This window comes from Balaenoptera physalus (assembly GCF_965194825.1).
Source record: "Balaenoptera physalus genome assembly, contig: HAP1_SCAFFOLD_1458, whole genome shotgun sequence".
Taxonomy (NCBI): Eukaryota; Metazoa; Chordata; class Mammalia; order Artiodactyla; family Balaenopteridae; genus Balaenoptera; species Balaenoptera physalus.
In genome coordinates this window covers 42,198-114,286 of record NW_028125338.1, presented here as the reverse complement: position 1 = coordinate 114,286, position 72,089 = coordinate 42,198, and the positions used below count along the sequence as shown (strand labels likewise).

At 44.8% G+C, this 72,089-nt stretch overlaps 1 protein-coding gene, 2 long non-coding RNA genes and 1 pseudogene across 9 annotated transcripts in view; 2 read left to right on the top strand and 2 right to left on the bottom strand.

Annotated features, from left to right (window-relative positions):
* The window catches only part of LOC309653921, a 15,139-nt gene extending 15,021 nt beyond the window's left edge, over nt 1–118 (bottom strand). The window contains exon 1 of the long non-coding RNA XR_014259637.1: nt 35–118. This is a non-coding gene — a long non-coding RNA (uncharacterized lncRNA). The remainder of the gene's footprint in view (nt 1–34) is intronic.
* An 8-nt stretch (nt 119–126) lies between these two features.
* Nucleotides 127–18,697, bottom strand: LOC309653918. Of its 6 annotated transcripts, none has more exons than XR_014259629.1 (4): nt 18,609–18,697; nt 7,150–7,210; nt 1,006–1,179; nt 127–848 (listed from the first exon to the last, which is right to left on the bottom strand). It is a non-coding gene; the product is annotated as an uncharacterized lncRNA (long non-coding RNA). The 6 variants fall into 6 exon arrangements; XR_014259630.1 differs by lacking the exon at nt 18,609–18,697 and adding an exon at nt 18,480–18,585; XR_014259631.1 differs by lacking the exon at nt 18,609–18,697 and adding an exon at nt 16,847–16,864.
* On the top strand, nt 1,478–6,021 carry LOC309653917 (RING finger protein 11 pseudogene; annotated as a pseudogene). Its single transcript has 2 exons — nt 1,478–5,714; nt 5,850–6,021. The product of its transcript is annotated as an RING finger protein 11 pseudogene (transcript).
* A 7,649-nt stretch (nt 18,698–26,346) lies between the features above and the next one.
* On the top strand, nt 26,347–58,650 carry LOC309653916 (uncharacterized protein; the record flags this gene model as incomplete). Its single annotated transcript, XM_082478663.1, has 9 exons — nt 26,347–26,434; nt 29,322–30,013; nt 31,352–33,247; nt 38,979–39,126; nt 42,014–42,705; nt 44,044–45,944; nt 51,713–51,828; nt 54,716–55,407; nt 56,746–58,650. Coding segments are annotated over 9 exons (8,130 nt in total), but the record flags the coding sequence as incomplete, so codon positions are not given.
* Between the last annotated feature and the right edge of the window lie 13,439 nt (nt 58,651–72,089).

The following is a 72,089-nucleotide window of genomic DNA, read 5'->3' as shown; positions in this document are numbered from 1 at the left end:
TACTCTAGAAATTTCGGTCAACTCGATATTTTACCACTGTTCACCATCTCTTATGAAACCAGAAGACGAGCAGCTTTCTTATGGAATGATGGAGAACTTGTAAAGATAAAACACCAGTATGCAGGAGAAAGGGAAGAAGAGAATGATGGAAATCGTTTCTGGAAAACTAGTTTTACATTACGTTTTGTTTGTTCCTGGTAAAGAAACTGAAATCTTCTAAACATTAAAAAAAAAACTAAACCACTAAATTCAATAATACAGGAATATAACTTTTAAAAAAAATTTCTTTGGCTGCGTAGCACGTGGGATCTTAGCTCCCCAACTAGGGACTGAACCCAGGCCTGCTGCATTGGAAGCGCAGAGTCTTCACCACTGGACGACCAGGGAAGTCCCAGGAATATAACTTTTAAAGGAGAAGTTATAAACCCCTTGGTTACATGAACTGGAGATTTTTAGTGAGAAGTCATGTATTTTAAATGACTTGGAGCTTTAAAGGAAGGAAGGAAGGAAGAAAAAGGGACTTCCTTGGTGGGGCAGTGGATATAATATCAAAAGTAAATTAATTAATTAAATAAATTTAAAAAAGAAAAAAAATGCTGAAATCCACTGACTAATTATTCAGGCTATTATATCTTGCTATTTCCAGATACATCCCTTTATAAACTTTTGGTAAAAGGTTATCGTATATCAGAACAAATGAATTACAGACTTTTCTATTTTTCCAAAATTTGAGAAATTCCCTTACATTTCTCCCTTCAAATTTTATAACAAGGGAAAAGTAGTGACAACCCTTATACTTACATTCAATTGCATCATCTGGCCACATGCCTTCTACATCAATCAAATATCTACAAAACAACAAAATTCGAGTCATTTGTAAATAAAAAGGAAAGAAAATCAAGTTTTTACAAAAAAGGGTCCAATTGTGCTTTACAAATATAGATAGAAAAATCCTAAGAAAATATCAGCATATCTAATCAATAATTATTAAAGAATGATATATACCATGACTACAAAAAGGCTTTATTCCGGAGTTTCCCTGGTGGCGCAGTGTTGAGAATCTGCCTGCCAATGCACGGGACACGGATTCGAGCTCTGGTCTGGGAAGATCGCACATGCCCCGGAGCGACTGGGTCCGTGAGCCACAACTACTGAGCCTGCGCGTCTGGAGCCTGTGCTCTGCAACAAGAGAGGCCGCGATAGTGAGAGGCCCGCCCACCGCGATGAACAGTGGCCCCCGCTTGCCGCAACTAGGGAAAGCGCTCGCATAGAAACAAAGACCCAACACAGCCAAAAAAAAAAAAAAAAAAAAAAAAAAAAAAGGCTTTATTCCAAGGACCAAGGATGCAAGGATAACGCAACTTTAGAAAATCTATTAATATAGTTATTTACATTAATACAACAATTTAATTAATAAATGAAAGAGAATAAAATACAGGACCAAACTGGCAGATGTTAAAAAGTTATCTGATAACATACAACGGGTCAGTTTCGGTCAAAATGCTTTGTACACTAAAAACAGGAGACTTAATATGACAGAGTATTCATCAAGAACCAACAAATAACAAAAGACAAATTAGGACAAATATTAACATCATATCTAAAAAAACCCCATCTAACCAACCATAGGAGCCAGAAACTTAGGCATCACCATCACTGACAGCTATTTCTCCCTCACCCTCATCCTCAACCCACCACCAGTGCTGACAATGATACTGCCTACATACCTCTAGAATCTGTCCACATCTTTCCACCAAAATGACCACCATACCCTGGTCCAAGCCACCATTATGCCCAATTTCTACACAAGTCTCCTAACTTGTTTCCTCGCTTCCACTCTTTCTCCCTGCAGTGTATTCTCCACTCGGTAGCAAAACGATAGGTTGAAAATGCAACTGGGTATGTTCCACACACTCACCTTCAACAAAAAAAAGTTCAATGGTTTTCTATTACTCTTCAAGTCTGAAACCTTAAACATAAGCCTGCACGATCGAGCTCCTACCCACACTTGCAGCTCCATTATAATGACATGCTCCCCCAACGGCCCCACCTTCCTGGCCAGTTCCTCCAACACAGCATATGCTTTCCTCTTATAGGGTCTTTTGCTATTCCTTATGCTCAGAAATCTCTCCCCAACGTCCCTATCGGGTTAATACCTACTCATCCTTCAGATATCAGCTGAAACATCCCTAAACCTTCTCTAATCTCCATGATGAGATCAAATCCTCCCTAAAATATGCTCTCATGGTACCATGTCCCTCTCCTTGGCACTTGTCAGAGTTGTAATTCTACATGCAGAGTGTGATACTTGAATATCTATTCCCTCTCTGGACTGCTAGAATTCACAAAGGGCAGGTCAAGTCTCCTCACTCACAAAATTTCTCAAGTCTTTTTGCTAGCACCCAGCACAGTGCTTAAACATAACAGATGCTCAATAAGTATTTCCTGCACGAACAACCATACATTGGTACAGTGTAGCAACACCCACAAAAAGCATAAGGGCATAAACTCCTTGATGCAGAAGTCCCATTCTGAGTGAAGTTAACTGAGACAAAGCATATATATTCAAAGATGTTCACACAGGAATGTTCATTACTTTGACGTTTTATAATATCAAAAACTTCTGACTTGTACATGTTCATCAGTAAGCAAAGGAACAATGCAGCCTTAAAAAAATAATAAATAAACCAATCAACAGACAAAGGATTAATCTCCAAAATATATAAATAGGTCATGCAGCTCACTATTAAAAACACAAACAACCCAATCAAAAAATGGGCAGAAGACCTAAATAGACATTTCTCCAAAGAAGACATACAGATGGCCAAGAGGCACACGAAAAGCTGCTCAACATCACTAATTATTAAAGAAATGCAAATCAAAACTACAATGAGGTATCACCTCACACCGCTTAGAATGGGCATCATCAGAGAATCTACAAACAGCAAATGCTGGAGAGGATGTGAGGAAAGGGAACCCTCTTGCACTGCTGGTGGGAATGTAAACTGATACAGCCACTATGGAGAACAGTATGCAGGTTCCTTAAAAACTAAAAATAGAATTACCATATGACCCAGCAATCCCACTACTGGGCATATACCCAGAGAAAACCATAATTCAAAAAGACATATGCACCCCAATGTTCACTGCAGCACTATTCGCAATAGCTAGGTCACGGAAGCAACCTAAACGCCCATCGACAGATGCACGGACAAAGAAGATGTGGTACGCATATACAATGGAATATTACTCAGCGATAAAAAAGAACGAACTTGGGTCATTTGTAGAGACGTGGATGGACCTAGAGACTGTCATACAGAGTGAAGTAAGTCAGAAAGAGAAAAACAAATATTATATATTAATGCATATATGTGGAATCTAGAAAAGTGGTACAGAAGAACCGGTTTGCAAGGCAGAAATAGAGACACAGATGTAGAGAACAAACGTATGGACATCAAGGGGGGAAAGCGGGGCAGGGCGGGGGCCGGTGGTGGTGAGATGAATTGGGAGATTGGGATTGACATATATACACTAATATGTATAAAACAGATAACTAATAAGAACCTGCTGTATAAAAAATAAATAAATTTTAAAAATTCAAAAATAAATAAATAAATAAACTAATTAATTAAAAAAAAAAAAAAAAAAAAAAGAATGAGGTTGGGAGACTGTCAAAACAGCACACAGATCACACACTCAAGTCCCGGAAGATGGGGAACTGCCTTAAGTCCCCCACTTCGGATGACATCTCCCTGCCTCACAAGTCTCAGTCCGACTGGGCTAGCTTTGGCAAGGGGACGGAGCTGGATCAGGAGCTGCTGCTGCCATATCTGGATCAAGTTCCAGTTTTGGTCTCTCATCCAACACCTAGTCAGACTCGCCTAGCACCTCAGCTGAGAGGAGCAAATTAGGATAGCTCAAAGAATAGGCCTCATACAGCATCAGCCTGAAGGAGTTTATGACCCTGGAAGAAACGGATCAGAAAAAAGGATCCGGGGGACTTCCCTGGTGGTGCAGCGGCTAAAGACTCCACACTCCCAATGCAGGGGGCCCGGGTTCGTTCCCTGGTCAGGGAACTAGATCCCACATCCATGCCGCAACTAAGAGTTTGCATGCCACAACTAAGGAGCCCACCGACTGCAATTAAGACCCGGCGCAACCAAATAAATGAATAAATAAAATAAAACAAATATTTAAAAAACAGATCGGGGAGTGTGTGATCTGTATGATGCACTTTGTTTATGAGAACCCAATTTGATTTCTGCTGTGTATGCAGATCACCTGGGCTGTACAGATGACTGGCTGATGAGATCCTTCACGTGCCCCTCCTGCATGGAGACAGTTGATGCAGCACTGCTTTTGTCCTACGAGACTAACTGAGCCAGTGTCTCTCACCTGACTTCAAGTGAACCATCATTTTTGGTGGTTTTGATCTTTTGTCGTTGAGCCCAAAGAGCCAGGGATTAGGAATTAAGATCATGCATGAAAGTTTCCTAAAAATTCCTGAACGGCTGCAGATGTTGGGGAAAAGCACGTGATATTTTAGAAATTTAGGGGGAAAAAGTAGGATGGTATTTTTATGTAAAGCCTTCACCCCGTGTTGAAAAATATAATTGTTATTTAGATCTTGTTATTCCTCCAGTACATAGGAATTGTGTAAAGTGTTACAGCAGCTATATATGTTTCAATTGTGTGTCAAAGATTAGGATAAAGATAGTGGTTGTTTTTCCTAAGTGAGATAACTTTCTTCTTCCCCCTACCCAAATTCTTTTCTGAAGTTGCTGGCATTTGGGTCAAGGTTTTATTAAAAGCCACATTTTAGAACACTGGCACAAAAAAAGGAGTTTTAAGCTGGTTTGCATAGTTCTTTTTTTGTTTTAGAATAAACATAGAGCACTTATTTTTTACTTTATAGGAACTCTACAAGTTAAGGTCCCATTGTTCTTTTGCTGTGATTGTTGTTACTACTGATGTTGCTGTTTTCTGTCTTTGCTGGTTCTTTCTAATCTACCATTTGTCATTATTGGCATATGATCATCTCAGGGTCACAAGATGGCTGCTGTAAAACCAAATATCATATTCTCACAAAACAAGGAGGAAGCAGAAAAAGAGCCCAAATGGTCATTTTCCTAATGCCTATTTATCTTTTGTCAGAGAAAAATATCATTCTCATAAGCACAATAACAGCCTTCCCTTAATTACTCATTTGCCAAAACAGACTGATATGACCATTCATAAGACAATTCATGGCAAAGAGGGATATGATAATGATTGTCTTAGCCTAACAAGGATTTATCCACTCAAGCTGAATGCTTCACTCCTCAAAAAAGTCATAAAGTTCTATGAGCAAGGAAGAACTACTAAGTGACTGTTAAGTGAACCATCAGAATTGTTTGTCCAAGACCATACGATTCTTTCTTTCCACTGGAAATGGAATTCATTGCCTTAGGTCTTTTTAAATAGTGTACTATTACTGTTGGGGCTGGCTCTGTGCTTGAAAACCAGCTGAAAACCAGTTATAACCTGTTACAAGTGCTGTATCTGTTTGCAGTTAAGAAATGCAGAATTCAAAGTGATCTCCTAGCTTGTAGGCAAACTGAGATTCACTGTCCCTCTTCTATAAAAAAAATGAGCTAATGTGTCCAGAAACTAACTCTAGTAAAGTGGGGTTTAACATTACCCTTTCTTATGAGTTTCGTCAAATTATTTTGGTGGTTAACATGGTGATAATTAAAAGTCAAGGTAAATTTTAAATATTAAGAATTCTGATGTATGGAGCTTGACTTATGCCACCATGCTTATGTAAAAATGAAAGTGGCACCATGGTTAAACTGAGAAAAGTTTCTCAGTTGTAACAATTTTGATTTATTCTTTCCTGTGACCTCCTTCCCTGTTGTCTTGAAGCACAGCAAAAGGATACTGCATGTCTTCTTACGGTAGTGCTGAGGTTATTGAAGTTATATAAAACACATCTCAGTCTCTGTTTCTTGGAAGGAAAGTCCTGCTAGTTGACTGACAATTCTAAGCAGGGAGAATTTAGAGAAATGTGTTTCATGTTTCGCACACAAATGAAGAATCTGTATAATCACGACTTCACAGCTGTGATCTCAAAAAAGAAGGAATTTCTCTCTTTCTATTTTTCTTGCACATAACGTAAGAACACTCTGAATCTCTAAGCTTCTGAAGCGTTAGTAGAGATGGTCTAGTAAAGATGTAGTTGTAATGTTTTACCCATTTAGCATGTGTTTATTTTTCCTTATGTACTCCAAGGTGACATATTTGTTCAGCTCAGTGATATTACAGCTAAAAAAATCATTCATTAGTAAAAGGAGAAGCAATCTCAACCTAACAAATCAGAAGTGTTTCTTATTATTTTATATTGAGTTGAATATTTGACTCTTAACACTTTTTGCTACATACAAAACACAAGTCCCTTGAAGGGTTCTTCATAAGTGCATTATACAAGGATTTAGTATGTCATAAGCACTTAAAGATTTGACATTCAACTGTAGTAGTATCCATGTTGGTTACTTTTCTTACGAGCCCCATGGTGAGTTGGAGAAACACTGAAAGAATTAGAGTATCAGGTTCTATTAAATTGTTACATGTATCTTGCTTAAGTTTGTGCTCATTTATTTATATCCAACTACATAAAGCAAATTTGGAGGAAAAAAAAGAATAATAAATAAATAAGAATGAGGTCTCCAAATATTGTCAGAGGAAGATGTCCTCCATATATTAAATTATAAACCAGAATGTCTAAAACACTATACCATTAAATCACATGTACAGTCAGTTCTGTATATCCAACGGTTCCATAACCTGCAGATATGGAAGCCCGACTGTACTACACCATTTTACATACGGGACTTGAGCATCCGAGGATTTTCGGATCCATGGGGAGTCCTAAAACCAATCCCCCTGCAGATACCAAGGGACCATTGTATATGCTTATATCTGCATTTTTTACGTCTGAAAAAATATGTGCTAAATTATTACTGGTGGTAACATCTGAGTAGGGGGCAAAATTGCCTTCCACTTCATACACTTCTCTGACTGCATTTTTTGCATTCAGCTTACATTAGCTTACATTACTATTGTAAACAGAACAATTTAAACATGCTCTGCCTCTTGGGGTTGGCAACTCACCTGCACATGAGGTAGCCAGTCCTGTTGAAACCATGGGTACAGTGGACACCAAGAAGTCTGTCTAGAAAACAGGGAATATGGAATTAAGTAAGCGAAGTAGATACACTAAAAACAAGTTAGACAATTTTCTCAAGAGTAGCCTTTATTAGTTACCACAACACTACCACTATCCTGAAAAGGAAAAACTCTGAAGAAAAGAGTGTTTTTGCAGGAACGTACTATAAAGAATTAACTACTATACAGTCAAAATTCATTGTCTCTGGGAAATTTTGCATAGCCTCCAATCAGATGCAATAGTGTGGACTGGAGAATGCCCATCAGGAACTGATCTGACTACAGAAAAAGGGAGTGGAAAAAAAAAACAGGCTATCAGAAGAACAGAATTTGTTTCTGAGTGAAACAAATGGAATGCCTTCACTTTTAATGCTCAATAATAAAAAGAACAAACGGTTTCTGAAGGGCTCTTGGGGTCCCCCAAAGCACTTCCATTCCTTCTCTCCTTCACTGCTCCTCACACGCCACGGGTTTATGTGCCTGTGGAGTTCTCGGGTTAAGTAGCACTGTTCTTGTTTCACAATGAAAAAGTAAGGCTCGAGACGTAAGCCCAAGCTGCACAGCAGGCAAACAGAAAAAAGACTAGAATCGAGTCTCAGATTTTTCCAACTATGCCACAGTATTTTGTGGTCCAGGACTTAAAAAAAATTATATGAGAGAGTAAATAAAAAACAACAACATGTAGCTGATCGCTGCAAAAGCTATGTCTGTGACTAGGTGGTGTCTGGCATTCGTCATCTCCTGCCTGGATTACTACCACCCTACAATTCTAACAATCTCTTCTATTTCAACTGATCCTCCATATGGAAGATGTTCTCTCTCTAAAATATAAACTTGGCTGGATTGCTCTGTTGCTGAAAAATCTGTTGTAGCAATGCAACTTCCCTAACACGAAGCGTCTGCAACTTCTCCAGAGTCCCTGCTCCTGCCGTCAGTTCGGCATCGGCTACCGGTACCTCTTTCCAGACACTCATGGGTAGTGCCTACCTTTACCAACATTCTAGCACGACTATGTTACCTGGAGTTACTGACCACAGCCAGATCTCCACTTCAGCTCCTTCCTATCTAGCTGTTCTTGAGTGGGACATCACAGGAAGCACTGAAAAGAATTCCTCTTCACTCGGAGACTTTACTCTGGCACTCACTGACCGGCACCCAGCTGCTTCCTCCATGTTTATGGCAGCCCAGTATGATAAAACTTCAGATGCCAATAACATGGTCCCTCTATATCCATCACTTACTGCCAGGCTTGCTTAGGTAACACCATCTCAGATTCCAAATCAGGAGCATAGCCGCCTGTCACTTCCCTACCAGGAAGGAAGCCAGGTATATTACTATAACCAAGGCACACTGGGGTCTTCACTGTATGGAGAACTTGGCTCCTGCCCGCAATCCTATGGCTCCGCGTCATACACAGGAAGTAGGGCCTCTGCGCAACCAGAAATGGGAATGGGACTGAAGGAGATTCAGCCCGCAAATATCCGACCACCAGCTTCCACCTCTGCAATCTGCCACCCTGTGTCTGCTCAACGCATCACAGAAACAAGTTTTCAAGGTGAGTATACAAACGGCAGAGCAAGTTGAAGAATGAGGTCGGCATTCACAAACGGGGTCAAATCGACAGCTGGGAAGGGGTGTAGAGACAGGTAGAATTTAGATCCTGAGCCTTTAATAACCACTACCTTCTCTCAGTGCTCTCTGTTTTTAGACTCTATGTAAGAACAGCTAGGGCTTCCCTGGTGGCGCCTGCCAATGCAGGGGACACGGCTTCGAGCCCCGGTCTGCGAAGATCCCACATGCCGTGCAGCAACTAAGCGCATGTGCCACAACGACTGAGCCTGCATTCCAGAGCCCGTGAGCCGCAACTACCGAAGCCCACGCGCCTACAGCCCATGCTCCGCAACAAGAGAGGCCACCGCGATGAGAAGCCCGCACACCGCAACCAAGAGTAGACCCCGCTAGCCGCAACTAGAGAAAGCCCGTGCACACCAATGAGGACCCAGTGCAGCCAAAAAAATAAATACGTAGAATAAATAAGTTCAATCAATCAATCAATCAATAAACGTAAATTAAAAACAAACAAACAAACAAAAAAACAGAACACCTAATGCAGGTGGGAAGGTGGGAGGGACACTGTAAAGGTCATCTATGCTACATGTACAAGAACCCCGAGAGCACACCAATAGGTACCACATTTTTCACTGCTGTAGCCGAGCATTCCCCCTGTACTACCACACTGTAGCACTCCCTTCCCTCGTCTACTGCTACAGTCTCTTTGGAAGGTGTTTCAGAACTCTTGTTATGAGAGTGCCAGTTGAACTGTCCTCACTTCCGTCATTTATACCAGGATTTAAGACCTTGTGGTCCGAGATCCTGTCCAGAGAGCAAGCAGGCTAAGACTCTGTCTTTGTTTCTATATTTCATCAGAAAGGGCTCTACCCCCTCTCCTAGTTCATGGTGTGAAGTGTTCTTAGCCTCTCGGGAAAGTGGGGAGAATTCAAAGGACTCTCTATGAGAATGCTAGGCTTTGTAAAACATTTCAGTTTTTTAAAAAGAAGACTCATTTTGTATTGGACTTAACAACAGTCCTATGAGATACAAAGAGAGCCAAGGATCAGTGACATGAAATGATCACCAGTAAGAATTACAACAGTCACCGCTTACCTCGTAGCATAGGGCACACTGTCCATGATCCTTAAGAAGAGTTAGTAGAAATGCCTTGCCCATCTTGCCCCTGAACCCCTTGAAAGGTACACGACTGCTGTGTTGGTGTTTAGGGGGAGCATCTCACTTACCCGGGACTGACTTCAACCTTGATTCCTCTGTAGTGATGGAGACTTCCCCGCTGATGAAAAATTCCCTGGGATTGCAACCTCCAAGCCAGACCGCTTTCCTATGGAATGACAGAGAACTTCAGAGAACTTGTCGAGATGAAACACCAGTCAGTCTGCGGGAGAAAGGGAAGAAGAGAACGATGGAAATCGTTTCTGGGAAACTATTTTTACATTATGTTTTGTTTGTTCCTGGTAAATAAACTGAAATCTTCTTAACATTCAAACAAAATCTAAACCACTAAATTCAACAACACAGGAGTATAACTTTTGAAAAAAATTTCTTTGGCTGCGCAGCATGTGGGATCTTAGCTCCCCAACCAGGGACTGAACCCACGCCTGCTGCATTGGAAGCGCAGAGTCTTCACCACTGGACCACCAGGGAAGTCCCAGGAATAGAACTTTTAAAGGAGAAGGTATAAACCCCTGGGTTATATGAACTGGAGATTTTTAGTAAGAAGTCAATAGATCTTTTGTTAGGCACATTTTATGTTAGGCTGTCTCCCTGCACAGGACGCAGGCGCCTTGAAAATGGAAATCACATCCCTCTATAGTACGTCCCTCTTCTTTCTGCTTTGCAGTTTGCTGCTCCACTTGTTCAACCCCACCTAGTAATAACCTATACTTCCCTTGTTCCTGTTTTCCCATCTGGAAAACAGACAAAAGGCAACCAAACAACGCAAAGGTCTCAACAAATAAGGGATACCCAAAACCAGAGATGGCCAGAACTTCTGTATCCCTCATGAAACCTAGCCCGGTGTTCAATACTTAGGTATCATTAATACATGCGTGTTGACTGAAACAGTTGAAACGCAATTCTTCCACTTCCCAGTTTAGTTTTAGTCCTCATACAAAACCTGATCATCAAATTCCTTAATGCTAGGAATCACAGTGAAAAATAATTTCTCAACTGACTTCTGTCAGATGAGTGAGAACTAAGGTTAATTCAGTGTATCTGAAGCATAGAAAGTGAGGGCAAACGTGGCACAAGATGGGGCTAGAGAAGCAGAGAGGATTCTAGAGCACGCAGAGTCTTAAAGGCCACCAGTGTGTTTTCTATTCTCAAAACAATGTTTGTGAGCGATGTTTATGAGCAATGTTCCAACTTGCTTTGAAGCTTTCTTGTGTGAAGAATGGATTGGAGGGAAACAAGATATATGGACACTAGTTAGGACCTAATCGCAACAGACAGGCAAGTTCAGTATTAGGATGTTGAGGGAGAGCTGACAGATTCCAAAGAAATTCAGGAGATAAACTGAAGCGGGCTTCATGGGGTATGAGATGGAGGAAAGGAAGGTCTTAGGGAATTAAAGGGTTTACTGCACACATGAGCAGAGTCTCAAAATTAATCATTTGAACGTACAGAGGGGGATCGATCTCCCAAATGACACCGGTTAGGAAGCAACGGTACGCCCTGTAGAATTCCTAGAGACAGCACAAATCAACTGTTTCGATGGAAAATTCGGCGGGACCCTTGATTTCCATGGGAATATAGAGAAAAGAGACACTGATCTGGCTTGCAGGTATTTAGGAAGTTGTTAGCCTGACATCACATACTAGTCTCATGTAAGTAGGCCGTCTGAAGTATGAAGCTTAGGGGAAAAACCTTGAAGAAAACTTAAAAGCTTAAGCCACACCTCTATACTACACCACCTTTCACAGTTTCTTCTCAGATAAGCAGCATCCCCATCAGTGAAGAAACTCACATCCCATAATAGGAACAACAGGCCTAAAAATAAAATGTGTGTCTTTGGAGGTCCCATCTATGCGATATCTTCCTGGTACCAGAAAAGTCCCCAGGAAGATCGATCTTTGCACCCCTGAAAGCTTACCACCAAGGAAAATGACTAGGTCCATAGATTTCCTCCCTCAAACCAGCCTACCTCACACATAAATCACTAGCAACTCAGCCCTTAACTCACATTATCACAGTCACAAGAGTGGTTAGGGAGAAAAGCACTAACCAGGGGAACTAACACAGAGGCAATCCAGGCCAAGCTGGGCTGGTGGCAGATATCTGCTCCTTACGCTCGGGTGCATAATGCGACTCACCACAATGCCTTTTTCACAGACCCTTTTTAAAGTTTCTCCACAAAATCCAACAGCTCAAGTTAGTTCATGACGCTTCAAGGTAAACAATCGTCAAGAGAAAAACATGCAATATGTCTTACAATGTTGGATTCCTTACAAATAGGACAAGGAAATAACCATGTAGACAAAACCAGAGCATTTGAAAACATCTGCGTTCTACAAACATACCAGTGAATGCTATAAATAAGGTAATATGACATAAAACAAAATGAAAACTAGATGTGAGACTGTTCTCTTCAGTGTACAGACTTCATGGCAGTTGCTGCACGATCTAGCTACTTATATCTACAACTCTCTGTTCTGTTAATACAAAATGAGGCCCAAGTGTGTCAACTTGTTTCCCACAGAAACCAAAAAACCTACATGCATCTCTTTTCTCCGGTGCCCTTTCACCTTACCTGCTCCCAGTTCTCCACCAATGTCCTCCTCTTTCTCTAATTATTCTCCTCTTCATTGTGCTTGGCCTTGCACCCAAGCATGCAAGACAGAGAGTCCTAGAGGTCCGAGATTCTAGAGGGGCTGTTTGCAAGGGGGAGGAGATTACGGTAACTGCCACACTGTATATAATTCTGTGCAAAGAAAGAGGGACAGTGTTCAGAATGTCTCTCACATATAAAAAGAGCTGGATGGCAGGATACCTGTGTGGCCCAAGGAACTAGAGCTAGCAAATCATGGGCAAAACAATTGCAACCAAAGGCTGGAAGAAGAAAGGTCTGCAACCAGCTCTGTCTCCTAGCTCTCTGGTATTTGCTGCCAATGGGCAGAGTCTATTTCGTGAAGCATCAAGCACTGAAAAGAAGACTCCTGCTGCTGGAAGTTGACAGGAAGGAACATCCAATGCAAGATCAAGGCTTGTCCTAGAAGCAATGCCCATAATGGAAGAAAAAAAAAAAAAAAAAAGAAAGCGGAAGAGAAATGTTAAGTCGCAAGTCCAACCTGGCCCCCAGCCTAGCCCAGCCCAAGGAAGGTAGGAGTCAAGGAGAAGAAACTAAAAGAGAAGAGCCTTGGACCACAACATTCTCCACAGGGTACACTCAACAAACTTCACCCTGCTCTTTAACCAAGTTACAACTGTAATAGTTCAAACTACATGGCTCTTTCCTTCCTAAGGATACTAGTTAAATAAGATCTATATAGCTCTAAGTATATGATACATAAAATAGAATACTCTGTAGAATATAAGTAACTGTTAGTTAATTATATTAATGAACGTCTGTAAGAAATGTTGCAATGATTTCCCTAATGGAAGAGCCTGGGGGAGGTAAATCTGTCTTCTAGGATTTCCTCCCCAGAGCTCAGAAATTGAGGGGTTGTTTTAGCTCTCCTACGCTCTCTTCACCCAAGCCCGCCCTCCTGTTGGGGATCGGACCTCCCTATTGGCTAGCTCATACCTTTCAACTGCCTGCTTTGTGACATCACTCTCCTACCAAACCTACTACCACTTGGTAGAGGTCTTGGGGTTTCCGTGGAGCCGTTTGGACCAGTAACCAGTGACCTTTGTACTGGACACGTGCGCCGTTCAGCTGCAGCCACTCAGACATCCTCTAGTGTTGTCTCCTCATCCCTTGTACCTGCAGTTGATGTCTCCTCTTCTCTGACCATGTCAGGTAAGAAAAGAAACTTTGGAAAGTTTTGCGTTCGATTTCTTGTGCCCCTAAATTGAGGAGGAGATTCAAAATAGCGTGGAATAATGAGGGAAAGTATTGAACTACAAGTCTGGAGACCTAATTTCAGTTTTGACTTTGACGTTTACTGTCTGTGTGACTTTGGACAAATCACTGACTGCCTCACAAAGCCTGCTGCTTTCCTTATCTGTCACGTTAGGATACCACATTGGGTTGATCACTCTGATCCCCTTCTTTTCCAATATTGAGCCTTAAAGGGTACCCATGTAGAAAATGAAATCAGAGACTTCTCAAAAGAGTGTTTCAACAGAAACATAGAAAAGCCAGGTGACACAGAAAACTAGCGATATATACCAAGATGTTTCATCTCCAATGGTCTCCCTCCACTAGTATTTCGACTAGTTGAAAAGAGAGAATAGGGAGAGAGGATGGAGAGTACTGGGCTATATAGGGAGGCACAGAGTCAAACGTAAGCAAGTTTAGGATTGTTTTCATTAGCACAGGCCAACAGGAACCAAGAGATGGGAAAAAAATATAAGAATGAAGAGGGAAAGCATAGAGGAGCTCTCAAGAAAGAGGCAGTTTGCCATGGAATGTTGATGGGAGCCAAAGATTTTAAATTAAAGCAGAAACAGCACAGAGGGAAATCTGCTCAGAGCAGGGCAAAACAAAGCTGATGGTAGCAAATCCTTACATTAACAGACTAAGAAGGAAAGTAAGGCCAGAACAGGGGATCACCAGGAAAGGCAGCCTATCAGAAAAGTCATACTCCGTTTTCTTTCTTTTATTGCCTCTCTGAATACAGCTGGCACTTGACAGTTTGGAATAGAAACATTTTAGAAGTATGTTTTAGAAATGATGCTTCCTAGAAACCAGAAACCAAAGTGGTTATCTAGGGGGCTGCTTTTCAGTGTTCTATTCTTTCTAATTTTTAAACTAGGTAGACATTTGACCAATTAAACATTTTAAATGATATCTTCTACATTGAATCAGAAGGACTATTTCCTTTGTGTGATATGTAGCTTCTAAGGCAAGGTTGCTTTTCATTTTTACAGTTATTTCCTTCCTAACACAGAGAGCACATTGATCAACAGCCATCGTTCGCTTGTAGATCTTAGCTACCGGAGAAGAAAAAGAAAAAGTCAAGCCCCACATCTCTAATTCCCCATTTAGGGAATTCCCTGGCGGTCCAGCGCTTTAGGACTCGGTGCTTTGACGGCCAGGGCCACGCAGCGCGGCAAAAGAAAAAAAGAAAACACAAACATCCACATTTAGCTAAAACAATATTGTGGAGTCCTTTGGATTTTCTTACATTTGAAAATCTTTTTTAATTGGATTCTAGGGATGATGGTTTTTTGAGGTCTTGGGATGTCATCTTCTTGGATGTGGAAGATGATTCTAAGTTCTAGGATAAATACAAAAACCTTCTTGATACTTTTTAAGCTTCCTTTCTGCTTATTATATGAGTTATATTCATGGAAAGATATATTTCTCCTAGGCTTAATACCTGTTACTTGCTGGGTAAAAATATGAATGAGCACAATAATGAAACTCTTTTACACTTACTATTTTGCTGTCTGCTTTGTACCGGTTTTCATTGAAATACTTGTCTATATATGTTGTGGCTACCTATACATTCACATTTGTTGCATTCTGTTGCTTGTTGTGCATTTTTTACTGATTTATCGTCTCTGTCTGTATGCATTGGCTAGGAATTCATTCACCTCTATCACCTCCATCGTGTTTTTTGGTTAATAGTATTCACTAAAATAGAGTGGGCAAAATTCACTTTCATAATATTGCATGTATGGTACAGAATGTCATTTGTTAGTAAATTCATTAGGCTTTGATACTTGCCCACATACCCCAGTTTTCATTAATATCTATGGATTTCTTTTTCGTTACGTAACATGTTTTTCATGATTTTTCTTTGTCTTTCTAGAACTTATTGTATCTTCCTCCATATAAATCATACGCAATAGATCAGCTTATTCATCTATTAATTATTACTGCTATTATTATTGGTGGTGGTGTTATAACCACTTTATAGATGAGTAATCTGAAGTAATCAGATAACTTTTCTCTTTCCAAAAGCACTTAAGAAATCCACTTTCGGGTAATCATTTTGAGGTAGGATGAGAAACCAGGCTTGAAGAGGGCAAAAATGACTCTTTCAGTTCACCAGTTGGACTGAGCTATACGTCAACTCTAGGTAATAGCGTGGGAACTGCACAAGCAAAGGGAGACACTGAAGATGACAATGGTAATGGCCGTACTGTTTTCTAATGGACAAAAAAAATGCTTATATTATAAGTTCTATTTCTCCTGCTTTCTGGCACTATCATGCTCAGAGTGGAGTCCTGGCAAGGAAGTCAGGATACTTAGGTTCTGAAACCTGGTAATGACACTAACATAATGAGAGAACCTGAACAAGTCAACCCGACCTCTCTGAGCCTCAGTTTCCTTACTCGTGAAATGAGACTGAAAAAAGAGAAAGTTCTCTAAGGGCCTCCTAGTTCTAAAATGCTTCCAGTCTAGGAAATAGCATAGAAGTCAATACGAGTGCAGGCTGAAGGGAAAGACAGGGCAGGGAGAAGGTTGCTTCCAGCCTAGAGAACAATGTCTGAACCATACCACTTGGCTCTTCTGCCCATCTGTGCCCAAGATGGGAGCACAGGCAGTTAATACAGAAGAGTGGAAAACTGCTCAGTCCTTACAGCCATCATTAACTGTCTGATTTTGGGTTTCTCAGGAAGGGTCGATAGTAGAGGTGTCCTGAGAGCAAGAACCTTAAGATAATGCTGTTCCTCAAACGTAGTGAGAATTTCTCAACCTCCCTGAGTTTTTCATGACCCTCTTGTTCTTACAGAAAATTTCCAAAATCCATCTCTACTTGGAACTCTAAATTCTCTGCAGCATTGTCTTCCTGTGGTGAGCAATGCAACTTCCCTAACACGAAGTGTCTGCAACTTCTCCAGAGTCTCTGCCCCTGCCGTCAGTTCGGCATCGGCTACCGGTACCTCTTTCCAGACACTCATGGGTAGTGCCTACCTTTACCAACATTCCAGCACGACTATGTTATCTGGAGTTACTGACCACAGCCAGATCTCCACTTCAGCTCCTTCCTATCCAGGTGTTCTTGAGTGGGACATCACAGGAAGCACTGAAAAGAATTCCTCTTCACTCGGAGACTTTACTCTGGCACTCACTGACCGGCACCCAGCTGCTTCCTCCATGTTTATGGCAGCCAAGGATGATAAAACTTCAGACGCCAATAACATGGTCCCTCTATATCCATCACTTTCTGCCAGGCTTGCTCAGGGAGCACCATCTCAGATTCCAAATCAGGGGCATAGCCGCCTGTCACTTCCCTACCAGGAAGGAAGCCAGGTATATTACTATAACCAAGGCACACTGGGGTCTTCACTGTATGGAGAACTTGGCTCCTGCCCGCAATCCTATGGCTCCGCGTCATACACAGGAAGTAGGGCCTCTGCGCAACCAGAAATGGGAATGGGACTGAAGGAGATTCAGCCCACAAATATCCGACCACCAGCTTCCACCTCTGCAATCTGCCACCCTGTGTCTGCTCAACGCATCACAGAAACAAGTTTTCAAGGTGAGTATACAAACGGCAGAGAAAGTTGAAGAATGAGGTCGGCATTCACAAATGGGGTCAAATCGACAGCTGGGAAGGGGTGTAGAGACAGGTAGAATTTAGATCCTGAGCCTTTAGTAACCACTACCTTCGCTCAGTGCCCTCTGTTTTTAGACTCTATATAAGAACACCTAGGGCTTCCCTGGTGGCGCCGTGGTTAAGAATCCGCCTGCCAATGCAATGCGGCGGACACTGGTTCGAGCCCTGGTCTGGGAAGATCCCACATGCCGTGGAGCAACTAAGCCCATGTGCCACAACGACTGAGCCTGCATTCTAGAGCCCGTGAGCCGCAACTACCGAAGCCCACGCGCCTAGAGCGCATGCTCCGCAACAAGAGAAGCCCGCACACCGCAACCAAGAGTAGACACCGCTAGCCGCAACTAGAGAAAGCCCGTGCACAGCAATGAAGACCCTGTGCAGCCAAAAAAATAAATACGTAGAATAAATAAGTTCAAACAATCAATCAATAAATAAACGTAAATTAAAAAAAACAAAAAAACAAAAAGAACACCTAATGCAGGTGGGAAGGTGGCAGGGACACTGTAAAGGTCATCTATGCTACATGTACAAGAACCCCGAGAGCACACCAATAGGTACCACATTTTTCACTGCTGTAGCCGAGCATTCCCCCTGTACTACCACACTGTAGCACTCCCTTCCCTCGTCTACTGCTACAGTCTCTTTGGAAGGTGTCTCAGAACTCTTGTTATGAGAGTGCCAGTTGAAGTGTCCTCACTTCCGTCATTTATACCAGGATTTAAGACCTTGTGGTCCGAGATCCTGTCCAGAGAGCAAGCAGGCTAAGACTCTGTCTTTGTTTCTGTATTTCATCAGAAAGGGCTCTACCCCCTCTCCTAGTTCATGGTGTGAAGTGTTCTTAGCCTCTCGGGAAAGTGGGGAGAATTCAAAGGACTCTCTATGAGAATGCTAGGCTTTGTAAAACATTTCAGTTGTTTAAAAAGAAGACTCATTTTGTATTGGACTTACAACAGTCCTATGAGATACAAAGAGAGCCAAGGATCAGTGACATGAAATGATCACCAGTTAAGCATTACAACAGTCACCGCTTACCTCGTAGCATAGGGCACTGTCCATGATCCTTAAGAAGAGTTAGTAGAAATGCCTTGCCCATCTTGCCCCTGAACCCCTTGAAAGGTACACGACTGCTGTGTTGGTGTTTAGGGGGAGCATCTCATTTACCAGGGACTGACTTCTCCCTTGATCCCTTTGTAGTGATGGAGACTTCCCTGGTGATGAAAAATTCCCTGGGATTGCAACCTCCAAGCCAGACGTTTTGTGTGACACAAACTCAAGAACTCCCCAAGTCCTGCAGTAGCAGAAACAGTCACATACTTGAGAGTAACCCACCATCTGAACTTGGGGACATTTCAGTGACAGCTCCAGTCCAGAGTGCCAGGCGTCTCCTGGCCCTGCCTCCAGCTCCAAGCCAGGGACAAACAGAGAGTAAGAACGTGGAGGATATCAAAACCAAGCTGTCAAAGCCTCTGGAGGCCTACCAGATCCCAATAGAAAACCAAGATCCTCCACTACTCCCTTTAGGAATCCCTGATATTCCCCAGCCGCTGGCCTGCACCGATCCCCTCAGCCAAGAGGAGCAGCCTGGTTCTGAAAATGCTGATCTGGGAGAGAACAGCCTGAGTCGTCAGGACCTAGGGACACTTGAAAATGGGACTGAACCTAGCAGTGGTCTTGCAGACATTACTACACTGGCGGAGGATATTCACCTTCCCCAGCTCTTTAATTCTTGGAAAGATCTTGATCGATCCCAAGGTCCCAACGTGATCAAAGCTGAAGACACCAGAGCCATTAAGGTGAATCAGGTGCAGGAAAAGCCAAGTGTCGTAAAGGTTCCCTCTGATCAACCCAGGAAGAACAAACAGAAAGCCTCTGAGCCTATCGGTGGTGCTCCCAAGGCCAAAATCCAGCCAAAGGATCCAGAGTGCCTGTTAGGGGGAGAAGCGGTTATATGCACTGCTGCAGTCAGTGACAGGGCTCCTGCGAACACGGCCAAGCACTCTCAAGGCAAACCTCAGAAAGCTGCATCCGGAAAGATCAGCAAAACTGAGAGCCATGGGCAGGAAAAGACCAAAAGGACCAGAGGAAGAAACAAGGCTGAAGAGAACAAGCAGTCAGGGAACAAAGTCAAGGCAGAAGACAAGCCAGCAATCCCCAACACGAAGCGAAAGGAACACCAAACTGAGCTTCGCCAAGAGAGCTTTCAAAAGCCTCGAACCTCCCTTGGCGTGCGCATGCTGGAGTCTGTGAAGGTTCTTCATGCGCTGGGGAAGAAGAATGAGACGAAAACTGGGCTCTCTTCCTGTCGGCTCTTGGGAAATTCAAGCAACCCCAAAGACCCCCAGCCACCCCCAGCGATCCAGCCACGGCGGCATACCCCACGTGAGGGTAAGAGGCCTGAGAAAACGCAAGTCCAAGCCCAGAAACCAGACAGCAGTGCTGAAACAGAGTGTCCATCTCCATCCCAGTGTGAGCGGCCTCCTCCTGGGAAGGTCAAGTTGATACCTCTGCCTTTTTCTGCCTGGGACAAGCCTCAAGCTCGACCCGCTCCTCGGAGGCCACAGTCTCTGGCCTCACATCGGCCTGCTGTGGCTTACCGTGCCCAGCCTGGTTCTACTGACTCAGCTCAACCTGCTGCAGTCAATTCATCCCAGCCAGCTCCTGCCTCTTTGCCAGGTCCCGCCAAACCAGCTCAGCCAACTGTGGCCAACCCAACCCAACCGGCTTGGACCAACCATACCCAGCCTCGTGTCCCTCAGCCTGCTGCTCCTAGGCCTGCACCCTACAAAACTTCATCTGGCGCTTCTCTCCAGCGCGAGCCTGTTCCCCCTGCTGTGACTAAGCGCCAGTCCCCACCCAAGCTCCAAACCCAACTTCTACTCCAAGACTTCAGCAAGCAACGAGTTCCATGGAGGGAACCCAACGTGCCTGAGCCAGTCATGTCAAAGCCCATCAAACAAGAGCAGAGGCCAGAGCGAGAGGCCATGAAGAGGCGGGCTCAACAACAACGGGAGAATGCTGCCAGATACACCTCTTCGGGGAAGCTGCAATTTTTCACCGAGAGGGACAAAGAAATGGAAATTGCTGACTACTACGGATACGTCAGGTGACAGCTGCTAGGATTCTTGCTGCCACCTTGGCTACCAGCGGTTCTTCCATACATAGGTAAGATAGGTATAGAACCGAATAAGTAAATGGAATAGAATTAATAGATGAGTAATAAACCTTTCGAATTTTGAGATGCTGCTAACTGGGGCGTGAGAAAGGAAGGCCTGAAAGTTGGATGGGAGAATGAAGGAAAGGGGTAAAAACTGAGGAAAGAGGAAGGAACTTGGCCCAGGGCTAGGAAGGCCAAAAGAGACGTATGGATTTAGGAAAGGAAGCAGGAGTGAGGATGAAATGGCAGAAGTAAAAAGCAGGGTCAGGGGTCTGGGTTGAAAGAACACAATTGGAGTAGAGTTGAAGGTGACAGGAGATGAGTCTAGGTTTACTAGGAGAAATAGAAACAAAGTCTCTCGGGGAGGTTGGCCTTAAGTCTCACAACCACCAGATAGGTATTTCAGAAAACAAGAGGTTCACGACACATCTCTGAAAGGTTTGAGTTGCCTTATTCAGGTGTGATTATAGTGGGGGAATAGGCAAATCTACCAGAGAAGTAGCTAGGGCTCAGAGTCCTCCTAGGGGCAGCTGACGACAGGGCCAGAGCCAAGGGAACTGCTGCATCAGGAGGCCCACGAACAAATCAGGGGCATAGCCGCCTGTCACTTCCCTACCAGGAAGGAAGCCAGGTATATTACTATAACCAAGGCACACTGGGGTCTTCACTGTATGGAGAACTTGGCTCCTGCCCGCAATCCTATGGCTCCGCATCATACACAGGAAGTAGGGCCTCTGCGCAACCAGAAATGGGAATGGGACTGAAGGAGATTCAGCCCGCAAATATCCGACCACCAGCTTCCACCTCTGCAATCTGCCACCCTGTGTCTGCTCAACGCATCACAGAAACAAGTTTTCAAGGTGAGTATACAAACGGCAGAGCAAGTTGAAGAATGAGGTCGGCATTCACAAACGGGGTCAAATCGACAGCTGGGAAGGGGTGTAGAGACAGGTAGAATTTAGATCCTGAGCCTTTAATAACCACTACCTTCTCTCAGTGCTCTCTGTTTTTAGACTCTATGTAAGAACAGCTAGGGCTTCCCTGGTGGCGCCTGCCAATGCAGGGGACACGGCTTCGAGCCCCGGTCTGCGAAGATCCCACATGCCGTGCTGCAACTAAGCGCATGTGCCACAACGACTGAGCCTGCATTCCAGAGCCCGTGAGCCGCAACTACCGAAGCCCACGCGCCTACAGCCCATGCTCCGCAACAAGAGAGGCCACCGCGATGAGAAGCCCGCACACCGCAACCAAGAGTAGACCCCGCTAGCCGCAACTAGAGAAAGCCCGTGCACAGCAATGAGGACCCAGTGCAGCCAAAAAAATAAATACGTAGAATAAATAAGTTCAATCAATCAATCAATCAATAAACGTAAATTAAAAACAAACAAACAAACAAAAAAACAGAACACCTGATGCAGGTGGGAAGGTGGGAGGGACACTGTAAAGGTCATCTATGCTACATGTACAAGAACCCCGAGAGCACACCAATAGGTACCACATTTTTCACTGCTGTAGCCGAGCATTCCCCCTGTACTACCACACTGTAGCACTCCCTTCCCTCGTCTACCGCTACAGTCTCTTTGGAAGGTGTTTCAGAACTCTTGTTATGAGAGTGCCAGTTGAACTGTCCTCACTTCCGTCATTTATACCAGGATTTAAGACCTTGTGGTCCGAGATCCTGTCCAGAGAGCAAGCAGGCTAAGACTCTGTCTTTGTTTCTATATTTCATCAGAAAGGGCTCTACCCCCTCTCCTAGTTCATGGTGTGAAGTGTTCTTAGCCTCTCGGGAAAGTGGGGAGAATTCAAAGGACTCTCTATGAGAATGCTAGGCTTTGTAAAACATTTCAGTTTTTTAAAAAGAAGACTCATTTTGTATTGGACTTACAACAGTCCTATGAGATACAAAGAGAGCCAAGGATCAGTGACATGAAATGATCACCAGTAAGAATTACAACAGTCACCGCTTACCTCGTAGCATAGGGCACACTGTCCATGATCCTTAAGAAGAGTTAGTAGAAATGCCTTGCCCATCTTGCCCCTGAACCCCTTGAAAGGTACACGACTGCTGTGTTGGTGTTTAGGGGGAGCATCTCACTTACCCGGGACTGACTTCAACCTTGATTCCTCTGTAGTGATGGAGACTTCCCCGCTGATGAAAAATTCCCTGGGATTGCAACCTCCAAGCCAGACCGCTTTCCTATGGAATGACAGAGAACTTCAGAGAACTTGTCAAGATGAAACACCAGTCAGTCTGCGGGAGAAAGGGAAGAAGAGAACGATGGAAATCGTTTCTGGGAAACTATTTTTACATTATGTTTTGTTTGTTCCTGGTAAATAAACTGAAATCTTCTTAACATTCAAACAAAATCTAAACCACTAAATTCAACAACACAGGAGTATAACTTTTGAAAAAAATTTCTTTGGCTGCGCAGCATGTGGGATCTTAGCTCCCCAACCAGGGATTGAACCCACGCCTGCTGCATTGGAAGCGCAGAGTCTTCACCACTGGACCACCAGGGAAGTCCCAGGAATAGAACTTTTAAAGGAGAAGGTATAAACCCCTGGGTTATATGAACTGGAGATTTTTAGTAAGAAGTCAATAGATCTTTTGTTAGGCACATTTTATGTTAGGCTGTCTCCCTGCACAGGACGCAGGCGCCTTGAAAATGGAAATCACATCCCTCTATAGTACGTCCCTCTTCTTTCTGCTTTGCAGTTTGCTGCTCCACTTGTTCAACCCCACCTAGTAATAACCTATACTTCCCTTGTTCCTGTTTTCCCATCTGGAAAACAGACAAAAGGCAACCAAACAACGCAAAGGTCTCAACAAATAAGGGATACCCAAAACCAGAGATGGCCAGAACTTCTGTATCCCTCATGAAACCTAGCCCGGTGTTCAATACTTAGGTATCATTAATACATGCGTGTTGACTGAAACAGTTGAAACGCAATTCTTCCACTTCCCAGTTTAGTTTTAGTCCTCATACAAAACCTGATCATCAAATTCCTTAATGCTAGGAATCACAGTGAAAAATAATTTCTCAACTGACTTCTGTCAGATGAGTGAGAACTAAGGTTAATTCAGTGTATCTGAAGCATAGAAAGTGAGGGCAAACGTGGCACAAGATGGGGCTAGAGAAGCAGAGAGGATTCTAGAGCACGCAGAGTCTTAAAGGCCACCAGTGTGTTTTCTATTCTCAAAACAATGTTTGTGAGCGATGTTTATGAGCAATGTTCCAACTTGCTTTGAAGCTTTCTTGTGTGAAGAATGGATTGGAGGGAAACAAGATATATGGACACTAGTTAGGACCTAATCGCAACAGACAGGCAAGTTCAGTATTAGGATGTTGAGGGAGAGCTGACAGATTCCAAAGAAATTCAGGAGATAAACTGAAGCGGGCTTCATGGGGTATGAGATGGAGGAAAGGAAGGTCTTAGGGAATTAAAGGGTTTACTGCACACATGAGCAGAGTCTCAAAATTAATCATTTGAACGTACAGAGGGGGATCGATCTCCCAAATGACACCGGTTAGGAAGCAACGGTACGCCCTGTAGAATTCCTAGAGACAGCACAAATCAACTGTTTCGATGGAAAATTCGGCGGGACCCTTGATTTCCATGGGAATATAGAGAAAAGAGACACTGATCTGGCTTGCAGGTATTTAGGAAGTTGTTAGCCTGACATCACATACTAGTCTCATGTAAGTAGGCCGTCTGAAGTATGAAGCTTAGGGGAAAAACCTTGAAGAAAACTTAAAAGCTTAAGCCACACCTCTATACTACACCACCTTTCACAGTTTCTTCTCAGATAAGCAGCATCCCCATCAGTGAAGAAACTCACATCCCATAATAGGAACAACAGGCCTAAAAATTAAATGTGTGTCTTTGGAGGTCCCATCTATGCGATATCTTCCTGGTACCAGAAAAGTCCCCAGGAAGATCGATCTTTGCACCCCTGAAAGCTTACCACCAAGGAAAATGACTAGGTCCATAGATTTCCTCCCTCAAACCAGCCTACCTCACACATAAATCACTAGCAACTCAGCCCTTAACTCACATTATCACAGTCACAAGAGTGGTTAGGGAGAAAAGCACTAACCAGGGGAACTAACACAGAGGCAATCCAGGCCAAGCTGGGCTGGTGGCAGATATCTGCTCCTTACGCTCGGGTGCATAATGCGACTCACCACAATGCCTTTTTCACAGACCCTTTTTAAAGTTTCTCCACAAAATCCAACAGCTCAAGTTAGCTCATGACGCTTCAAGGTAAACAATCGTCAAGAGAAAAACATGCAATATGTCTTACAATGTTGGATTCCTTACAAATAGGACAAGGAAATAACCATGTAGACAAAACCAGAGCATTTGAAAACATCTGCGTTCTACAAACATACCAGTGAATGCTATAAATAAGGTAATATGACATAAAACAAAATGAAAACTAGATGTGAGACTGTTCTCTTCAGTGTACAGACTTCATGGCAGTTGCTGCACGATCTAGCTACTTATATCTACAACTCTCTGTTCTGTTAATACAAAATGAGGCCCAAGTGTGTCAACTTGTTTCCCACAGAAACCAAAAAACCTACATGCATCTCTTTTCTCCGGTGCCCTTTCACCTTACCTGCTCCCAGTTCTCCACCAATGTCCTCCTCTTTCTCTAATTATTCTCCTCTTCATTGTGCTTGGCCTTGCACCCAAGCATGCAAGACAGAGAGTCCTAGAGGTCCGAGATTCTAGAGGGGCTGTTTGCAAGGGGGAGGAGATTACGGTAACTGCCACACTGTATATACTTCTGTGCAAAGAAAGAGGGACAGTGTTCAGAATGTCTCTCACATATAAAAAGAGCTGGATGGCAGGATACCTGTGTGGCCCAAGGAACTAGAGCTAGCAAATCATGGGCAAAACAATTGCAACCAAAGGCTGGAAGAGGAAAGGTCTGCAACCAGCTCTGTCTCCTGGCTCTCTGGTATTTGCTGCCAATGGGCAGAGTCTATTTCGTGAAGCATCAAGCACTGAAAAGAAGACTCCTGCTGCTGGAAGTTGACAGAAAGGAACATCCAATGCAAGATCAAGGCTTGTCCTAGAAGCAATGCCCATAATGGAAGAAAAAAAAAAAAAAAAAAGAAAGCGGAAGAGAAATGTTAAGTCGCAAGTCCAACCTGGCCCCCAGCCTAGCCCAGCCCAAGGAAGGTAGGAGTCAAGGAGAAGAAACTAAAAGAGAAGAGCCTTGGACCACAACATTCTCCACAGGGTACACTCAACAAACTTCACCCTGCTCTTTAACCAAGTTACAACTGTAATAGTTCAAACTACATGGCTCTTTCCTTCCTAAGGATACTAGTTAAATAAGATCTATATAGCTCTAAGTATATGATACATAAAATAGAATACTCTGTAGAATATAAGTAACTGTTAGTTAATTATATTAATGAACGTCTGTAAGAAATGTTGCAATGATTTCCCTAATGGAAGAGCCTGGGGGAGGTAAATCTGTCTTCTAGGATTTCCTCCCCAGAGCTCAGAAATTGAGGGGTTGTTTTAGCTCTCCTACGCTCTCTTCACCCAAGCCCGCCCTCCTGTTGGGGATCGGACCTCCCTATTGGCTAGCTCATACCTTTCAACTGCCTGCTTTGTGACATCACTCTCCTACCAAACCTACTACCACTTGGTAGAGGTCTTGGGGTTTCCGTGGAGCCATTTGGACCAGTAACCAGTGACCTTTGTACTGGACACGTGCGCCGTTCAGCTGCAGCCACTCAGACATCCTCTAGTGTTGTCTCCTCATCCCTTGTACCTGCAGTTGATGTCTCCTCTTCTCTGACCATGTCAGGTAAGAAAAGAAACTTTGGAAAGTTTTGCGTTCGATTTCTTGTGCCCCTAAATTGAGGAGGAGATTCAAAATAGCGTGGAATAATGAGGGAAAGTATTGAACTACAAGTCTGGAGACCTAATTTCAGTTTTGACTTTGACGTTTACTGTCTGTGTGACTTTGGACAAATCACTGACTGCCTCACAAAGCCTGCTGCTTTCCTTATCTGTTACGTTAGGATACCACATTGGGTTGATCACTCTGATCCCCTTCTTTTCCAATATTGAGCCTTAAAGGATACCCATGTAGAAAATGAAATCAGAGACTTCTCAAAAGAGTGTTTCAACAGAAACATAGAAAAGCCAGGTGACACAGAAAACTAGCGATATATACCAAGATGTTTCATCTCCAATGGTCTCCCTCCACTAGTATTTCGACTAGTTGAAAAGAGAGAATAGGGAGAGAGGATGGAGAGTACTGGGCTATATAGGGAGGCACAGAGTCAAACGTAAGCAAGTTTAGGATTGTTTTCATTAGCACAGGCCAACAGGAACCAAGAGATGGGAAAAAAATATAAGAATGAAGAGGGAAAGCATAGAGGAGCTCTCAAGAAAGAGGCAGTTTGCCATGGAATGTTGACGGGAGCCAAAGATTTTAAATTAAAGCAGAAACAGCACAGAGGGAAATCTGCTCAGAGCAGGGCAAAACAAAGCTGATGGTAGCAAATCCTTACATTAACAGACTAAGAAGGAAAGTAAGGCCAGAACAGGGGATCACCAGGAAAGGCAGCCTATCAGAAAAGTCATACTCCGTTTTCTTTCTTTTATTGCCTCTCTGAATACAGCTGGCACTTGACAGTTTGGAATAGAAACATTTTAGAAGTACGTTTTAGAAATGATGCTTCCTAGAAACCAGAAACCAAAGTGGTTATCTAGGGGGCTGCTTTTCAGTGTTCTATTCTTTCTAATTTTTAAACTAGGTAGACATTTGACCAATTAAACATTTTAAATGATATCTTCTACATTGAATCAGAAGGACTATTTCCTTTGTGTGATATGTAGCTTCTAAGGCAAGGTTGCTTTTCAATTTTTACAGTTATTTCCTTCCTAACACAGAGAGCACATTGATCAACAGCCATCGTTCGCTTGTAGATCTTAGCTACCGGAGAAGAAAAAGAAAAAGTCAAGCCCCACATCTCTAATTCCCCATTTAGGGAATTCCCTGGCGGTCCAGCGCTTAGGACTCGGTGCTTTCACGGCCAGGGCCACGCGGCGCGGCAAAAGAAAAAAAGAAAACACAAACATCCACATTTATCTAAAACAATGTTGTGGAGTCCTTTGGATTTTCTTACATTTGAAAATCTTTTTTAATTGGATTCTAGGGATGATGGTTTTTTGAGGTCTTGGGATGTCATCTTCTTGGATGTGGAAGATGATTCTAAGTTCTAGGATAAATACAAAAACCTTCTTGATACTTTTTAAGCTTCCTTTCTGCTTATTATATGAGTTATATTCATGGACAGATATATTTCTCCTAGGCTTAATACCTGTTACTTGCTGGGTAAAAATATGAATGAGCACAATAATGAAACTCTTTTACACTTACTATTTTGCTGTCTGCTTTGTACCGGTTTTCATTGAAATACTTGTCTATATATGTTGTGGCTACCTATACATTCACATTTGTTGCATTCTGTTGCTTGTTGTGCATTTTTTACTGATTTATCGTCTCTGTCTGTATGCATTGGCTAGGAATTCATTCACCTCTATCACCTCCATCGTGTTTTTTGGTTAATAGTATTCACTAAAATAGAGTGGGCAAAATTCACTTTCATAATATTGCATGTATGGTACAGAATGTCATTTGTTAGTAAATTCATTAGGCTTTGATACTTGCCCACATACCCCAGTTTTCATTAATATCTATGGATTTCTTTTTCGTTACGTAACATGTTTTTCATGATTTTTCTTTGTCTTTCTAGAACTTATTGTATCTTCCTCCATATAAATCATACGCAATAGATCAGCTTATTCATCTATTAATTATTACTGCTATTATTATTGGTGGTGGTGTTATAACCACTTTATAGATGAGTAATCTGAAGTAATCAGATAACTTTTCTCTTTCCAAAAGCACTTAAGAAATCCACTTTCGGGTAATCATTTTGAGGTAGGATGAGAAACCAGGCTTGAAGAGGGCAAACATGACTCTTTCAGTTCACCAGTTGGACTGAGCTATACGTCAACTCTAGGTAATAGCGTGGGAACTGCACAAGCAAAGGGAGACACTGAAGATGACAATGGTAATGGCCGTACTGTTTTCTAATGGACAAAAAAAATGCTTATATTATAAGTTCTATTTCTCCTGCTTTCTGGCACTATCATGCTCAGAGTGGAGTCCTGGCAAGGAAGTCAGGATACTTAGGTTCTGAAACCTGGTAATGACACTAACATAATGAGAGAACCTGAACAAGTCAACCCGACCTCTCTGAGCCTCAGTTTCCTTACTCGTGAAATGAGACTGAAAAAAGAGAAAGTTCTCTAAGGGCCTCCTAGTTCTAAAATGCTTCCAGTCTAGGAAATAGCATAGAAGTCAATACGAGTGCAGGCTGAAGGGAAAGACAGGGCAGGGAGAAGGTTGCTTCCAGCCTAGAGAACAATGTCTGAACCATACCACTTGGCTCTTCTGCCCATCTGTGCCCAAGATGGGAGCACAGGCAGTTAATACAGAAGAGTGGAAAACTGCTCAGTCCTTACAGCCATCATTAACTGTCTGATTTTGGGTTTCTCAGGAAGGGTCGATAGTAGAGGTGTCCTGAGAGCAAGAACCTTAAGATAATGCTGTTCCTCAAACGTAGTGAGAATTTCTCAACCTCCCTGAGTTTTTCATGACCCTCTTGTTCTTACAGAAAATTTCCAAAATCCATCTCTACTTGGAACTCTAAATTCTCTGCAGCATTCTCTTCCTGTGGTGAGCAATGCAACTTCCCTAACACGAAGTGTCTGCAACTTCTCCAGAGTCTCTGCCCCTGCCGTCAGTTCGGCATCGGCTACCGGTACCTCTTTCCAGACACTCATGGGTAGTGCCTACCTTTACCAACATTCCAGCACGACTATGTTATCTGGAGTTACTGACCACAGCCAGATCTCCACTTCAGCTCCTTCCTATCCAGGTGTTCTTGAGTGGGACATCACAGGAAGCACTGAAAAGAATTCCTCTTCACTCGGAGACTTTACTCTGGCACTCACTGACCGGCACCCAGCTGCTTCCTCCATGTTTATGGCAGCCCAGGATGATAAAACTTCAGACGCCAATAACATGGTCCCTCTATATCCATCACTTTCTGCCAGGCTTGCTCAGGGAGCACCATCTCAGATTCCAAATCAGGGGCATAGCCGCCTGTCACTTCCCTACCAGGAAGGAAGCCAGGTATATTACTATAACCAAGGCACACTGGGGTCTTCACTGTATGGAGAACTTGGCTCCTGCCCGCAATCCTATGGCTCCGTGTCATACACAGGAAGTAGGGCCTCTGCGCAACCAGAAATGGGAATGGGACTGAAGGAGATTCAGCCCACAAATATCCGACCACCAGCTTCCACCTCTGCAATCTGCCACCCTGTGTCTGCTCAACGCATCACAGAAACAAGTTTTCAAGGTGAGTATACAAACGGCAGAGAAAGTTGAAGAATGAGGTCGGCATTCACAAATGGGGTCAAATCGACAGCTGGGAAGGGGTGTAGAGACAGGTAGAATTTAGATCCTGAGCCTTTAGTAACCACTACCTTCGCTCAGTGCCCTCTGTTTTTAGACTCTATATAAGAACACCTAGGGCTTCCCTGGTGGCGCCGTGGTTAAGAATCCGCCTGCCAATGCAATGCGGCGGACACTGGTTCGAGCCCTGGTCTGGGAAGATCCCACATGCCGTGGAGCAACTAAGCCCATGTGCCACAACGACTGAGCCTGCATTCTAGAGCCCGTGAGCCGCAACTACCGAAGCCCACGCGCCTAGAGCGCATGCTCCGCAACAAGAGAAGCCCGCACACCGCAACCAAGAGTAGACCCCGCTAGCCGCAACTAGAGAAAGCCCGTGCACAGCAATGAAGACCCTGTGCAGCCAAAAAAATAAATACGTAGAATAAATAAGTTCAAACAATCAATCAATAAATAAACGTAAATTAAAAAAAACAAAAAAACAAAAAGAACACCTAATGCAGGTGGGAAGGTGGCAGGGACACTGTAAAGGTCATCTATGCTACATGTACAAGAACCCCGAGAGCACACCAATAGGTACCACATTTTTCACTGCTGTAGCCGAGCATTCCCCCTGTACTACCACACTGTAGCACTCCCTTCCCTCGTCTACTGCTACAGTCTCTTTGGAAGGTGTCTCAGAACTCTTGTTATGAGAGTGCCAGTTGAAGTGTCCTCACTTCCGTCATTTATACCAGGATTTAAGACCTTGTGGTCCGAGATCCTGTCCAGAGAGCAAGCAGGCTAAGACTCTGTCTTTGTTTCTGTATTTCATCAGAAAGGGCTCTACCCCCTCTCCTAGTTCATGGTGTGAAGTGTTCTTAGCCTCTCGGGAAAGTGGGGAGAATTGAAAGGACTCTATATGAGAATGCTAGGCTTTGTAAAACATTTCAGTTGTTTAAAAAGAAGACTCATTTTGTATTGGACTTACAACAGTCCTATGAGATACAAAGAGAGCCAAGGATCAGTGACATGAAATGATCACCAGTTAAGCATTACAACAGTCACCGCTTACCTCGTAGCATAGGGCACTGTCCATGATCCTTAAGAAGAGTTAGTAGAAATGCCTTGCCCATCTTGCCCCTGAACCCCTTGAAAGGTACACGACTGCTGTGTTGGTGTTTAGGGGGAGCATCTCATTTACCAGGGACTGACTTCTCCCTTGATCCCTTTGTAGTGATGGAGCCTTCCCTGGTGATGAAAAATTCCCTGGGATTGCAACCTCCAAGCCAGACGTTTTGTGTGACACAAACTCAAGAACTCCCCAAGTCCTGCAGTAGCAGAAACAGTCACATACTTGAGAGTAACCCACCATCTGAACTTGGGGACATTTCAGTGACAGCTCCAGTCCAGAGTGCCAGGCGTCTCCTGGCCCTGCCTCCAGCTCCAAGCCAGGGACAAACAGAGAGTAAGAACGTGGAGGATATCAAAACCAAGCTGTCAAAGCCTCTGGAGGCCTACCAGATCCCAATAGAAAACCAAGATCCTCCACTACTCCCTTTAGGAATCCCTGATATTCCCCAGCCGCTGGCCTGCACCGATCCCCTCAGCCAAGAGGAGCAGCCTGGTTCTGAAAATGCTGATCTGGGAGAGAACAGCCTGAGTCGTCAGGACCTAGGGACACTTGAAAATGGGACTGAACCTAGCAGTGGTCTTGCAGACATTACTACACTGGCGGAGGATATTCACCTTCCCCAGCTCTTTAATTCTTGGAAAGATCTTGATCGATCCCAAGGTCCCAACGTGATCAAAGCTGAAGACACCAGAGCCATTAAGGTGAATCAGGTGCAGGAAAAGCCAAGTGTCGTAAAGGTTCCCTCTGATCAACCCAGGAAGAACAAACAGAAAGCCTCTGAGCCTATCGGTGGTGCTCCCAAGGCCAAAATCCAGCCAAAGGATCCAGAGTGCCTGTTAGGGGGAGAAGCGGTTATATGCACTGCTGCAGTCAGTGACAGGGCTCCTGCGAACACGGCCAAGCACTCTCAAGGCAAACCTCAGAAAGCTGCATCCGGAAAGATCAGCAAAACTGAGAGCCATGGGCAGGAAAAGACCAAAAGGACCAGAGGAAGAAACAAGGCTGAAGAGAACAAGCAGTCAGGGAACAAAGTCAAGGCAGAAGACAAGCCAGCAATCCCCAACACGAAGCGAAAGGAACACCAAACTGAGCTTCGCCAAGAGAGCTTTCAAAAGCCTCGAACCTCCCTTGGCGTGCGCATGCTGGAGTCTGTGAAGGTTCTTCATGCGCTGGGGAAGAAGAATGAGACGAAAACTGGGCTCTCTTCCTGTCGGCTCTTGGGAAATTCAAGCAACCCCAAAGACCCCCAGCCACCCCCAGCGATCCAGCCACGGCGGCATACCCCACGTGAGGGTAAGAGGCCTGAGAAAACGCAAGTCCAAGCCCAGAAACCAGACAGCAGTGCTGAAACAGAGTGTCCATCTCCATCCCAGTGTGAGCGGCCTCCTCCTGGGAAGGTCAAGTTGATACCTCTGCCTTTTTCTGCCTGGGACAAGCCTCAAGCTCGACCCGCTCCTCGGAGGCCACAGTCTCTGGCCTCACATCGGCCTGCTGTGGCTTACCGTGCCCAGCCTGGTTCTACTGACTCAGCTCAACCTGCTGCAGTCAATTCATCCCAGCCAGCTCCTGCCTCTTTGCCAGGTCCCGCCAAACCAGCTCAGCCAACTGTGGCCAACCCAACCCAACCGGCTTGGACCAACCATACCCAGCCTCGTGTCCCTCAGCCTGCTGCTCCTAGGCCTGCACCCTACAAAACTTCATCTGGCGCTTCTCTCCAGCGCGAGCCTGTTCCCCCTGCTGTGACTAAGCGCCAGTCCCCACCCAAGCTCCAAACCCAACTTCTACTCCAAGACTTCAGCAAGCAACGAGTTCCATGGAGGGAACCCAACGTGCCTGAGCCAGTCATGTCAAAGCCCATCGAACAAGAGCAGAGGCCAGAGCGAGAGGCCATGAAGAGGCGGGCTCAACAACAACGGGAGAATGCTGCCAGATACACCTCTTCGGGGAAGCTGCAATTTTTCACCCAGAGGGACAAAGAAATGGAAATTGCTGACTACTACGGATACGTCAGGTGACAGCTGCTAGGATTCTTGCTGCCACCTTGGCTACCAGCGGTTCTTCCATACATAGGTAAGATAGGTATAGAACCGAATAAGTAAATGGAATAGAATTAATAGATGAGTAATAAACCTTTCGAATTTTGAGATGCTGCTAACTGGGGCGTGAGAAAGGAAGGCCTGAAAGTTGGATGGGAGAATGAAGGAAAGGGGTAAAAACTGAGGAAAGAGGAAGGAACTTGGCCCAGGGCTAGGAAGGCCAAAAGAGACGTATGGATTTAGGAAAGGAAGCAGGAGTGAGGATGAAATGGCAGAAGTAAAAAGCAGGGTCAGGGGTCTGGGTTGAAAGAACACAATTGGAGTAGAGTTGAAGGTGACAGGAGATGAGTCTAGGTTTACTAGGAGAAATAGAAACAAAGTCTCTCGGGGAGGTTGGCCTTAAGTCTCACAACCACCAGATAGGTATTTCAGAAAACAAGAGGTTCACGACACATCTCTGAAAGGTTTGAGTTGCCTTATTCAGGTGTGATTATAGTGGGGGAATAGGCAAATCTACCAGAGAAGTAGCTAGGGCTCAGAGTCCTCCTAGGGGCAGCTGACGACAGGGCCAGAGCCAAGGGAACTGCTGCATCAGGAGGCCCACGAACAAATCAGGGGCATAGCCGCCTGTCACTTCCCTACCAGGAAGGAAGCCAGGTATATTACTATAACCAAGGCACACTGGGGTCTTCACTGTATGGAGAACTTGGCTCCTGCCCGCAATCCTATGGCTCCGCGTCATACACAGGAAGTAGGGCCTCTGCGCAACCAGAAATGGGAATGGGACTGAAGGAGATTCAGCCCGCAAATATCCGACCACCAGCTTCCACCTCTGCAATCTGCCACCCTGTGTCTGCTCAACGCATCACAGAAACAAGTTTTCAAGGTGAGTATACAAACGGCAGAGCAAGTTGAAGAATGAGGTCGGCATTCACAAACGGGGTCAAATCGACAGCTGGGAAGGGGTGTAGAGACAGGTAGAATTTAGATCCTGAGCCTTTAATAATCACTACCTTCTCTCAGTGCTCTCTGTTTTTAGACTCTATGTAAGAACAGCTAGGGCTTCCCTGGTGGCGCCTGCCAATGCAGGGGACACGGCTTCGAGCCCCGGTCTGCGAAGATCCCACATGCCGTGCTGCAACTAAGCGCATGTGCCACAACGACTGAGCCTGCATTCCAGAGCCCGTGAGCCGCAACTACCGAAGCCCACGCGCCTACAGCCCATGCTCCGCAACAAGAGAGGCCACCGCGATGAGAAGCCCGCACACCGCAACCAAGAGTAGACCCCGCTAGCCGCAACTAGAGAAAGCCCGTGCACAGCAATGAGGACCCAGTGCAGCCAAAAAAATAAATACGTAGAATAAATAAGTTCAATCAATCAATCAATCAATAAACGTAAATTAAAAACAAACAAACAAACAAAAAAACAGAACACCTGATGCAGGTGGGAAGGTGGGAGGGACACTGTAAAGGTCATCTATGCTACATGTACAAGAACCCCGAGAGCACACCAATAGGTACCACATTTTTCACTGCTGTAGCCGAGCATTCCCCCTGTACTACCACACTGTAGCACTCCCTTCCCTCGTCTACCGCTACAGTCTCTTTGGAAGGTGTTTCAGAACTCTTGTTATGAGAGTGCCAGTTGAACTGTCCTCACTTCCGTCATTTATACCAGGATTTAAGACCTTGTGGTCCGAGATCCTGTCCAGAGAGCAAGCAGGCTAAGACTCTGTCTTTGTTTCTATATTTCATCAGAAAGGGCTCTACCCCCTCTCCTAGTTCATGGTGTGAAGTGTTCTTAGCCTCTCGGGAAAGTGGGGAGAATTCAAAGGACTCTCTATGAGAATGCTAGGCTTTGTAAAACATTTCAGTTTTTTAAAAAGAAGACTCATTTTGTATTGGACTTACAACAGTCCTATGAGATACAAAGAGAGCCAAGGATCAGTGACGTGAAATGATCACCAGTAAGAATTACAACAGTCACCGCTTACCTCGTAGCATAGGGCACACTGTCCATGATCCTTAAGAAGAGTTAGTAGAAATGCCTTGCCCATCTTGCCCCTGAACCCCTTGAAAGGTACACGACTGCTGTGTTGGTGTTTAGGGGGAGCATCTCACTTACCCGGGACTGACTTCAACCTTGATTCCTCTGTAGTGATGGAGACTTCCCCGCTGATGAAAAATTCCCTGGGATTGCAACCTCCAAGCCAGACCGCTTTCCTATGGAATGACAGAGAACTTCAGAGAACTTGTCAAGATGAAACACCAGTCAGTCTGCGGGAGAAAGGGAAGAAGAGAACGATGGAAATCGTTTCTGGGAAACTATTTTTACATTATGTTTTGTTTGTTCCTGGTAAATAAACTGAAATCTTCTTAACATTCAAACAAAATCTAAACCACTAAATTCAACAACACAGGAGTATAACTTTTGAAAAAAATTTCTTTGGCTGCGCAGCATGTGGGATCTTAGCTCCCCAACCAGGGATTGAACCCACGCCTGCTGCATTGGAAGCGCAGAGTCTTCACCACTGGACCACCAGGGAAGTCCCAGGAATAGAACTTTTAAAGGAGAAGGTATAAACCCCTGGGTTATATGAACTGGAGATTTTTAGTAAGAAGTCAATAGATCTTTTGTTAGGCACATTTTATGTTAGGCTGTCTCCCTGCACAGGACGCAGGCGCCTTGAAAATGGAAATCACATCCCTCTATAGTACGTCCCTCTTCTTTCTGCTTTGCAGTTTGCTGCTCCACTTGTTCAACCCCACCTAGTAATAACCTATACTTCCCTTGTTCCTGTTTTCCCATCTGGAAAACAGACAAAAGGCAACCAAACAACGCAAAGGTCTCAACAAATAAGGGATACCCAAAACCAGAGATGGCCAGAACTTCTGTATCCCTCATGAAACCTAGCCCGGTGTTCAATACTTAGGTATCATTAATACATGCGTGTTGACTGAAACAGTTGAAACGCAATTCTTCCACTTCCCAGTTTAGTTTTAGTCCTCATACAAAACCTGATCATCAAATTCCTTAATGCTAGGAATCACAGTGAAAAATAATTTCTCAACTGACTTCTGTCAGATGAGTGAGAACTAAGGTTAATTCAGTGTATCTGAAGCATAGAAAGTGAGGGCAAACGTGGCACAAGATGGGGCTAGAGAAGCAGAGAGGATTCTAGAGCACGCAGAGTCTTAAAGGCCACCAGTGTGTTTTCTATTCTCAAAACAATGTTTGTGAGCGATGTTTATGAGCAATGTTCCAACTTGCTTTGAAGCTTTCTTGTGTGAAGAATGGATTGGAGGGAAACAAGATATATGGACACTAGTTAGGACCTAATCGCAACAGACAGGCAAGTTCAGTATTAGGATGTTGAGGGAGAGCTGACAGATTCCAAAGAAATTCAGGAGATAAACTGAAGCGGGCTTCATGGGGTATGAGATGGAGGAAAGGAAGGTCTTAGGGAATTAAAGGGTTTACTGCACACATGAGCAGAGTCTCAAAATTAATCATTTGAACGTACAGAGGGGGATCGATCTCCCAAATGACACCGGTTAGGAAGCAACGGTACGCCCTGTAGAATTCCTAGAGACAGCACAAATCAACTGTTTCGATGGAAAATTCGGCGGGACCCTTGATTTCCATGGGAATATAGAGAAAAGAGACACTGATCTGGCTTGCAGGTATTTAGGAAGTTGTTAGCCTGACATCACATACTAGTCTCATGTAAGTAGGCCGTCTGAAGTATGAAGCTTAGGGGAAAAACCTTGAAGAAAACTTAAAAGCTTAAGCCACACCTCTATACTACACCACCTTTCACAGTTTCTTCTCAGATAAGCAGCATCCCCATCAGTGAAGAAACTCACATCCCATAATAGGAACAACAGGCCTAAAAATTAAATGTGTGTCTTTGGAGGTCCCATCTATGCGATATCTTCCTGGTACCAGAAAAGTCCCCAGGAAGATCGATCTTTGCACCCCTGAAAGCTTACCACCAAGGAAAATGACTAGGTCCATAGATTTCCTCCCTCAAACCAGCCTACCTCACACATAAATCACTAGCAACTCAGCCCTTAACTCACATTATCACAGTCACAAGAGTGGTTAGGGAGAAAAGCACTAACCAGGGGAACTAACACAGAGGCAATCCAGGCCAAGCTGGGCTGGTGGCAGATATCTGCTCCTTACGCTCGGGTGCATAATGCGACTCACCACAATGCCTTTTTCACAGACCCTTTTTAAAGTTTCTCCACAAAATCCAACAGCTCAAGTTAGCTCATGACGCTTCAAGGTAAACAATCGTCAAGAGAAAAACATGCAATATGTCTTACAATGTTGGATTCCTTACAAATAGGACAAGGAAATAACCATGTAGACAAAACCAGAGCATTTGAAAACATCTGCGTTCTACAAACATACCAGTGAATGCTATAAATAAGGTAATATGACATAAAACAAAATGAAAACTAGATGTGAGACTGTTCTCTTCAGTGTACAGACTTCATGGCAGTTGCTGCACGATCTAGCTACTTATATCTACAACTCTCTGTTCTGTTAATACAAAATGAGGCCCAAGTGTGTCAACTTGTTTCCCACAGAAACCAAAAAACCTACATGCATCTCTTTTCTCCTGTGCCCTTTCACCTTACCTGCTCCCAGTTCTCCACCAATGTCCTCCTCTTTCTCTAATTATTCTCCTCTTCATTGTGCTTGGCCTTGCACCCAAGCATGCAAGACAGAGAGTCCTAGAGGTCCGAGATTCTAGAGGGGCTGTTTGCAAGGGGGAGGAGATTACGGTAACTGCCACACTGTATATACTTCTGTGCAAAGAAAGAGGGACAGTGTTCAGAATGTCTCTCACATATAAAAAGAGCTGGATGGCAGGATACCTGTGTGGCCCAAGGAACTAGAGCTAGCAAATCATGGGCAAAACAATTGCAACCAAAGGCTGGAAGAGGAAAGGTCTGCAACCAGCTCTGTCTCCTAGCTCTCTGGTATTTGCTGCCAATGGGCAGAGTCTATTTCGTGAAGCATCAAGCACTGAAAAGAAGACTCCTGCTGCTGGAAGTTGACAGGAAGGAACATCCAATGCAAGATCAAGGCTTGTCCTAGAAGCAATGCCCATAATGGAAGAAAAAAAAAAAAAAAAAAGAAAGCGGAAGAGAAATGTTAAGTCGCAAGTCCAACCTGGCCCCCAGCCTAGCCCAGCCCAAGGAAGGTAGGAGTCAAGGAGAAGAAACTAAAAGAGAAGAGCCTTGGACCACAACATTCTCCACAGGGTACACTCAACAAACTTCACCCTGCTCTTTAACCAAGTTACAACTGTAATAGTTCAAACTACATGGCTCTTTCCTTCCTAAGGATACTAGTTAAATAAGATCTATATAGCTCTAAGTATATGATACATAAAATAGAATACTCTGTAGAATATAAGTAACTGTTAGTTAATTATATTAATGAACGTCTGTAAGAAATGTTGCAATGATTTCCCTAATGGAAGAGCCTGGGGGAGGTAAATCTGTCTTCTAGGATTTCCTCCCCAGAGCTCAGAAATTGAGGGGTTGTTTTAGCTCTCCTACGCTCTCTTCACCCAAGCCCGCCCTCCTGTTGGGGATCGGACCTCCCTATTGGCTAGCTCATACCTTTCAACTGCCTGCTTTGTGACATCACTCTCCTACCAAACCTACTACCACTTGGTAGAGGTCCGTGGAGCCGTTTGGACCAGTAACCAGTGACCTTTGTACTGGACACGTGCGCCGTTCAGCTGCAGCCACTCAGACATCCTCTAGTGTTGTCTCCTCATCCCTTGTACCTGCAGTTGATGTCTCCTCTTCTCTGACCATGTCAGGTAAGAAAAGAAACTTTGGAAAGTTTTGCGTTCGATTTCTTGTGCCCCTAAATTGAGGAGGAGATTCAAAATAGCGTGGAATAATGAGGGAAAGTATTGAACTACAAGTCTGGAGACCTAATTTCAGTTTTGACTTTGACGTTTACTGTCTGTGTGACTTTGGACAAATCACTGACTGCCTCACAAAGCCTGCTGCTTTCCTTATCTGTTACGTTAGGATACCACATTGGGTTGATCACTCTGATCCCCTTCTTTTCCAATATTGAGCCTTAAAGGATACCCATGTAGAAAATGAAATCAGAGACTTCTCAAAAGAGTGTTTCAACAGAAACATAGAAAAGCCAGGTGACACAGAAAACTAGCGATATATACCAAGATGTTTCATCTCCAATGGTCTCCCTCCACTAGTATTTCGACTAGTTGAAAAGAGAGAATAGGGAGAGAGGATGGAGAGTACTGGGCTATATAGGGAGGCACAGAGTCAAACGTAAGCAAGTTTAGGATTGTTTTCATTAGCACAGGCCAACAGGAACCAAGAGATGGGAAAAAAATATAAGAATGAAGAGGGAAAGCATAGAGGAGCTCTCAAGAAAGAGGCAGTTTGCCATGGAATGTTGACGGGAGCCAAAGATTTTAAATTAAAGCAGAAACAGCACAGAGGGAAATCTGCTCAGAGCAGGGCAAAACAAAGCTGATGGTAGCAAATCCTTACATTAACAGACTAAGAAGGAAAGTAAGGCCAGAACAGGGGATCACCAGGAAAGGCAGCCTATCAGAAAAGTCATACTCCGTTTTCTTTCTTTTATTGCCTCTCTGAATACAGCTGGCACTTGACAGTTTGGAATAGAAACATTTTAGAAGTACGTTTTAGAAATGATGCTTCCTAGAAACCAGAAACCAAAGTGGTTATCTAGGGGGCTGCTTTTCAGTGTTCTATTCTTTCTAATTTTTAAACTAGGTAGACATTTGACCAATTAAACATTTTAAATGATATCTTCTACATTGAATCAGAAGGACTATTTCCTTTGTGTGATATGTAGCTTCTAAGGCAAGGTTGCTTTTCAATTTTTACAGTTATTTCCTTCCTAACACAGAGAGCACATTGATCAACAGCCATCGTTCGCTTGTAGATCTTAGCTACCGGAGAAGAAAAAGAAAAAGTCAAGCCCCACATCTCTAATTCCCCATTTAGGGAATTCCCTGGCGGTCCAGCGCTTAGGACTCGGTGCTTTCACGGCCAGGGCCACGCGGCGCGGCAAAAGAAAAAAAGAAAACACAAACATCCACATTTATCTAAAACAATGTTGTGGAGTCCTTTGGATTTTCTTACATTTGAAAATCTTTTTTAATTGGATTCTAGGGATGATGGTTTTTTGAGGTCTTGGGATGTCATCTTCTTGGATGTGGAAGATGATTCTAAGTTCTAGGATAAATACAAAAACCTTCTTGATACTTTTTAAGCTTCCTTTCTGCTTATTATATGAGTTATATTCATGGACAGATATATTTCTCCTAGGCTTAATACCTGTTACTTGCTGGGTAAAAATATGAATGAGCACAATAATGAAACTCTTTTACACTTACTATTTTGCTGTCTGCTTTGTACCGGTTTTCATTGAAATACTTGTCTATATATGTTGTGGCTACCTATACATTCACATTTGTTGCATTCTGTTGCTTGTTGTGCATTTTTTACTGATTTATCGTCTCTGTCTGTATGCATTGGCTAGGAATTCATTCACCTCTATCACCTCCATCGTGTTTTTTGGTTAATAGTATTCACTAAAATAGAGTGGGCAAAATTCACTTTCATAATATTGCATGTATGGTACAGAATGTCATTTGTTAGTAAATTCATTAGGCTTTGATACTTGCCCACATACCCCAGTTTTCATTAATATCTATGGATTTCTTTTTCGTTACGTAACATGTTTTTCATGATTTTTCTTTGTCTTTCTAGAACTTATTGTATCTTCCTCCATATAAATCATACGCAATAGATCAGCTTATTCATCTATTAATTATTACTGCTATTATTATTGGTGGTGGTGTTATAACCACTTTATAGATGAGTAATCTGAAGTAATCAGATAACTTTTCTCTTTCCAAAAGCACTTAAGAAATCCACTTTCGGGTAATCATTTTGAGGTAGGATGAGAAACCAGGCTTGAAGAGGGCAAACATGACTCTTTCAGTTCACCAGTTGGACTGAGCTATACGTCAACTCTAGGTAATAGCGTGGGAACTGCACAAGCAAAGGGAGACACTGAAGATGACAATGGTAATGGCCGTACTGTTTTCTAATGGACAAAAAAAATGCTTATATTATAAGTTCTATTTCTCCTGCTTTCTGGCACTATCATGCTCAGAGTGGAGTCCTGGCAAGGAAGTCAGGATACTTAGGTTCTGAAACCTGGTAATGACACTAACATAATGAGAGAACCTGAACAAGTCAACCCGACCTCTCTGAGCCTCAGTTTCCTTACTCGTGAAATGAGACTGAAAAAAGAGAAAGTTCTCTAAGGGCCTCCTAGTTCTAAAATGCTTCCAGTCTAGGAAATAGCATAGAAGTCAATACGAGTGCAGGCTGAAGGGAAAGACAGGGCAGGGAGAAGGTTGCTTCCAGCCTAGAGAACAATGTCTGAACCATACCACTTGGCTCTTCTGCCCATCTGTGCCCAAGATGGGAGCACAGGCAGTTAATACAGAAGAGTGGAAAACTGCTCAGTCCTTACAGCCATCATTAACTGTCTGATTTTGGGTTTCTCAGGAAGGGTCGATAGTAGAGGTGTCCTGAGAGCAAGAACCTTAAGATAATGCTGTTCCTCAAACGTAGTGAGAATTTCTCAACCTCCCTGAGTTTTTCATGACCCTCTTGTTCTTACAGAAAATTTCCAAAATCCATCTCTACTTGGAACTCTAAATTCTCTGCAGCATTCTCTTCCTGTGGTGAGCAATGCAACTTCCCTAACACGAAGTGTCTGCAACTTCTCCAGAGTCTCTGCCCCTGCCGTCAGTTCGGCATCGGCTACCGGTACCTCTTTCCAGACACTCATGGGTAGTGCCTACCTTTACCAACATTCCAGCACGACTATGTTATCTGGAGTTACTGACCACAGCCAGATCTCCACTTCAGCTCCTTCCTATCCAGGTGTTCTTGAGTGGGACATCACAGGAAGCACTGAAAAGAATTCCTCTTCACTCGGAGACTTTACTCTGGCACTCACTGACCGGCACCCAGCTGCTTCCTCCATGTTTATGGCAGCCCAGGATGATAAAACTTCAGACGCCAATAACATGGTCCCTCTATATCCATCACTTTCTGCCAGGCTTGCTCAGGGAGCACCATCTCAGATTCCAAATCAGGGGCATAGCCGCCTGTCACTTCCCTACCAGGAAGGAAGCCAGGTATATTACTATAACCAAGGCACACTGGGGTCTTCACTGTATGGAGAACTTGGCTCCTGCCCGCAATCCTATGGCTCCGTGTCATACACAGGAAGTAGGGCCTCTGCGCAACCAGAAATGGGAATGGGACTGAAGGAGATTCAGCCCACAAATATCCGACCACCAGCTTCCACCTCTGCAATCTGCCACCCTGTGTCTGCTCAACGCATCACAGAAACAAGTTTTCAAGGTGAGTATACAAACGGCAGAGAAAGTTGAAGAATGAGGTCGGCATTCACAAATGGGGTCAAATCGACAGCTGGGAAGGGGTGTAGAGACAGGTAGAATTTAGATCCTGAGCCTTTAGTAACCACTACCTTCGCTCAGTGCCCTCTGTTTTTAGACTCTATATAAGAACACCTAGGGCTTCCCTGGTGGCGCCGTGGTTAAGAATCCGCCTGCCAATGCAATGCGGCGGACACTGGTTCGAGCCCTGGTCTGGGAAGATCCCACATGCCGTGGAGCAACTAAGCCCATGTGCCACAACGACTGAGCCTGCATTCTAGAGCCCGTGAGCCGCAACTACCGAAGCCCACGCGCCTAGAGCGCATGCTCCGCAACAAGAGAAGCCCGCACACCGCAACCAAGAGTAGACCCCGCTAGCCGCAACTAGAGAAAGCCCGTGCACAGCAATGAAGACCCTGTGCAGCCAAAAAAATAAATACGTAGAATAAATAAGTTCAAACAATCAATCAATAAATAAACGTAAATTAAAAAAAACAAAAAAACAAAAAGAACACCTAATGCAGGTGGGAAGGTGGCAGGGACACTGTAAAGGTCATCTATGCTACATGTACAAGAACCCCGAGAGCACACCAATAGGTACCACATTTTTCACTGCTGTAGCCGAGCATTCCCCCTGTACTACCACACTGTAGCACTCCCTTCCCTCGTCTACTGCTACAGTCTCTTTGGAAGGTGTCTCAGAACTCTTGTTATGAGAGTGCCAGTTGAAGTGTCCTCACTTCCGTCATTTATACCAGGATTTAAGACCTTGTGGTCCGAGATCCTGTCCAGAGAGCAAGCAGGCTAAGACTCTGTCTTTGTTTCTGTATTTCATCAGAAAGGGCTCTACCCCCTCTCCTAGTTCATGGTGTGAAGTGTTCTTAGCCTCTCGGGAAAGTGGGGAGAATTGAAAGGACTCTATATGAGAATGCTAGGCTTTGTAAAACATTTCAGTTGTTTAAAAAGAAGACTCATTTTGTATTGGACTTACAACAGTCCTATGAGATACAAAGAGAGCCAAGGATCAGTGACATGAAATGATCACCAGTTAAGCATTACAACAGTCACCGCTTACCTCGTAGCATAGGGCACTGTCCATGATCCTTAAGAAGAGTTAGTAGAAATGCCTTGCCCATCTTGCCCCTGAACCCCTTGAAAGGTACACGACTGCTGTGTTGGTGTTTAGGGGGAGCATCTCATTTACCAGGGACTGACTTCTCCCTTGATCCCTTTGTAGTGATGGAGCCTTCCCTGGTGATGAAAAATTCCCTGGGATTGCAACCTCCAAGCCAGACGTTTTGTGTGACACAAACTCAAGAACTCCCCAAGTCCTGCAGTAGCAGAAACAGTCACATACTTGAGAGTAACCCACCATCTGAACTTGGGGACATTTCAGTGACAGCTCCAGTCCAGAGTGCCAGGCGTCTCCTGGCCCTGCCTCCAGCTCCAAGCCAGGGACAAACAGAGAGTAAGAACGTGGAGGATATCAAAACCAAGCTGTCAAAGCCTCTGGAGGCCTACCAGATCCCAATAGAAAACCAAGATCCTCCACTACTCCCTTTAGGAATCCCTGATATTCCCCAGCCGCTGGCCTGCACCGATCCCCTCAGCCAAGAGGAGCAGCCTGGTTCTGAAAATGCTGATCTGGGAGAGAACAGCCTGAGTCGTCAGGACCTAGGGACACTTGAAAATGGGACTGAACCTAGCAGTGGTCTTGCAGACATTACTACACTGGCGGAGGATATTCACCTTCCCCAGCTCTTTAATTCTTGGAAAGATCTTGATCGATCCCAAGGTCCCAACGTGATCAAAGCTGAAGACACCAGAGCCATTAAGGTGAATCAGGTGCAGGAAAAGCCAAGTGTCGTAAAGGTTCCCTCTGATCAACCCAGGAAGAACAAACAGAAAGCCTCTGAGCCTATCGGTGGTGCTCCCAAGGCCAAAATCCAGCCAAAGGATCCAGAGTGCCTGTTAGGGGGAGAAGCGGTTATATGCACTGCTGCAGTCAGTGACAGGGCTCCTGCGAACACGGCCAAGCACTCTCAAGGCAAACCTCAGAAAGCTGCATCCGGAAAGATCAGCAAAACTGAGAGCCATGGGCAGGAAAAGACCAAAAGGACCAGAGGAAGAAACAAGGCTGAAGAGAACAAGCAGTCAGGGAACAAAGTCAAGGCAGAAGACAAGCCAGCAATCCCCAACACGAAGCGAAAGGAACACCAAACTGAGCTTCGCCAAGAGAGCTTTCAAAAGCCTCGAACCTCCCTTGGCGTGCGCATGCTGGAGTCTGTGAAGGTTCTTCATGCGCTGGGGAAGAAGAATGAGACGAAAACTGGGCTCTCTTCCTGTCGGCTCTTGGGAAATTCAAGCAACCCCAAAGACCCCCAGCCACCCCCAGCGATCCAGCCACGGCGGCATACCCCACGTGAGGGTAAGAGGCCTGAGAAAACGCAAGTCCAAGCCCAGAAACCAGACAGCAGTGCTGAAACAGAGTGTCCATCTCCATCCCAGTGTGAGCGGCCTCCTCCTGGGAAGGTCAAGTTGATACCTCTGCCTTTTTCTGCCTGGGACAAGCCTCAAGCTCGACCCGCTCCTCGGAGGCCACAGTCTCTGGCCTCACATCGGCCTGCTGTGGCTTACCGTGCCCAGCCTGGTTCTACTGACTCAGCTCAACCTGCTGCAGTCAATTCATCCCAGCCAGCTCCTGCCTCTTTGCCAGGTCCCGCCAAACCAGCTCAGCCAACTGTGGCCAACCCAACCCAACCGGCTTGGACCAACCATACCCAGCCTCGTGTCCCTCAGCCTGCTGCTCCTAGGCCTGCACCCTACAAAACTTCATCTGGCGCTTCTCTCCAGCGCGAGCCTGTTCCCCCTGCTGTGACTAAGCGCCAGTCCCCACCCAAGCTCCAAACCCAACTTCTACTCCAAGACTTCAGCAAGCAACGAGTTCCATGGAGGGAACCCAACGTGCCTGAGCCAGTCATGTCAAAGCCCATCGAACAAGAGCAGAGGCCAGAGCGAGAGGCCATGAAGAGGCGGGCTCAACAACAACGGGAGAATGCTGCCAGATACACCTCTTCGGGGAAGCTGCAATTTTTCACCCAGAGGGACAAAGAAATGGAAATTGCTGACTACTACGGATACGTCAGGTGACAGCTGCTAGGATTCTTGCTGCCACCTTGGCTACCAGCGGTTCTTCCATACATAGGTAAGATAGGTATAGAACCGAATAAGTAAATGGAATAGAATTAATAGATGAGTAATAAACCTTTCGAATTTTGAGATGCTGCTAACTGGGGCGTGAGAAAGGAAGGCCTGAAAGTTGGATGGGAGAATGAAGGAAAGGGGTAAAAACTGAGGAAAGAGGAAGGAACTTGGCCCAGGGCTAGGAAGGCCAAAAGAGACGTATGGATTTAGGAAAGGAAGCAGGAGTGAGGATGAAATGGCAGAAGTAAAAAGCAGGGTCAGGGGTCTGGGTTGAAAGAACACAATTGGAGTAGAGTTGAAGGTGACAGGAGATGAGTCTAGGTTTACTAGGAGAAATAGAAACAAAGTCTCTCGGGGAGGTTGGCCTTAAGTCTCACAACCACCAGATAGGTATTTCAGAAAACAAGAGGTTCACGACACATCTCTGAAAGGTTTGAGTTGCCTTATTCAGGTGTGATTATAGTGGGGGAATAGGCAAATCTACCAGAGAAGTAGCTAGGGCTCAGAGTCCTCCTAGGGGCAGCTGACGACAGGGCCAGAGCCAAGGGAACTGCTGCATCAGGAGGCCCACGAACAAATCAGGGGCATAGCCGCCTGTCACTTCCCTACCAGGAAGGAAGCCAGGTATATTACTATAACCAAGGCACACTGGGGTCTTCACTGTATGGAGAACTTGGCTCCTGCCCGCAATCCTATGGCTCCGCGTCATACACAGGAAGTAGGGCCTCTGCGCAACCAGAAATGGGAATGGGACTGAAGGAGATTCAGCCCGCAAATATCCGACCACCAGCTTCCACCTCTGCAATCTGCCACCCTGTGTCTGCTCAACGCATCACAGAAACAAGTTTTCAAGGTGAGTATACAAACGGCAGAGCAAGTTGAAGAATGAGGTCGGCATTCACAAACGGGGTCAAATCGACAGCTGGGAAGGGGTGTAGAGACAGGTAGAATTTAGATCCTGAGCCTTTAATAATCACTACCTTCTCTCAGTGCTCTCTGTTTTTAGACTCTATGTAAGAACAGCTAGGGCTTCCCTGGTGGCGCCTGCCAATGCAGGGGACACGGCTTCGAGCCCCGGTCTGCGAAGATCCCACATGCCGTGCTGCAACTAAGCGCATGTGCCACAACGACTGAGCCTGCATTCCAGAGCCCGTGAGCCGCAACTACCGAAGCCCACGCGCCTACAGCCCATGCTCCGCAACAAGAGAGGCCACCGCGATGAGAAGCCCGCACACCGCAACCAAGAGTAGACCCCGCTAGCCGCAACTAGAGAAAGCCCGTGCACAGCAATGAGGACCCAGTGCAGCCAAAAAAATAAATACGTAGAATAAATAAGTTCAATCAATCAATCAATCAATAAACGTAAATTAAAAACAAACAAACAAACAAAAAAACAGAACACCTGATGCAGGTGGGAAGGTGGGAGGGACACTGTAAAGGTCATCTATGCTACATGTACAAGAACCCCGAGAGCACACCAATAGGTACCACATTTTTCACTGCTGTAGCCGAGCATTCCCCCTGTACTACCACACTGTAGCACTCCCTTCCCTCGTCTACCGCTACAGTCTCTTTGGAAGGTGTTTCAGAACTCTTGTTATGAGAGTGCCAGTTGAACTGTCCTCACTTCCGTCATTTATACCAGGATTTAAGACCTTGTGGTCCGAGATCCTGTCCAGAGAGCAAGCAGGCTAAGACTCTGTCTTTGTTTCTATATTTCATCAGAAAGGGCTCTACCCCCTCTCCTAGTTCATGGTGTGAAGTGTTCTTAGCCTCTCGGGAAAGTGGGGAGAATTCAAAGGACTCTCTATGAGAATGCTAGGCTTTGTAAAACATTTCAGTTTTTTAAAAAGAAGACTCATTTTGTATTGGACTTACAACAGTCCTATGAGATACAAAGAGAGCCAAGGATCAGTGACGTGAAATGATCACCAGTAAGAATTACAACAGTCACCGCTTACCTCGTAGCATAGGGCACACTGTCCATGATCCTTAAGAAGAGTTAGTAGAAATGCCTTGCCCATCTTGCCCCTGAACCCCTTGAAAGGTACACGACTGCTGTGTTGGTGTTTAGGGGGAGCATCTCACTTACCCGGGACTGACTTCAACCTTGATTCCTCTGTAGTGATGGAGACTTCCCCGCTGATGAAAAATTCCCTGGGATTGCAACCTCCAAGCCAGACCGCTTTCCTATGGAATGACAGAGAACTTCAGAGAACTTGTCAAGATGAAACACCAGTCAGTCTGCGGGAGAAAGGGAAGAAGAGAACGATGGAAATCGTTTCTGGGAAACTATTTTTACATTATGTTTTGTTTGTTCCTGGTAAATAAACTGAAATCTTCTTAACATTCAAACAAAATCTAAACCACTAAATTCAACAACACAGGAGTATAACTTTTGAAAAAAATTTCTTTGGCTGCGCAGCATGTGGGATCTTAGCTCCCCAACCAGGGATTGAACCCACGCCTGCTGCATTGGAAGCGCAGAGTCTTCACCACTGGACCACCAGGGAAGTCCCAGGAATAGAACTTTTAAAGGAGAAGGTATAAACCCCTGGGTTATATGAACTGGAGATTTTTAGTAAGAAGTCAATAGATCTTTTGTTAGGCACATTTTATGTTAGGCTGTCTCCCTGCACAGGACGCAGGCGCCTTGAAAATGGAAATCACATCCCTCTATAGTACGTCCCTCTTCTTTCTGCTTTGCAGTTTGCTGCTCCACTTGTTCAACCCCACCTAGTAATAACCTATACTTCCCTTGTTCCTGTTTTCCCATCTGGAAAACAGACAAAAGGCAACCAAACAACGCAAAGGTCTCAACAAATAAGGGATACCCAAAACCAGAGATGGCCAGAACTTCTGTATCCCTCATGAAACCTAGCCCGGTGTTCAATACTTAGGTATCATTAATACATGCGTGTTGACTGAAACAGTTGAAACGCAATTCTTCCACTTCCCAGTTTAGTTTTAGTCCTCATACAAAACCTGATCATCAAATTCCTTAATGCTAGGAATCACAGTGAAAAATAATTTCTCAACTGACTTCTGTCAGATGAGTGAGAACTAAGGTTAATTCAGTGTATCTGAAGCATAGAAAGTGAGGGCAAACGTGGCACAAGATGGGGCTAGAGAAGCAGAGAGGATTCTAGAGCACGCAGAGTCTTAAAGGCCACCAGTGTGTTTTCTATTCTCAAAACAATGTTTGTGAGCGATGTTTATGAGCAATGTTCCAACTTGCTTTGAAGCTTTCTTGTGTGAAGAATGGATTGGAGGGAAACAAGATATATGGACACTAGTTAGGACCTAATCGCAACAGACAGGCAAGTTCAGTATTAGGATGTTGAGGGAGAGCTGACAGATTCCAAAGAAATTCAGGAGATAAACTGAAGCGGGCTTCATGGGGTATGAGATGGAGGAAAGGAAGGTCTTAGGGAATTAAAGGGTTTACTGCACACATGAGCAGAGTCTCAAAATTAATCATTTGAACGTACAGAGGGGGATCGATCTCCCAAATGACACCGGTTAGGAAGCAACGGTACGCCCTGTAGAATTCCTAGAGACAGCACAAATCAACTGTTTCGATGGAAAATTCGGCGGGACCCTTGATTTCCATGGGAATATAGAGAAAAGAGACACTGATCTGGCTTGCAGGTATTTAGGAAGTTGTTAGCCTGACATCACATACTAGTCTCATGTAAGTAGGCCGTCTGAAGTATGAAGCTTAGGGGAAAAACCTTGAAGAAAACTTAAAAGCTTAAGCCACACCTCTATACTACACCACCTTTCACAGTTTCTTCTCAGATAAGCAGCATCCCCATCAGTGAAGAAACTCACATCCCATAATAGGAACAACAGGCCTAAAAATTAAATGTGTGTCTTTGGAGGTCCCATCTATGCGATATCTTCCTGGTACCAGAAAAGTCCCCAGGAAGATCGATCTTTGCACCCCTGAAAGCTTACCACCAAGGAAAATGACTAGGTCCATAGATTTCCTCCCTCAAACCAGCCTACCTCACACATAAATCACTAGCAACTCAGCCCTTAACTCACATTATCACAGTCACAAGAGTGGTTAGGGAGAAAAGCACTAACCAGGGGAACTAACACAGAGGCAATCCAGGCCAAGCTGGGCTGGTGGCAGATATCTGCTCCTTACGCTCGGGTGCATAATGCGACTCACCACAATGCCTTTTTCACAGACCCTTTTTAAAGTTTCTCCACAAAATCCAACAGCTCAAGTTAGCTCATGACGCTTCAAGGTAAACAATCGTCAAGAGAAAAACATGCAATATGTCTTACAATGTTGGATTCCTTACAAATAGGACAAGGAAATAACCATGTAGACAAAACCAGAGCATTTGAAAACATCTGCGTTCTACAAACATACCAGTGAATGCTATAAATAAGGTAATATGACATAAAACAAAATGAAAACTAGATGTGAGACTGTTCTCTTCAGTGTACAGACTTCATGGCAGTTGCTGCACGATCTAGCTACTTATATCTACAACTCTCTGTTCTGTTAATACAAAATGAGGCCCAAGTGTGTCAACTTGTTTCCCACAGAAACCAAAAAACCTACATGCATCTCTTTTCTCCGGTGCCCTTTCACCTTACCTGCTCCCAGTTCTCCACCAATGTCCTCCTCTTTCTCTAATTATTCTCCTCTTCATTGTGCTTGGCCTTGCACCCAAGCATGCAAGACAGAGAGTCCTAGAGGTCCGAGATTCTAGAGGGGCTGTTTGCAAGGGGGAGGAGATTACGGTAACTGCCACACTGTATATACTTCTGTGCAAAGAAAGAGGGACAGTGTTCAGAATGTCTCTCACATATAAAAAGAGCTGGATGGCAGGATACCTGTGTGGCCCAAGGAACTAGAGCTAGCAAATCATGGGCAAAACAATTGCAACCAAAGGCTGGAAGAGGAAAGGTCTGCAACCAGCTCTGTCTCCTGGCTCTCTGGTATTTGCTGCCAATGGGCAGAGTCTATTTCGTGAAGCATCAAGCACTGAAAAGAAGACTCCTGCTGCTGGAAGTTGACAGAAAGGAACATCCAATGCAAGATCAAGGCTTGTCCTAGAAGCAATGCCCATAATGGAAGAAAAAAAAAAAAAAAAAAGAAAGCGGAAGAGAAATGTTAAGTCGCAAGTCCAACCTGGCCCCCAGCCTAGCCCAGCCCAAGGAAGGTAGGAGTCAAGGAGAAGAAACTAAAAGAGAAGAGCCTTGGACCACAACATTCTCCACAGGGTACACTCAACAAACTTCACCCTGCTCTTTAACCAAGTTACAACTGTAATAGTTCAAACTACATGGCTCTTTCCTTCCTAAGGATACTAGTTAAATAAGATCTATATAGCTCTAAGTATATGATACATAAAATAGAATACTCTGTAGAATATAAGTAACTGTTAGTTAATTATATTAATGAACGTCTGTAAGAAATGTTGCAATGATTTCCCTAATGGAAGAGCCTGGGGGAGGTAAATCTGTCTTCTAGGATTTCCTCCCCAGAGCTCAGAAATTGAGGGGTTGTTTTAGCTCTCCTACGCTCTCTTCACCCAAGCCCGCCCTCCTGTTGGGGATCGGACCTCCCTATTGGCTAGCTCATACCTTTCAACTGCCTGCTTTGTGACATCACTCTCCTACCAAACCTACTACCACTTGGTAGAGGTCTTGGGGTTTCCGTGGAGCCGTTTGGACCAGTAACCAGTGACCTTTGTACTGGACACGTGCGCCGTTCAGCTGCAGCCACTCAGACATCCTCTAGTGTTGTCTCCTCATCCCTTGTACCTGCAGTTGATGTCTCCTCTTCTCTGACCATGTCAGGTAAGAAAAGAAACTTTGGAAAGTTTTGCGTTCGATTTCTTGTGCCCCTAAATTGAGGAGGAGATTCAAAATAGCGTGGAATAATGAGGGAAAGTATTGAACTACAAGTCTGGAGACCTAATTTCAGTTTTGACTTTGACGTTTACTGTCTGTGTGACTTTGGACAAATCACTGACTGCCTCACAAAGCCTGCTGCTTTCCTTATCTGTTACGTTAGGATACCACATTGGGTTGATCACTCTGATCCCCTTCTTTTCCAATATTGAGCCTTAAAGGGTACCCATGTAGAAAATGAAATCAGAGACTTCTCAAAAGAGTGTTTCAACAGAAACATAGAAAAGCCAGGTGACACAGAAAACTAGCGATATATACCAAGATGTTTCATCTCCAATGGTCTCCCTCCACTAGTATTTCGACTAGTTGAAAAGAGAGAATAGGGAGAGAGGATGGAGAGTACTGGGCTATATAGGGAGGCACAGAGTCAAACGTAAGCAAGTTTAGGATTGTTTTCATTAGCACAGGCCAACAGGAACCAAGAGATGGGAAAAAAATATAAGAATGAAGAGGGAAAGCATAGAGGAGCTCTCAAGAAAGAGGCAGTTTGCCATGGAATGTTGACGGGAGCCAAAGATTTTAAATTAAAGCAGAAACAGCACAGAGGGAAATCTGCTCAGAGCAGGGCAAAACAAAGCTGATGGTAGCAAATCCTTACATTAACAGACTAAGAAGGAAAGTAAGGCCAGAACAGGGGATCACCAGGAAAGGCAGCCTATCAGAAAAGTCATACTCCGTTTTCTTTCTTTTATTGCCTCTCTGAATACAGCTGGCACTTGACAGTTTGGAATAGAAACATTTTAGAAGTACGTTTTAGAAATGATGCTTCCTAGAAACCAGAAACCAAAGTGGTTATCTAGGGGGCTGCTTTTCAGTGTTCTATTCTTTCTAATTTTTAAACTAGGTAGACATTTGACCAATTAAACATTTTAAATGATATCTTCTACATTGAATCAGAAGGACTATTTCCTTTGTGTGATATGTAGCTTCTAAGGCAAGGTTGCTTTTCAATTTTTACAGTTATTTCCTTCCTAACACAGAGAGCACATTGATCAACAGCCATCGTTCGCTTGTAGATCTTAGCTACCGGAGAAGAAAAAGAAAAAGTCAAGCCCCACATCTCTAATTCCCCATTTAGGGAATTCCCTGGCGGTCCAGCGCTTAGGACTCGGTGCTTTCACGGCCAGGGCCACGCGGCGCGGCAAAAGAAAAAAAGAAAACACAAACATCCACATTTATCTAAAACAATGTTGTGGAGTCCTTTGGATTTTCTTACATTTGAAAATCTTTTTTAATTGGATTCTAGGGATGATGGTTTTTTGAGGTCTTGGGATGTCATCTTCTTGGATGTGGAAGATGATTCTAAGTTCTAGGATAAATACAAAAACCTTCTTGATACTTTTTAAGCTTCCTTTCTGCTTATTATATGAGTTATATTCATGGACAGATATATTTCTCCTAGGCTTAATACCTGTTACTTGCTGGGTAAAAATATGAATGAGCACAATAATGAAACTCTTTTACACTTACTATTTTGCTGTCTGCTTTGTACCGGTTTTCATTGAAATACTTGTCTATATATGTTGTGGCTACCTATACATTCACATTTGTTGCATTCTGTTGCTTGTTGTGCATTTTTTACTGATTTATCGTCTCTGTCTGTATGCATTGGCTAGGAATTCATTCACCTCTATCACCTCCATCGTGTTTTTTGGTTAATAGTATTCACTAAAATAGAGTGGGCAAAATTCACTTTCATAATATTGCATGTATGGTACAGAATGTCATTTGTTAGTAAATTCATTAGGCTTTGATACTTGCCCACATACCCCAGTTTTCATTAATATCTATGGATTTCTTTTTCGTTACGTAACATGTTTTTCATGATTTTTCTTTGTCTTTCTAGAACTTATTGTATCTTCCTCCATATAAATCATACGCAATAGATCAGCTTATTCATCTATTAATTATTACTGCTATTATTATTGGTGGTGGTGTTATAACCACTTTATAGATGAGTAATCTGAAGTAATCAGATAACTTTTCTCTTTCCAAAAGCACTTAAGAAATCCACTTTCGGGTAATCATTTTGAGGTAGGATGAGAAACCAGGCTTGAAGAGGGCAAACATGACTCTTTCAGTTCACCAGTTGGACTGAGCTATACGTCAACTCTAGGTAATAGCGTGGGAACTGCACAAGCAAAGGGAGACACTGAAGATGACAATGGTAATGGCCGTACTGTTTTCTAATGGACAAAAAAAATGCTTATATTATAAGTTCTATTTCTCCTGCTTTCTGGCACTATCATGCTCAGAGTGGAGTCCTGGCAAGGAAGTCAGGATACTTAGGTTCTGAAACCTGGTAATGACACTAACATAATGAGAGAACCTGAACAAGTCAACCCGACCTCTCTGAGCCTCAGTTTCCTTACTCGTGAAATGAGACTGAAAAAAGAGAAAGTTCTCTAAGGGCCTCCTAGTTCTAAAATGCTTCCAGTCTAGGAAATAGCATAGAAGTCAATACGAGTGCAGGCTGAAGGGAAAGACAGGGCAGGGAGAAGGTTGCTTCCAGCCTAGAGAACAATGTCTGAACCATACCACTTGGCTCTTCTGCCCATCTGTGCCCAAGATGGGAGCACAGGCAGTTAATACAGAAGAGTGGAAAACTGCTCAGTCCTTACAGCCATCATTAACTGTCTGATTTTGGGTTTCTCAGGAAGGGTCGATAGTAGAGGTGTCCTGAGAGCAAGAACCTTAAGATAATGCTGTTCCTCAAACGTAGTGAGAATTTCTCAACCTCCCTGAGTTTTTCATGACCCTCTTGTTCTTACAGAAAATTTCCAAAATCCATCTCTACTTGGAACTCTAAATTCTCTGCAGCATTCTCTTCCTGTGGTGAGCAATGCAACTTCCCTAACACGAAGTGTCTGCAACTTCTCCAGAGTCTCTGCCCCTGCCGTCAGTTCGGCATCGGCTACCGGTACCTCTTTCCAGACACTCATGGGTAGTGCCTACCTTTACCAACATTCCAGCACGACTATGTTATCTGGAGTTACTGACCACAGCCAGATCTCCACTTCAGCTCCTTCCTATCCAGGTGTTCTTGAGTGGGACATCACAGGAAGCACTGAAAAGAATTCCTCTTCACTCGGAGACTTTACTCTGGCACTCACTGACCGGCACCCAGCTGCTTCCTCCATGTTTATGGCAGCCCAGGATGATAAAACTTCAGACGCCAATAACATGGTCCCTCTATATCCATCACTTTCTGCCAGGCTTGCTCAGGGAGCACCATCTCAGATTCCAAATCAGGGGCATAGCCGCCTGTCACTTCCCTACCAGGAAGGAAGCCAGGTATATTACTATAACCAAGGCACACTGGGGTCTTCACTGTATGGAGAACTTGGCTCCTGCCCGCAATCCTATGGCTCCGTGTCATACACAGGAAGTAGGGCCTCTGCGCAACCAGAAATGGGAATGGGACTGAAGGAGATTCAGCCCACAAATATCCGACCACCAGCTTCCACCTCTGCAATCTGCCACCCTGTGTCTGCTCAACGCATCACAGAAACAAGTTTTCAAGGTGAGTATACAAACGGCAGAGAAAGTTGAAGAATGAGGTCGGCATTCACAAATGGGGTCAAATCGACAGCTGGGAAGGGGTGTAGAGACAGGTAGAATTTAGATCCTGAGCCTTTAGTAACCACTACCTTCGCTCAGTGCCCTCTGTTTTTAGACTCTATATAAGAACACCTAGGGCTTCCCTGGTGGCGCCGTGGTTAAGAATCCGCCTGCCAATGCAATGCGGCGGACACTGGTTCGAGCCCTGGTCTGGGAAGATCCCACATGCCGTGGAGCAACTAAGCCCATGTGCCACAACGACTGAGCCTGCATTCTAGAGCCCGTGAGCCGCAACTACCGAAGCCCACGCGCCTAGAGCGCATGCTCCGCAACAAGAGAAGCCCGCACACCGCAACCAAGAGTAGACCCCGCTAGCCGCAACTAGAGAAAGCCCGTGCACAGCAATGAAGACCCTGTGCAGCCAAAAAAATAAATACGTAGAATAAATAAGTTCAAACAATCAATCAATAAATAAACGTAAATTAAAAAAAACAAAAAAACAAAAAGAACACCTAATGCAGGTGGGAAGGTGGCAGGGACACTGTAAAGGTCATCTATGCTACATGTACAAGAACCCCGAGAGCACACCAATAGGTACCACATTTTTCACTGCTGTAGCCGAGCATTCCCCCTGTACTACCACACTGTAGCACTCCCTTCCCTCGTCTACTGCTACAGTCTCTTTGGAAGGTGTCTCAGAACTCTTGTTATGAGAGTGCCAGTTGAAGTGTCCTCACTTCCGTCATTTATACCAGGATTTAAGACCTTGTGGTCCGAGATCCTGTCCAGAGAGCAAGCAGGCTAAGACTCTGTCTTTGTTTCTGTATTTCATCAGAAAGGGCTCTACCCCCTCTCCTAGTTCATGGTGTGAAGTGTTCTTAGCCTCTCGGGAAAGTGGGGAGAATTGAAAGGACTCTATATGAGAATGCTAGGCTTTGTAAAACATTTCAGTTGTTTAAAAAGAAGACTCATTTTGTATTGGACTTACAACAGTCCTATGAGATACAAAGAGAGCCAAGGATCAGTGACATGAAATGATCACCAGTTAAGCATTACAACAGTCACCGCTTACCTCGTAGCATAGGGCACTGTCCATGATCCTTAAGAAGAGTTAGTAGAAATGCCTTGCCCATCTTGCCCCTGAACCCCTTGAAAGGTACACGACTGCTGTGTTGGTGTTTAGGGGGAGCATCTCATTTACCAGGGACTGACTTCTCCCTTGATCCCTTTGTAGTGATGGAGCCTTCCCTGGTGATGAAAAATTCCCTGGGATTGCAACCTCCAAGCCAGACGTTTTGTGTGACACAAACTCAAGAACTCCCCAAGTCCTGCAGTAGCAGAAACAGTCACATACTTGAGAGTAACCCACCATCTGAACTTGGGGACATTTCAGTGACAGCTCCAGTCCAGAGTGCCAGGCGTCTCCTGGCCCTGCCTCCAGCTCCAAGCCAGGGACAAACAGAGAGTAAGAACGTGGAGGATATCAAAACCAAGCTGTCAAAGCCTCTGGAGGCCTACCAGATCCCAATAGAAAACCAAGATCCTCCACTACTCCCTTTAGGAATCCCTGATATTCCCCAGCCGCTGGCCTGCACCGATCCCCTCAGCCAAGAGGAGCAGCCTGGTTCTGAAAATGCTGATCTGGGAGAGAACAGCCTGAGTCGTCAGGACCTAGGGACACTTGAAAATGGGACTGAACCTAGCAGTGGTCTTGCAGACATTACTACACTGGCGGAGGATATTCACCTTCCCCAGCTCTTTAATTCTTGGAAAGATCTTGATCGATCCCAAGGTCCCAACGTGATCAAAGCTGAAGACACCAGAGCCATTAAGGTGAATCAGGTGCAGGAAAAGCCAAGTGTCGTAAAGGTTCCCTCTGATCAACCCAGGAAGAACAAACAGAAAGCCTCTGAGCCTATCGGTGGTGCTCCCAAGGCCAAAATCCAGCCAAAGGATCCAGAGTGCCTGTTAGGGGGAGAAGCGGTTATATGCACTGCTGCAGTCAGTGACAGGGCTCCTGCGAACACGGCCAAGCACTCTCAAGGCAAACCTCAGAAAGCTGCATCCGGAAAGATCAGCAAAACTGAGAGCCATGGGCAGGAAAAGACCAAAAGGACCAGAGGAAGAAACAAGGCTGAAGAGAACAAGCAGTCAGGGAACAAAGTCAAGGCAGAAGACAAGCCAGCAATCCCCAACACGAAGCGAAAGGAACACCAAACTGAGCTTCGCCAAGAGAGCTTTCAAAAGCCTCGAACCTCCCTTGGCGTGCGCATGCTGGAGTCTGTGAAGGTTCTTCATGCGCTGGGGAAGAAGAATGAGACGAAAACTGGGCTCTCTTCCTGTCGGCTCTTGGGAAATTCAAGCAACCCCAAAGACCCCCAGCCACCCCCAGCGATCCAGCCACGGCGGCATACCCCACGTGAGGGTAAGAGGCCTGAGAAAACGCAAGTCCAAGCCCAGAAACCAGACAGCAGTGCTGAAACAGAGTGTCCATCTCCATCCCAGTGTGAGCGGCCTCCTCCTGGGAAGGTCAAGTTGATACCTCTGCCTTTTTCTGCCTGGGACAAGCCTCAAGCTCGACCCGCTCCTCGGAGGCCACAGTCTCTGGCCTCACATCGGCCTGCTGTGGCTTACCGTGCCCAGCCTGGTTCTACTGACTCAGCTCAACCTGCTGCAGTCAATTCATCCCAGCCAGCTCCTGCCTCTTTGCCAGGTCCCGCCAAACCAGCTCAGCCAACTGTGGCCAACCCAACCCAACCGGCTTGGACCAACCATACCCAGCCTCGTGTCCCTCAGCCTGCTGCTCCTAGGCCTGCACCCTACAAAACTTCATCTGGCGCTTCTCTCCAGCGCGAGCCTGTTCCCCCTGCTGTGACTAAGCGCCAGTCCCCACCCAAGCTCCAAACCCAACTTCTACTCCAAGACTTCAGCAAGCAACGAGTTCCATGGAGGGAACCCAACGTGCCTGAGCCAGTCATGTCAAAGCCCATCGAACAAGAGCAGAGGCCAGAGCGAGAGGCCATGAAGAGGCGGGCTCAACAACAACGGGAGAATGCTGCCAGATACACCTCTTCGGGGAAGCTGCAATTTTTCACCCAGAGGGACAAAGAAATGGAAATTGCTGACTACTACGGATACGTCAGGTGACAGCTGCTAGGATTCTTGCTGCCACCTTGGCTACCAGCGGTTCTTCCATACATAGGTAAGATAGGTATAGAACCGAATAAGTAAATGGAATAGAATTAATAGATGAGTAATAAACCTTTCGAATTTTGAGATGCTGCTAACTGGGGCGTGAGAAAGGAAGGCCTGAAAGTTGGATGGGAGAATGAAGGAAAGGGGTAAAAACTGAGGAAAGAGGAAGGAACTTGGCCCAGGGCTAGGAAGGCCAAAAGAGACGTATGGATTTAGGAAAGGAAGCAGGAGTGAGGATGAAATGGCAGAAGTAAAAAGCAGGGTCAGGGGTCTGGGTTGAAAGAACACAATTGGAGTAGAGTTGAAGGTGACAGGAGATGAGTCTAGGTTTACTAGGAGAAATAGAAACAAAGTCTCTCGGGGAGGTTGGCCTTAAGTCTCACAACCACCAGATAGGTATTTCAGAAAACAAGAGGTTCACGACACATCTCTGAAAGGTTTGAGTTGCCTTATTCAGGTGTGATTATAGTGGGGGAATAGGCAAATCTACCAGAGAAGTAGCTAGGGCTCAGAGTCCTCCTAGGGGCAGCTGACGACAGGGCCAGAGCCAAGGGAACTGCTGCATCAGGAGGCCCACGAACAAATCAGGGGCATAGCCGCCTGTCACTTCCCTACCAGGAAGGAAGCCAGGTATATTACTATAACCAAGGCACACTGGGGTCTTCACTGTATGGAGAACTTGGCTCCTGCCCGCAATCCTATGGCTCCGCGTCATACACAGGAAGTAGGGCCTCTGCGCAACCAGAAATGGGAATGGGACTGAAGGAGATTCAGCCCGCAAATATCCGACCACCAGCTTCCACCTCTGCAATCTGCCACCCTGTGTCTGCTCAACGCATCACAGAAACAAGTTTTCAAGGTGAGTATACAAACGGCAGAGCAAGTTGAAGAATGAGGTCGGCATTCACAAACGGGGTCAAATCGACAGCTGGGAAGGGGTGTAGAGACAGGTAGAATTTAGATCCTGAGCCTTTAATAATCACTACCTTCTCTCAGTGCTCTCTGTTTTTAGACTCTATGTAAGAACAGCTAGGGCTTCCCTGGTGGCGCCTGCCAATGCAGGGGACACGGCTTCGAGCCCCGGTCTGCGAAGATCCCACATGCCGTGCTGCAACTAAGCGCATGTGCCACAACGACTGAGCCTGCATTCCAGAGCCCGTGAGCCGCAACTACCGAAGCCCACGCGCCTACAGCCCATGCTCCGCAACAAGAGAGGCCACCGCGATGAGAAGCCCGCACACCGCAACCAAGAGTAGACCCCGCTAGCCGCAACTAGAGAAAGCCCGTGCACAGCAATGAGGACCCAGTGCAGCCAAAAAAATAAATACGTAGAATAAATAAGTTCAATCAATCAATCAATCAATAAACGTAAATTAAAAACAAACAAACAAACAAAAAAACAGAACACCTGATGCAGGTGGGAAGGTGGGAGGGACACTGTAAAGGTCATCTATGCTACATGTCCAAGAACCCCGAGAGCACACCAATAGGTACCACATTTTTCACTGCTGTAGCCGAGCATTCCCCCTGTACTACCACACTGTAGCACTCCCTTCCCTCGTCTACCGCTACAGTCTCTTTGGAAGGTGTTTCAGAACTCTTGTTATGAGAGTGCCAGTTGAACTGTCCTCACTTCCGTCATTTATACCAGGATTTAAGACCTTGTGGTCCGAGATCCTGTCCAGAGAGCAAGCAGGCTAAGACTCTGTCTTTGTTTCTATATTTCATCAGAAAGGGCTCTACCCCCTCTCCTAGTTCATGGTGTGAAGTGTTCTTAGCCTCTCGGGAAAGTGGGGAGAATTCAAAGGACTCTCTATGAGAATGCTAGGCTTTGTAAAACATTTCAGTTTTTTAAAAAGAAGACTCATTTTGTATTGGACTTACAACAGTCCTATGAGATACAAAGAGAGCCAAGGATCAGTGACATGAAATGATCACCAGTAAGAATTACAACAGTCACCGCTTACCTCGTAGCATAGGGCACACTGTCCATGATCCTTAAGAAGAGTTAGTAGAAATGCCTTGCCCATCTTGCCCCTGAACCCCTTGAAAGGTACACGACTGCTGTGTTGGTGTTTAGGGGGAGCATCTCACTTACCCGGGACTGACTTCAACCTTGATTCCTCTGTAGTGATGGAGACTTCCCCGCTGATGAAAAATTCCCTGGGATTGCAACCTCCAAGCCAGACCGCTTTCCTATGGAATGACAGAGAACTTCAGAGAACTTGTCAAGATGAAACACCAGTCAGTCTGCGGGAGAAAGGGAAGAAGAGAACGATGGAAATCGTTTCTGGGAAACTATTTTTACATTATGTTTTGTTTGTTCCTGGTAAATAAACTGAAATCTTCTTAACATTCAAACAAAATCTAAACCACTAAATTCAACAACACAGGAGTATAACTTTTGAAAAAAATTTCTTTGGCTGCGCAGCATGTGGGATCTTAGCTCCCCAACCAGGGATTGAACCCACGCCTGCTGCATTGGAAGCGCAGAGTCTTCACCACTGGACCACCAGGGAAGTCCCAGGAATAGAACTTTTAAAGGAGAAGGTATAAACCCCTGGGTTATATGAACTGGAGATTTTTAGTAAGAAGTCAATAGATCTTTTGTTAGGCACATTTTATGTTAGGCTGTCTCCCTGCACAGGACGCAGGCGCCTTGAAAATGGAAATCACATCCCTCTATAGTACGTCCCTCTTCTTTCTGCTTTGCAGTTTGCTGCTCCACTTGTTCAACCCCACCTAGTAATAACCTATACTTCCCTTGTTCCTGTTTTCCCATCTGGAAAACAGACAAAAGGCAACCAAACAACGCAAAGGTCTCAACAAATAAGGGATACCCAAAACCAGAGATGGCCAGAACTTCTGTATCCCTCATGAAACCTAGCCCGGTGTTCAATACTTAGGTATCATTAATACATGCGTGTTGACTGAAACAGTTGAAACGCAATTCTTCCACTTCCCAGTTTAGTTTTAGTCCTCATACAAAACCTGATCATCAAATTCCTTAATGCTAGGAATCACAGTGAAAAATAATTTCTCAACTGACTTCTGTCAGATGAGTGAGAACTAAGGTTAATTCAGTGTATCTGAAGCATAGAAAGTGAGGGCAAACGTGGCACAAGATGGGGCTAGAGAAGCAGAGAGGATTCTAGAGCACGCAGAGTCTTAAAGGCCACCAGTGTGTTTTCTATTCTCAAAACAATGTTTGTGAGCGATGTTTATGAGCAATGTTCCAACTTGCTTTGAAGCTTTCTTGTGTGAAGAATGGATTGGAGGGAAACAAGATATATGGACACTAGTTAGGACCTAATCGCAACAGACAGGCAAGTTCAGTATTAGGATGTTGAGGGAGAGCTGACAGATTCCAAAGAAATTCAGGAGATAAACTGAAGCGGGCTTCATGGGGTATGAGATGGAGGAAAGGAAGGTCTTAGGGAATTAAAGGGTTTACTGCACACATGAGCAGAGTCTCAAAATTAATCATTTGAACGTACAGAGGGGGATCGATCTCCCAAATGACACCGGTTAGGAAGCAACGGTACGCCCTGTAGAATTCCTAGAGACAGCACAAATCAACTGTTTCGATGGAAAATTCGGCGGGACCCTTGATTTCCATGGGAATATAGAGAAAAGAGACACTGATCTGGCTTGCAGGTATTTAGGAAGTTGTTAGCCTGACATCACATACTAGTCTCATGTAAGTAGGCCGTCTGAAGTATGAAGCTTAGGGGAAAAACCTTGAAGAAAACTTAAAAGCTTAAGCCACACCTCTATACTACACCACCTTTCACAGTTTCTTCTCAGATAAGCAGCATCCCCATCAGTGAAGAAACTCACATCCCATAATAGGAACAACAGGCCTAAAAATTAAATGTGTGTCTTTGGAGGTCCCATCTATGCGATATCTTCCTGGTACCAGAAAAGTCCCCAGGAAGATCGATCTTTGCACCCCTGAAAGCTTACCACCAAGGAAAATGACTAGGTCCATAGATTTCCTCCCTCAAACCAGCCTACCTCACACATAAATCACTAGCAACTCAGCCCTTAACTCACATTATCACAGTCACAAGAGTGGTTAGGGAGAAAAGCACTAACCAGGGGAACTAACACAGAGGCAATCCAGGCCAAGCTGGGCTGGTGGCAGATATCTGCTCCTTACGCTCGGGTGCATAATGCGACTCACCACAATGCCTTTTTCACAGACCCTTTTTAAAGTTTCTCCACAAAATCCAACAGCTCAAGTTAGCTCATGACGCTTCAAGGTAAACAATCGTCAAGAGAAAAACATGCAATATGTCTTACAATGTTGGATTCCTTACAAATAGGACAAGGAAATAACCATGTAGACAAAACCAGAGCATTTGAAAACATCTGCGTTCTACAAACATACCAGTGAATGCTATAAATAAGGTAATATGACATAAAACAAAATGAAAACTAGATGTGAGACTGTTCTCTTCAGTGTACAGACTTCATGGCAGTTGCTGCACGATCTAGCTACTTATATCTACAACTCTCTGTTCTGTTAATACAAAATGAGGCCCAAGTGTGTCAACTTGTTTCCCACAGAAACCAAAAAACCTACATGCATCTCTTTTCTCCGGTGCCCTTTCACCTTACCTGCTCCCAGTTCTCCACCAATGTCCTCCTCTTTCTCTAATTATTCTCCTCTTCATTGTGCTTGGCCTTGCACCCAAGCATGCAAGACAGAGAGTCCTAGAGGTCCGAGATTCTAGAGGGGCTGTTTGCAAGGGGGAGGAGATTACGGTAACTGCCACACTGTATATACTTCTGTGCAAAGAAAGAGGGACAGTGTTCAGAATGTCTCTCACATATAAAAAGAGCTGGATGGCAGGATACCTGTGTGGCCCAAGGAACTAGAGCTAGCAAATCATGGGCAAAACAATTGCAACCAAAGGCTGGAAGAGGAAAGGTCTGCAACCAGCTCTGTCTCCTGGCTCTCTGGTATTTGCTGCCAATGGGCAGAGTCTATTTCGTGAAGCATCAAGCACTGAAAAGAAGACTCCTGCTGCTGGAAGTTGACAGAAAGGAACATCCAATGCAAGATCAAGGCTTGTCCTAGAAGCAATGCCCATAATGGAAGAAAAAAAAAAAAAAAAAAGAAAGCGGAAGAGAAATGTTAAGTCGCAAGTCCAACCTGGCCCCCAGCCTAGCCCAGCCCAAGGAAGGTAGGAGTCAAGGAGAAGAAACTAAAAGAGAAGAGCCTTGGACCACAACATTCTCCACAGGGTACACTCAACAAACTTCACCCTGCTCTTTAACCAAGTTACAACTGTAATAGTTCAAACTACATGGCTCTTTCCTTCCTAAGGATACTAGTTAAATAAGATCTATATAGCTCTAAGTATATGATACATAAAATAGAATACTCTGTAGAATATAAGTAACTGTTAGTTAATTATATTAATGAACGTCTGTAAGAAATGTTGCAATGATTTCCCTAATGGAAGAGCCTGGGGGAGGTAAATCTGTCTTCTAGGATTTCCTCCCCAGAGCTCAGAAATTGAGGGGTTGTTTTAGCTCTCCTACGCTCTCTTCACCCAAGCCCGCCCTCCTGTTGGGGATCGGACCTCCCTATTGGCTAGCTCATACCTTTCAACTGCCTGCTTTGTGACATCACTCTCCTACCAAACCTACTACCACTTGGTAGAGGTCTTGGGGTTTCCGTGGAGCCGTTTGGACCAGTAACCAGTGACCTTTGTACTGGACACGTGCGCCGTTCAGCTGCAGCCACTCAGACATCCTCTAGTGTTGTCTCCTCATCCCTTGTACCTGCAGTTGATGTCTCCTCTTCTCTGACCATGTCAGGTAAGAAAAGAAACTTTGGAAAGTTTTGCGTTCGATTTCTTGTGCCCCTAAATTGAGGAGGAGATTCAAAATAGCGTGGAATAATGAGGGAAAGTATTGAACTACAAGTCTGGAGACCTAATTTCAGTTTTGACTTTGACGTTTACTGTCTGTGTGACTTTGGACAAATCACTGACTGCCTCACAAAGCCTGCTGCTTTCCTTATCTGTTACGTTAGGATACCACATTGGGTTGATCACTCTGATCCCCTTCTTTTCCAATATTGAGCCTTAAAGGGTACCCATGTAGAAAATGAAATCAGAGACTTCTCAAAAGAGTGTTTCAACAGAAACATAGAAAAGCCAGGTGACACAGAAAACTAGCGATATATACCAAGATGTTTCATCTCCAATGGTCTCCCTCCACTAGTATTTCGACTAGTTGAAAAGAGAGAATAGGGAGAGAGGATGGAGAGTACTGGGCTATATAGGGAGGCACAGAGTCAAACGTAAGCAAGTTTAGGATTGTTTTCATTAGCACAGGCCAACAGGAACCAAGAGATGGGAAAAAAATATAAGAATGAAGAGGGAAAGCATAGAGGAGCTCTCAAGAAAGAGGCAGTTTGCCATGGAATGTTGACGGGAGCCAAAGATTTTAAATTAAAGCAGAAACAGCACAGAGGGAAATCTGCTCAGAGCAGGGCAAAACAAAGCTGATGGTAGCAAATCCTTACATTAACAGACTAAGAAGGAAAGTAAGGCCAGAACAGGGGATCACCAGGAAAGGCAGCCTATCAGAAAAGTCATACTCCGTTTTCTTTCTTTTATTGCCTCTCTGAATACAGCTGGCACTTGACAGTTTGGAATAGAAACATTTTAGAAGTATGTTTTAGAAATGATGCTTCCTAGAAACCAGAAACCAAAGTGGTTATCTAGGGGGCTGCTTTTCAGTGTTCTATTCTTTCTAATTTTTAAACTAGGTAGACATTTGACCAATTAAACATTTTAAATGATATCTTCTACATTGAATCAGAAGGACTATTTCCTTTGTGTGATATGTAGCTTCTAAGGCAAGGTTGCTTTTCAATTTTTACAGTTATTTCCTTCCTAACACAGAGAGCACATTGATCAACAGCCATCGTTCGCTTGTAGATCTTAGCTACCGGAGAAGAAAAAGAAAAAGTCAAGCCCCACATCTCTAATTCCCCATTTAGGGAATTCCCTGGCGGTCCAGCGCTTAGGACTCGGTGCTTTCACGGCCAGGGCCACGCGGCGCGGCAAAAGAAAAAAAGAAAACACAAACATCCACATTTATCTAAAACAATGTTGTGGAGTCCTTTGGATTTTCTTACATTTGAAAATCTTTTTTAATTGGATTCTAGGGATGATGGTTTTTTGAGGTCTTGGGATGTCATCTTCTTGGATGTGGAAGATGATTCTAAGTTCTAGGATAAATACAAAAACCTTCTTGATACTTTTTAAGCTTCCTTTCTGCTTATTATATGAGTTATATTCATGGACAGATATATTTCTCCTAGGCTTAATACCTGTTACTTGCTGGGTAAAAATATGAATGAGCACAATAATGAAACTCTTTTACACTTACTATTTTGCTGTCTGCTTTGTACCGGTTTTCATTGAAATACTTGTCTATATATGTTGTGGCTACCTATACATTCACATTTGTTGCATTCTGTTGCTTGTTGTGCATTTTTTACTGATTTATCGTCTCTGTCTGTATGCATTGGCTAGGAATTCATTCACCTCTATCACCTCCATCGTGTTTTTTGGTTAATAGTATTCACTAAAATAGAGTGGGCAAAATTCACTTTCATAATATTGCATGTATGGTACAGAATGTCATTTGTTAGTAAATTCATTAGGCTTTGATACTTGCCCACATACCCCAGTTTTCATTAATATCTATGGATTTCTTTTTCGTTACGTAACATGTTTTTCATGATTTTTCTTTGTCTTTCTAGAACTTATTGTATCTTCCTCCATATAAATCATACGCAATAGATCAGCTTATTCATCTATTAATTATTACTGCTATTATTATTGGTGGTGGTGTTATAACCACTTTATAGATGAGTAATCTGAAGTAATCAGATAACTTTTCTCTTTCCAAAAGCACTTAAGAAATCCACTTTCGGGTAATCATTTTGAGGTAGGATGAGAAACCAGGCTTGAAGAGGGCAAAAATGACTCTTTCAGTTCACCAGTTGGACTGAGCTATATATACGTCAACTCTAGGTAATAGCGTGGGAACTGCACAAGCAAAGGGAGACACTGAAGATGACAATGGTAATGGCCGTACTGTTTTCTAATGGACAAAAAAAATGCTTATATTATAAGTTCTATTTCTCCTGCTTTCTGGCACTATCATGCTCAGAGTGGAGTCCTGGCAAGGAAGTCAGGATACTTAGGTTCTGAAACCTGGTAATGACACTAACATAATGAGAGAACCTGAACAAGTCAACCCGACCTCTCTGAGCCTCAGTTTCCTTACTCGTGAAATGAGACTGAAAAAAGAGAAAGTTCTCTAAGGGCCTCCTAGTTCTAAAATGCTTCCAGTCTAGGAAATAGCATAGAAGTCAATACGAGTGCAGGCTGAAGGGAAAGACAGGGCAGGGAGAAGGTTGCTTCCAGCCTAGAGAACAATGTCTGAACCATACCACTTGGCTCTTCTGCCCATCTGTGCCCAAGATGGGAGCACAGGCAGTTAATACAGAAGAGTGGAAAACTGCTCAGTCCTTATAGCCATCATTAACTGTCTGATTTTGGGTTTCTCAGGAAGGGTCGATAGTAGAGGTGTCCTGAGAGCAAGAACCTTAAGATAATGCTGTTCCTCAAACGTAGTGAGAATTTCTCAACCTCCCTGAGTTTTTCATGACCCTCTTGTTCTTACAGAAAATTTCCAAAATCCATCTCTACTTGGAACTCTAAATTCTCTGCAGCATTCTCTTCCTGTGGTGAGCAATGCAACTTCCCTAACACGAAGTGTCTGCAACTTCTCCAGAGTCTCTGCCCCTGCCGTCAGTTCGGCATCGGCTACCGGTACCTCTTTCCAGACACTCATGGGTAGTGCCTACCTTTACCAACATTCCAGCACGACTATGTTATCTGGAGTTACTGACCACAGCCAGATCTCCACTTCAGCTCCTTCCTATCCAGGTGTTCTTGAGTGGGACATCACAGGAAGCACTGAAAAGAATTCCTCTTCACTCGGAGACTTTACTCTGGCACTCACTGACCGGCACCCAGCTGCTTCCTCCATGTTTATGGCAGCCCAGGATGATAAAACTTCAGACGCCAATAACATGGTCCCTCTATATCCATCACTTTCTGCCAGGCTTGCTCAGGGAGCACCATCTCAGATTCCAAATCAGGGGCATAGCCGCCTGTCACTTCCCTACCAGGAAGGAAGCCAGGTATATTACTATAACCAAGGCACACTGGGGTCTTCACTGTATGGAGAACTTGGCTCCTGCCCGCAATCCTATGGCTCCGCGTCATACACAGGAAGTAGGGCCTCTGCGCAACCAGAAATGGGAATGGGACTGAAGGAGATTCAGCCCACAAATATCCGACCACCAGCTTCCACCTCTGCAATCTGCCACCCTGTGTCTGCTCAACGCATCACAGAAACAAGTTTTCAAGGTGAGTATACAAACGGCAGAGAAAGTTGAAGAATGAGGTCGGCATTCACAAATGGGGTCAAATCGACAGCTGGGAAGGGGTGTAGAGACAGGTAGAATTTAGATCCTGAGCCTTTAGTAACCACTACCTTCGCTCAGTGCCCTCTGTTTTTAGACTCTATATAAGAACACCTAGGGCTTCCCTGGTGGCGCCGTGGTTAAGAATCCGCCTGCCAATGCAATGCGGGGGACACGGGTTCGAGCCCTGGTCTGGGAAGATCCCACATGCCGTGGAGCAACTAAGCCCATGTGCCACAACGACTGAGCCTGCATTCTAGAGCCCGTGAGCCGCAACTACCGAAGCCCACGCGCCTAGAGCGCATGCTCCGCAACAAGAGAAGCCCGCACACCGCAACCAAGAGTAGACCCCGCTAGCCGCAACTAGAGAAAGCCCGTGCACAGCAATGAAGACCCTGTGCAGCCAAAAAAATAAATACGTAGAATAAATAAGTTCAAACAATCAATCAATAAATAAACGTAAATTAAAAAAAACAAAAAAACAAAAAGAACACCTAATGCAGGTGGGAAGGTGGCAGGGACACTGTAAAGGTCATCTATGCTACATGTACAAGAACCCCGAGAGCACACCAATAGGTACCACATTTTTCACTGCTGTAGCCGAGCATTCCCCCTGTACTACCACACTGTAGCACTCCCTTCCCTCGTCTACTGCTACAGTCTCTTTGGAAGGTGTCTCAGAACTCTTGTTATGAGAGTGCCAGTTGAAGTGTCCTCACTTCCGTCATTTATACCAGGATTTAAGACCTTGTGGTCCGAGATCCTGTCCAGAGAGCAAGCAGGCTAAGACTCTGTCTTTGTTTCTGTATTTCATCAGAAAGGGCTCTACCCCCTCTCCTAGTTCATGGTGTGAAGTGTTCTTAGCCTCTCGGGAAAGTGGGGAGAATTGAAAGGACTCTATATGAGAATGCTAGGCTTTGTAAAACATTTCAGTTGTTTAAAAAGAAGACTCATTTTGTATTGGACTTACAACAGTCCTATGAGATACAAAGAGAGCCAAGGATCAGTGACATGAAATGATCACCAGTTAAGCATTACAACAGTCACCGCTTACCTCGTAGCATAGGGCACTGTCCATGATCCTTAAGAAGAGTTAGTAGAAATGCCTTGCCCATCTTGCCCCTGAACCCCTTGAAAGGTACACGACTGCTGTGTTGGTGTTTAGGGGGAGCATCTCATTTACCAGGGACTGACTTCTCCCTTGATCCCTTTGTAGTGATGGAGCCTTCCCTGGTGATGAAAAATTCCCTGGGATTGCAACCTCCAAGCCAGATGTTTTGTGTGACACAAACTCAAGAACTCCCCAAGTCCTGCAGTAGCAGAAACAGTCACATACTTGAGAGTAACCCACCATCTGAACTTGGGGACATTTCAGTGACAGCTCCAGTCCAGAGTGCCAGGCGTCTCCTGGCCCTGCCTCCAGCTCCAAGCCAGGGACAAACAGAGAGTAAGAACGTGGAGGATATCAAAACCAAGCTGTCAAAGCCTCTGGAGGCCTACCAGATCCCAATAGAAAACCAAGATCCTCCACTACTCCCTTTGGGAATCCCTGATATTCCCCAGCCGCTGGCCTGCACCGATCCCCTCAGCCAAGAGGAGCAGCCTGGTTCTGAAAATGCTGATCTGGGAGAGAACAGCCTGAGTCGTCAGGACCTAGGGACACTTGAAAATGGGACTGAACCTAGCAGTGGTCTTGCAGACATTACTACACTGGCGGAGGATATTCACCTTCCCCAGCTCTTTAATTCTTGGAAAGATCTTGATCGATCCCAAGGTCCCAACGTGATCAAAGCTGAAGACACCAGAGCCATTAAGGTGAATCAGGTGCAGGAAAAGCCAAGTGTCGTAAAGGTTCCCTCTGATCAACCCAGGAAGAACAAACAGAAAGCCTCTGAGCCTATCGGTGGTGCTCCCAAGGCCAAAATCCAGCCAAAGGATCCAGAGTGCCTGTTAGGGGGAGAAGCGGTTATATGCACTGCTGCAGTCAGTGACAGGGCTCCTGCGAACACGGCCAAGCACTCTCAAGGCAAACCTCAGAAAGCTGCATCCGGAAAGATCAGCAAAACTGAGAGCCATGGGCAGGAAAAGACCAAAAGGACCAGAGGAAGAAACAAGGCTGAAGAGAACAAGCAGTCAGGGAACAAAGTCAAGGCAGAAGACAAGCCAGCAATCCCCAACACGAAGCGAAAGGAACACCAAACTGAGCTTCGCCAAGAGAGCTTTCAAAAGCCTCGAACCTCCCTTGGCGTGCGCATGCTGGAGTCTGTGAAGGTTCTTCATGCGCTGGGGAAGAAGAATGAGACGAAAACTGGGCTCTCTTCCTGTCGGCTCTTGGGAAATTCAAGCAACCCCAAAGACCCCCAGCCACCCCCAGCGATCCAGCCACGGCGGCATACCCCACGTGAGGGTAAGAGGCCTGAGAAAACGCAAGTCCAAGCCCAGAAACCAGACAGCAGTGCTGAAACAGAGTGTCCATCTCCATCCCAGTGTGAGCGGCCTCCTCCTGGGAAGGTCAAGTTGATACCTCTGCCTTTTTCTGCCTGGGACAAGCCTCAAGCTCGACCCGCTCCTCGGAGGCCACAGTCTCTGGCCTCACATCGGCCTGCTGTGGCTTACCGTGCCCAGCCTGGTTCTACTGACTCAGCTCAACCTGCTGCAGTCAATTCATCCCAGCCAGCTCCTGCCTCTTTGCCAGGTCCCGCCAAACCAGCTCAGCCAACTGTGGCCAACCCAACCCAACCGGCTTGGACCAACCATACCCAGCCTCGTGTCCCTCAGCCTGCTGCTCCTAGGCCTGCACCCTACAAAACTTCATCTGGCGCTTCTCTCCAGCGCGAGCCTGTTCCCCCTGCTGTGACTAAGCGCCAGTCCCCACCCAAGCTCCAAACCCAACTTCTACTCCAAGACTTCAGCAAGCAACGAGTTCCATGGAGGGAACCCAACGTGCCTGAGCCAGTCATGTCAAAGCCCATCGAACAAGAGCAGAGGCCAGAGCGAGAGGCCATGAAGAGGCGGGCTCAACAACAACGGGAGAATGCTGCCAGATACACCTCTTCGGGGAAGCTGCAATTTTTCACCCAGAGGGACAAAGAAATGGAAATTGCTGACTACTACGGATACGTCAGGTGACAGCTGCTAGGATTCTTGCTGCCACCTTGGCTACCAGCGGTTCTTCCATACATAGGTAAGATAGGTATAGAACCGAATAAGTAAATGGAATAGAATTAATAGATGAGTAATAAACCTTTCGAATTTTGAGATGCTGCTAACTGGGGCGTGAGAAAGGAAGGCCTGAAAGTTGGATGGGAGAATGAAGGAAAGGGGTAAAAACTGAGGAAAGAGGAAGGAACTTGGCCCAGGGCTAGGAAGGCCAAAAGAGACGTATGGATTTAGGAAAGGAAGCAGGAGTGAGGATGAAATGGCAGAAGTAAAAAGCAGGGTCAGGGGTCTGGGTTGAAAGAACACAATTGGAGTAGAGTTGAAGGTGACAGGAGATGAGTCTAGGTTTACTAGGAGAAATAGAAACAAAGTCTCTCGGGGAGGTTGGCCTTAAGTCTCACAACCACCAGATAGGTATTTCAGAAAACAAGAGGTTCACGACACATCTCTGAAAGGTTTGAGTTGCCTTATTCAGGTGTGATTATAGTGGGGGAATAGGCAAATCTACCAGAGAAGTAGCTAGGGCTCAGAGTCCTCCTAGGGGCAGCTGACGACAGGGCCAGAGCCAAGGGAACTGCTGCATCAGGAGGCCCACGAACAAATCAGGGGCATAGCCGCCTGTCACTTCCCTACCAGGAAGGAAGCCAGGTATATTACTATAACCAAGGCACACTGGGGTCTTCACTGTATGGAGAACTTGGCT